This window comes from Phoca vitulina, unplaced genomic scaffold, assembly GCF_004348235.1.
Source record: "Phoca vitulina isolate PV1807 unplaced genomic scaffold, GSC_HSeal_1.0 scaffold84, whole genome shotgun sequence".
NCBI classification, from domain to species: Eukaryota; Metazoa; Chordata; class Mammalia; order Carnivora; family Phocidae; genus Phoca; species Phoca vitulina.
In genome coordinates, this window is record NW_022589787.1 from 756254 (window position 1) to 828342 (window position 72089).

Consider the following 72089-nt stretch of genomic DNA (forward strand, 5'->3'; position numbering starts at 1 on the left):
TCAGAGAGAGAGAGCACGAGCAGGGGGAGCAGCAGGGGCAGAGAGAGAAGCAGGCTCCCTGCTGAGCAGGGAGCCCAATGCGGTACTCGATCCCAGGACCCTGGGATCATGAACTGAGCCAAAGGCAGACATTTAATGACTGAGCCACCCAGGTGTCCTGAAAAATTGATGTTTCTAAAAATGTTTTGTTTTTTTCCAAATTTAAGAAATCTTTTTCTCTGACTCACAGCAATTTGACAGAATATACTTTTGTGAACAAATTGAAACATTATCTTTTCTCCTTACCTGAATCCTCCAGAATTCAGAAAATCTCAGTAAGTATTCTTATGGCAATATATTTTATTACTAAGTTCGATAAGAATATATCCTCCTTGTAACAAGATGCAATTAGAAACACTGGTTACCTTACCAAAACTAGAATATCATATATGAGAAAGACCTGTATATATTCAGATATGGCCAGACAGTTTTAAGTTTTAAGTAACTAAGGTTGGCTTTATGGGGCCAACAAAGCTTCCTTGGAAATATCAGCCTGACCTTGCTTACAGAGTTCCCAGCAGGTCCACCAGGTGAGTAAAGAAGGTCATTTTCTTTCCCAGCAGGTTCACCAGGTGAGTAAAGAAGGAACCTCAGGGTATGTTGGGGAACTTGAGAAGAAAAGAATTCACCCAAATCAATAGGTATCACAGGCGAAGTCAATTGCAAATATTTAGCTTGGCTCTGGCCTTGAAAAGCTATTAAAAGTTCAATTCAAAGATTCCATATGAAAAGATCCAACAAAGTTTTAAAGAGTCTATATGGTCAATCACTATTTTTTCTGTGCTTATCTGAATAATCAGGCCAAGTTGTTTGTTTGTTTGTTTGTTTGTTTGTTTGTTTGTTTTAAAGATTTTATTTATTTATTTGAGAGAGAGAATGAGATAGAGAGCATGAGAGGGAGGAGGGTCAGAGGGAGAAGCAGACTCCCTGCTGAGCAGGGAGCCCGATGCGGAACTCAATCCGGGGACTCCAGGATCATGACCTGAGCTGAAGGCAGTCGCCCAACCAACTGAGCCACCCAGGCACCCTTGTTTGTTTGTTTTTTAACCATACTTATTTTGCAAACAAATTAGTGTTAAGTTGGCTACCTTTGGTAAAAATTATGGTGATTATAAAGAGAAAATATCTTTCAATAACATCTTTGTAGATATTAGATTTTAATACTATTCATTATAAACTGGACTAAGTCCTGGTCTCTTCTAATGTCCTCCAGTACCTGACCACAACACTTCAAACTAACATTTTGATTTTTCTCCCATCTTTCTGACTTGAAATCATTTGAGAACTAAAACTGCCCTTTATCCCAAAGCCCTGAAAACTAAATATAAATGACTTGCTGTAAAGAAATTGCCATAATAGTTCATGTATAGACAATCTTTGACCATTCTCTATGGGCCACTCAAAAGACCACCAGAGACATTTGAGCTACAAACCAGTAAGATCTGTCAGATTGCCATTACCTGCCCTCATTTTATCTAAAGATGCTTCAGGTCTGACATCTAGAAGTCTTTGCAACTGGCAACATTTGATCCAATCATTAACCATCAGTTTTCTTTTGTTTCCATAGAAATGTCCCTTACTTAATACCTGATTACTTGAACCATAGGCCTAACTTTGAAAAGACACCTATATCACTGCCTCCTGGAGTGAGTTTGATTAAGTTGATTAAGTTGAGCTATTGTCAGGGCTAAGAGACTGGATCAATGAGATGAAACAAGCTACCAATTCAACTTTTAATATATGAAATTCCCAAGGAAGTTTCAGGCAGTGAAACTGAAGGGGTTCAGGATAGGACCACCCCCCAGAATATGCCACTTTGACATGTGGATTATTTTGAGCTAAAGGCACTTGAGATCCTGTGGGCTCAAGAGAAACTTTTGTCTCTCCCTTAATCACACAGAAGAATCTAAATTGAGTGTCTTTCCCAGAATAGGTTTATTAACAGAAATAAATTTTATCTAAGTAAACCATATTTATGGTAGAGCAAACATCTGATTACCAAACATCTACTCCTTTGAAGCGCATTCCTTTCATCTGAAATTCCAGACCCCTACCCGCTTCTCCTATTTCAGAATGTCATATTTACATCAGTTTGCCTGACTGTATTTGGAACTTCCATGTCTATGTGGCATCAAGTTTACTGATCATAGATGGATGAAAAACTTCAACTCTAGGAGAAACAGTATATAGCATTCTTTGTATTTTTATTCTTTATTATTTTAGTATTATTTTCTCAGTTGTTTTCTCATTTTTTCAGTTTTTTTTATTATTTATTTATTTATATATGTTATATAGGGTTTTTTTTTAATTTTTGTCTCCTTTCATTGTATTGTCTACATTTATAATTTTTATTTAATGTATATTCTACATTTTTAATTTTTATTTAAACTTAATTTAATTAACATATAATGTATTATTAGCTTCAAGTGTAGAATGTAATGATTTATCAGTTGCATTTAACACCCAATGCTCATTACATCAAGTGCCCTCCTTAATTCCCATCACCCAATTACCCCATTCCCCACGAGCAACCCTCCCTATAGTTAAGATATCTTATTCTATTTTTATACATATAAGTTTTTCTTTCTTATTTTGGGATCTAGTTTCCTTTAACAAGCAGACCAAAACACACCCAGGATCTAGATTTTTTTTTTCTGTTGTTGCTGTTGTTGTTATTGTTGTTTTTTCTCTTTCTTTCTTCTTTTCTTTTCTGGACAAAATGACAAGACAGAGAAATTCACACCAAAAGAAAATAGAGGTAGTACTCACTGCCAGGGATTTAATCAATACAGATATAGTAAGATATCTGAACTAGAATTTAAAACAATGATTATAAAGATACTAGCTGGGCTTGAAAAAAACATAGAAGACACTAGAGAATCCCTTACTATAGAGCTAAAAGAACTAAAATCTAGTCAGGCCAAAATTAAAAATGCTATTACTTAGATACAGTCCTAGGTGCAGGCCATAAAAATGTGAATGAATGAAGTGGAAGAGTGAATAAGTGATATGGAAGATAAAATGATGGAAAATAAGGAAGATGAAAAGAGGAGAGAAATAAAACTATTAGATCTTGAAGGGAGATTTAGAGAACTCAGCGATTCCATAAAGCAAAATAATATCTGTATTATAGGGATCCCAGAAGATGAGGAGCAGGAGATAGGAGAGCAGGTTTATTTGAACAAATTACAGCTGAAAATTTCCCTAATCTTCTGGGGAAGGAAATGCGCATTCAAGTCCAAGAGGCACAGAGAACCCCCTTAAAAATCAACAAAATTAGGTCAGCATCTTGACATATTATAGTAAAGCTTGCAAATTTCAAAGATAAAGTGAAAATCCTGAAAGCATCTTGGAACAAGAAGTCCTTAACCTACAAGGGTAAACACATAACGCTGGCATCAGACTGGCCCACAGAGACCTGGCAGGCCAGAAAAGATTGGCATGATATATTCAACATGCTAAATGGGAAAAATATGCAGGCAAGAATAATTTATCCAGCAAGGCAGACAATCAAAATAGAAGGAAAGATACAGAGTTTCCAGGACAAACAAAAACTAAAGGAATTTGTGACCATTAAACCCCACACTAAGCCCAGTAAGAAATATTAAAGGGGATTCCTGAGCAGAGAGGGAGCCCAAAAGTAACACAGACCAGAAAAGAACAGAGACAATTTACAGGAACAGTGAATTTACAAGTAATACAATGACCCTAAATTCATATCTTTCAACAATTACTCTGAATGTAAATGGACTAAATGCTCCAATCAAAAGACATAGGTTATTAGAATGGGGGGGGGGGCGTGGGGAAGCCCATCAGTATGCTGCTTACAAGAAACTCATTTTAGACCCAAAGACACCTCCAGATTGAAACTGGGGGGGGGTGTAGAACCATTTATCATGCTAATGGACATCCAAAGAAAGCTAGAGTAGCAATAATTATATCTTATATTAGACAGACAAGATTTTATTTATTTTTTAAAGATTTTATTTATTTATTTGACAGAGAGAGACAGGGAGAGAGGGAACACAAGCAGGGGGAGTGTGAGAGGGAGAAGCAGGCTTCCCACTGAGCAGGGAGCCCTACTTGGGGCTCAATCCCAGGACTCTGGGATCATGACCTGGGCCGAAGTTAGATGCTTAATGACTGAGCCACTCAGGCACCCCTGACAAACAAGATTTTAAATGAAAGACTATAATAAGAGATGAAGTAGGACACTATTTCATAATTGAAGGGTCAATCCAACAAGGAGATCTAATAATTGTAAATATTTATGCCCCTCCTTAACTTGGGAGCAGCCAAATATGGTAAACCAATTAAACCAACATAAAGAAACTCATCAATAATAATAGAATAATAGTAGGGGACTTTAACACCCCACTCACAGCAATGGACAGATCATCTAAGCAGAAGATCAATAAGGAAACAAGGGCTTTAATGACACACTGGACCAAATGGACTTAACATATTCAAAGCATTGCATCTTAAAGCAGCAGAATAAACATTCTTCTTGAGTTCACATGGAATATTCTCCAGAATAGATCACATACTAGGTCATAAAAGTGGTTTCAACCAGTACAAAAGATTGAGATCATACCATGCATATTTTCAGACCACATTGCTATGAAACTTGAAGTCAGCCACAAGAAAAAATTGGAAGGACCACAAATACATGAAGGTTAAAGAGCATCCTACTAAAGAAGGAATGGGTCATCCAGGAAATTAAAGAATTAAAAAAAAAAATGGAGGCAAATGAAAATGAAAGCACAACAGTTCAAAACTTTTGGGATGCAGCAAAGGCAGTCATAAGAGGGAAGTATATACAAGACAGGCTTTACTCAAGAAAGAAGAAAATTCTGAAATACACAACAAAACCTTACACCTAAAAGAGCTGGAAAAAGAACACCAAATAAAGCCTAAATCCAGCAGAAGAAGGAAAATAATAAATATTGGAACAGAAATCAATGAAATAGAAATCAAAATAACAGTAAAACAGATCAATGAAACTAGGAGCTGACTCTTTGAAAGAATTAATAAGATCAATAAACCCCTAGCCAGACTTAATCAAAAAGAAAAGAGAAAGGACCCAAATAAATAAAATCATGAATGAAAGATGAGAGATCACAACCAACACCATAGAAATACAAACAATTCTAAGAGAATATTACGAGCAATTATATGCCAACAAATTAGGCAATCTGGAAGAAATGGATGCAATCCTAGAAACATATAAACTACCAAAACTGAAACAGAAAGAAATAGAAAACCTGAACAGACCCACAACCAGCAAAGAAACTGAAGAAGTAAAAAAAAATCTCCCACCAGGGCAGTTCTACTAAACACTTAAAGAAGAATTAATACCTATTCTGAAACTGTTCCAAAAAAATAGAACTGGAGAGAAAACTTCCAAACTCATTCTATGAGGCCAGCATTACCTTGATCCCCAAACCAAAGACCCCACTAAAAAGGAGAATTACGGACTAGTATCCCTGATGAACATGGATGCAGAAATTCTCACCAAGATACTAGCTAATAGGATTCACCAGTACATTAAAAAGTTACTCACCATGACCAAGTGAGATTTATTCCTGTGCTCTAGGGGTGGTTCAACATCCACAATTCAGTCAACATGATACACAACATTAATAAAAAAAAAAAAAAAAAAAAAAAAAAAGGAAAAAAACCATATTGAGAAGATGCAGAAAAAGCATTTGACAAAATACAGCATCCTTTCTAGACAAAAACCCTCTGCAGTGTAGGGATAGAGGGAATATAACTCAATATCATAAAAGCCATATACAAAAAACCCACAGTGAATATCATCCTTAATGGAGAAAAACTGAGAGCTTTTCCCCTAAGGTCAGGAACACCACAGGGATGTCCATTCTCATCACTGTTGTACAACATAGTTCTAGATGTTGTAGCCTCAGCAATCAGACAACAAAAAGATAAAAAAGGCATCCAAATCGGCAAAGAAGAAGTCAAACTTTCACTCTTCACAGACAACATAACATTCTATGTAGAAAACTCAAAAGACTACACCAAAAAAATTGCTAGAATTGATACAGGAGTTCAGCAAAGTTGCAGGATATAAAATCAATGCACAGAAGTGAGTTGCATTCTATACACTAACAATGAAACAGAAGAAAGAGAAATCAAGGAATTGATCCCATTTACAATAGCACCAAAAACCATAAAATACTTAGGAATAAACCTAACCAACAAGGTAAAGGATCTGTATTTTGAAAACCACAGAACACATGAAAGAAATTGAGGAAAACACTAAGAAATGGAAAAACATCCCATGCTCATGGATTAGAATTAAAATATTGTCAAAATGTATATGCTAACCAAAGCAATCTACACATTCAATGCAATCCCTGTCAAAATATCATTGACATTTTTCACAGAGCTAGAATACACAATCCTAAAATTTTTATGGAACCAGAAAAGACTCCAAATAGCCAAATTAATGTTGAAAAATAAAACCAAAGCTTGAGGCATCACAATTCCACATTTCAAGCTGCATTACAAAGCTATAATCATCAAGACAGTATGGTACTGGCACAAAAACAGACACATAGATCAATGGAACAGAATAGAGAACCAACTCTATGGTCAACTAATCTTTAACAAAGCAGGAAAGAATATCCAATGTGAAAAGGAATTTTAAAAACATACTTGACAAAGCAAAAACGAATATCCAATTGAAGAATATCTTTAAGGGATGCCTGCGTGGCTCAGTCGGTTAAGCATCTGCTTTTAGCTCAGGCCATGATCCCAGAGTCCTGGGATCAAGTCCCGCATCAGGCTCCCCACTGAGCCAGGAACCACCCCCTTCTCCCTCTGCCTGCCACTCCCCCTGCTTGTGCCCTGTCCCCTGACAAATAAATAAATTTAATTTAATTTTAAAAAAAGAATATCTTTAACAAATGGTGTTGGGAAAATTGGAAAACCACATGTAGAAGAATGAAAGTGGACCATTTTCTTACACCATACACAAAAATAAACTCAAAATAGATGAAAGACCTAAATGTGGAATCCATCAAAATCCTAGAGGAGAAAAAAAGCAGCCTCTTTGACCTCAGCTTCAGCAACTTCTTGCTAGACATGTCTCCAAAGGCAAGGGAAACATAAGCAAAAATTAAGTATTGGGACTTCATCAGGATAAAAAGCTTTTTCACAGCAAAGGAAACAGTCAAAGTAAAAAAAAAAAAAGTAAAAGTCAATCTATGGAATGAGAGAAGATACTTGCAAATGACTAATCAGATAAAGAGCTATTACCCAAAACCTATGAAGAACTTATCAAACTCAAACCCAAGAAACAAAAAATCTAGTCAGGAAATGGGCAGAAGATATGAGCAGATATTTCTCCAAAGAAGACATATAAATAGTTGACAGACACATGAAAAAATGCTCAATATCACTTGGCATCAGGGAAATTCAATTCAAAACCACAATGAAATACCACCTCACACCAGTCAGAATGGCTAAAATTAACACCTTAGGAAATGACAGATGTTGGCGAGGATGCGGAGAAAGGGGAACCCTCTTACACTGTTGGTGGGAATGAAAACTGGTGCAACCATTCTGGAAAATGGTATGGAGGCTCCTCAAAAAGTTAAAAATAGAGCTACCCTACAACTCAGCAATTGCTCTACTAGGCATTTATCCAAAGGATACAAACACAGTGATTCAAAGGGACACATGCACCCCAATGTTTATAGCAGCAATGTCCACAATAGCCAACCTATGGAAAGAGCCCAGATGTCCATCAACAGTTGAATGGATAAAGAAGATGTCGTATATATACACAATGGAATATTACTCAGCCATCAAAAAGAATGAAATCTTGCCATTTGCAGTGATGAGGATGGAACTAGAGGGTATTATGCTAAGCAAAATTAGTCAGTTAGAGAAAGAGAAATACCATGTGATTTCACTCATAGGTGGAATTTAAGAAACAAAACAGATGAACACAGAGGAAGGGAAGGAAAAATAAAATAAGATGAAAACAGAGAGGGAGGCAAACCATAAGAGACTCTTAACTATAGGGAACAAACTGAGGGTTGCTGGAAGGGAGCTGAGTGGGGGGATGAGGTAATTGGGTGATGGGAATTAAGGAGGATATTTGATGTAGTGAGCACTGGGTGTTATATGCAACTGATGAATCACCAAATTCTATCCCTGAAACTAATAATACAGTATATGTTAACTAAATTGAATTTAAATACAAAATTAAAATAAATAAAATAAAATAACACACTTTGGTCAGGTGGATTAAAGTACTATCCCAGGCTTTCATACATTTAAATAACCAGTAGGGCTTGTTGACCCATATCCCAGTCTGGGGACCCCTGCCATGTCACCCAACAGTGAAAAGGTGAAGAAGTCATAGGAAACAGCATTGCCCCACTGTCACCGTGGATCAACATGCTATGCTGCTGAGAACTCCAAGCTCCATCACACCTCATAAAGGCATTATTTACTGGAATTTGCAATGGGACATCTCATCAAGGTTGGTAAGTTACTTTACCAAGTTCCTGTGTAAGGGGGGGACTACTCAGTCTCCACTGGGATCCCACTGTCCTGCTGCAAAGCTGGACTTGTAGAAATGCACTATGCCTGAGATGGAACATCCACCTTGAGAGAGTGGAGAAGTTGGGTGTCCTGCCGTGGCATAGCCCATCCCCAGTTCATCTTCTCATGACTGGTAATGCTTCCTCCCCTAGCCAATATGTATGGTATTTACAACCAAGTCAAATTTTTAAGCTGCCAAGCTCCCTCTCCTCATAGCCATGTAGACATTGTTTTTCACTGGTATGATCATTTGGTCACAGCCTTTGTTCCCTCCATAGGCCGAGAAGATGTCATAGCACACATAGAAGCCCTTACTAAATTCACTCATCAAGCCCTGCATGATAACCAACAAAGCCTGATCCTACTAAACACTGAATTGACTCTAATGTCCTCCTAAATAGGATCACCTTAGACATTATTACTGCCTCACAAGAAGGCACCTGTACCATTATCCAAACAGAATGATGTACCTGATCAGCTTGCTAATATATCATTTTTATTAAATCACATGAGGACACAAGTAAATGTCCTGAGTGACCCAACCCCCAGCCTAGGGGATTTAATAAATTAATGGTTTGGATCTTGGGATCTTGGTAGAAAAAGTTTTTACTAATTTTAAAAATTATGTCTTTATCTGTATTTTCTCTTGCATGTGCCTATTTGTTGTTGTGACGTCTATTTCCAATGCAGCCAGATAGCCACCAGAAGAGCCACCTCCATGTTAATGAAACCCCTTGCTGACCAGTCTGGCCCACCAAAGAAAAGAGAGGCACATGAGGGGCGCCTGGATGGCTCAGACCATTAAGCATCTACCTTCAGCTCAGGTCATGGTCCCAGGATCCTGGGATCAAGCCCTGCATTTGGCTCACTGCTCAGCAAGGAGCCTGCTTCTCCCTCTGCCTGCACTCCCCCTGCTTGTGCTTTCTCTCTGTCAAATAATTAAATAAAATCTTAAAAAAAAAATAAAAGAGGGGCACATGATATTTTAAGAGCCAGTCACAAGGGGTAGAATGTAGGGGAATGTGACCAAAAAAGATATGACCCCTGATTGAACCACGAGCTGGACCCAGGAACTTGGAGGCTCCCCTGCACCTCTCTCCCCCATCCTCAGAATGTGGGTTCCACTTGCCTTTTTTGCTCCAGGGGCTGCTCCAAGAACATGAGCCTTAAGTTAGTGATACAATGTTGAAAACACTTTCACCGGGTGCCTGGGTGGCTCAGTGGGTTAAGCGTCTGCCTTCGGCTCAGGTCATGATCCCAGGGTCCTGGGATCGAGTCCCACATTGGGCTCCATCGGTCTCCCCACTCTGTGGGGAGCCTGCTTCTCCCTCTCCTCCCCACTTGTGCCCTCTCTCTCACTATCTCTGTCTCTCTCTCTCAAATAAATAAAATCTAAAAAAAAAAAGAAAGAAAACGCCTTCACCTTAAAAGTGACTGAGCCTAAACCGACACATGAAAAAGATGCTCAACAACACTCATCATCAGGGGAATGCAAATCAAAACCACGATGAGATACCACCTCACACCTGTCAGAATGGCTAAAATCAACAACACAAGAAACAACAGGTGTTGGTGAGCATGCAGAGAAAGGATAACCCTCTTGCAGTGTTGATGGAAAAGCAAACTGGTGTAGTCACTCTAGAGAACAGTTTGGAGGTTCCTCAAAAAGTTGAAAATAGAATTACCCTATGATTCAGCAATTATAATACTAGGTATTTATCCAAAGAATACAAAAATACACATTCAAAGGGGTACATACACCCTGATGTTTATAGCACCGTTGCCAACAATAGCCAAACTATGGAGAGAGGCCAAATGTCCACTGACTGGTGAATAGATAAAGGAAATGTGGTACATATACACAGTGGAATATTACTCAGCCATCAAAAAAGTGAAATCTTCCCATTTGCAACAAGGTAGATGGAGCTAGAGTGTATTATGCTAAGTAAAATAAGTCAGTCAGAGAAAGACAAAATACTTCATCTCCTTCATATGTGGAATTTAAGAAAGAAAACAAATGAACATATGGGAAGGGAGAAAAGAAAAAAACGAGAGAGGGAAACAAACTATAAAAGATCCTAATGATAGAGAACAAACTGAGTGTTGATGGAGGGAGGGAGGTTGGTGATGGGCTAGATGGGGGGTGAGTATTAAAGAGGGCACTTGTGATGAGCACTAGGTTTTATATGTAGGTGAGGAATCACTGAATTCTACTCCAGAAACCAATATTGCACTCTATGTTAACTAACTAAAATTTAAAATAAAAAAAAAGGTGACTGAGTCCAGTTAGGGCCTTTTTGTAAACTTTTAAGATTTGGTGAGTGGGTGTGATTATAATAATAATATTATCATTATTATTATTGTTAAAATTCCCATGGAACAAAAAAATAAAATAATAAAAATAAAATAAAATAAAACTACCACCTACCAACCTGGAGTGGCCTGCCTCTTCAGTCTTTCCCTGACCTATGCTGAGCACAGATTATACCAGGAAAGCTCCTGAGAGGACTTCGAATCTATACTTCATCATTGACTTTTAATTAATTAAAATGGAGATTATCCTTTGTGAGCATCACCGGATCAGATGAACCCTTTAAAAGGGATACTAGGCCATCTCTGAAACTACTGCATTCTTGGAAGTAGAGCCTAAGGTGGTCACACCAAGGAGGGAAAAATACAACACGTGGTTGGTTTGAATTCATGATATCAGTGCAAGGATTCAAGATTTATCACGTTGTCTTATGCAGCTGGTGAAGGCTTGAAGCTTGCTCTTGTGAGAGCTGAACTCCCAGAGGCCTGGTGTATGATTTGCCATAAAGTGGGGCTATACCAGTAATCAGAATGTTCTAGCACACGGGGATCTATGATAGTAGCTAACTGATCAGAGGGTCTCTAGAATTAGATGGGAAACCTACTGGAGTATTGTTTGATCTATATAAGAGGAAAAACCAAAAATGCAACAGATCTCTACCTAGCTTCCAAACCTAAGTCAATCACAGACTCAGAGTGGCATTAAATACACCATGAAAAGAACACTTTTTTTTTTAACAGTATCAAAGCTGAAATAAAAAGTCAAATCACCTTCTTTGATCTTAGCTGGGGACATGCTCTCAAAGAATGACTCAAATTTTTTGTCACTCTTCCCTTGTCCGCAAATGACCCTGAAAGTGTCACAAATACTGATTTTGGCAAGTAAATTTTAGTAAGTAGATTTGCAAATACTGAATCCACAAATAATGAGGATCAACTTGTACCTTAAAATAACATGGGATGTGAACATTGGTTTCTGGAGTAAAATAATGAGTGAGTTCATTCTTAGAGGGTGAATACAGATTTCAAGTGCACTGAACATAGAAAGAAAAGGACACATAAGCAGAATGGAAAATTTGCAAGTGTAAGGAGGCAAGAAGAAGGATGGCACACTGACAAATTACAAAAAAAAAAAACAACAAAAACACAAAACAAAAACCAGAATGACCTGTTCCGAGAGTTGTAAATGGAGGTTTGGAGAAAGAGATGAGACAGAACAGGCAGGGAGGACTGATGTCATTTTTACCTCTGTGCACTTAGAAGAAACTGAGAAATTGTCATGTGGGGAAAGCTCTAATAATATCTTTGGGCTTTAGGGTGGTACTATTTAAGTGCTAAATTGTGCTTATTTTGGAGAAAGGTAGATGGATATAAGGAAACTGCTGCATGTATGCAAACAAATTTTGAGTGGCAACCACATGGCATCTACTTTGTTACCTGTAGTGGATGAACAGCTGAATGAAAAACATAGCTTTCCTTGGGTATTTAACATCAATGGAATAGGAATTCAGATAAATTAATAGGCAATTAAGTTGTGAATAATGACAGGGCTGGGGACACTACCCCAAAATATGGCACCTTGGCATATTATTTTAAGCTGAAGGAATTTGAGAAAGAGTTACTGAAAGGGCTTGCTAACCTTCTTCCCTGAAGCAAGTGCTAAGACACTTCAGTGTGAGGTGCCTTCCCCATACTCGGAGGAAAGGAGGAAAGGAACATCCTTAACTCCTAAGACAGAGAGACACCAAGAGGAATCTGAATGAATAGGCCTTGTTAAATTTCCTCCAGTTTACTATACTTAGCCCTTACCCTTTCGTCCTATCACATTTTCCTATGACTTTCTGCTCTTACCAAACCTTGTGTAAAAACGTTCAGGTTTAATGTTCCTGTGGGTCCTCTCATTTCATTATGAAGGCTCCCATATCATGTAAAACTTAAATTAATGTGTACACTTTTCTCTTGTTAATCTGGCTTTTGTTACAGTCCCAGTGAGGAATCTAGAACGGTAAAAAGAAAAACTTTTTTTTTTTCCTCTCCTATAGTAGAAAAGCTGTGATTTGGGTTGTGCCCAGTACTGGAGGATTTCAGAGGATATATGAGCCTGTAGTTTAGATTTAAGTGGTCAGGGAAGGCTCCCTGGAGGAAGCAAATGATGACTAGAGACATAAAATGTAGGTAGTAGAAACTCAAGGAAAATAGAACAGGGAAGTCAAAAATAGGATTTCCGTTCCGGGTGGGAAATAGGGTATGAACAGATGACAAAATATTTGAGGTACCACAAGCAGAAAATATTTCATCTACCTGAATCAAGAGGAACACACATGCAGGGTCTAAGTTTTGAAAATGTTTAATGACACTTCAATTGTCATTGTATGCTGTTCTTATATTCATTAGCTACATTTGACATCTTCTCAATAGGAATGTTGCTGATGTGCCTATAAATTGAAAATCTTGGTTTCTTATTATCTGAAAATTTACTAATTCACACCCTTGGTTTTAGAAAGAGAGTCTGTGCAGGCAAAAGGATAAAGGGTTTGGCAGAGAGAGAAAAAAAATCCTGAAGTCCAAGGAGAAGCTCATGAGGAATTATGGTTTATGACTCACACCATTCTCTTCATCCACTTAGACTTTCCTGTGTGAGATCCCAAATCAGTCCGTGAATATTGCATGCATAAGTTATTTGCATGCCTTTATTGCTCATGTTTCAGGAATAGAAACTTTGTTTCATATATAGGATTCAGGATTGCAGCGCCATCTGGCATCAAGACAATGAGAGAACAAAGTCCATCTCATTGAAAAGCTCACAGTCTGTTGTTATCAGCAGCTGCTGGGGATAATGCAGAGTTGTGATGGGAGGGATCAAGTCTCAAAAGGCTAAAAGGAGAAAAAGTCCTAAAAAGGAAAAGATGAGCCCAAACACCAAAGATAACTGCATTCATTTGAGTAGGAATCTGTTTTTTAAATCTTATTTCAAAACTGAAACATAATGGTATGTTTTGCCTCCAGGGAAACAACACAACTCAGAATTATTTGCAGTAAAAACACAGGGAAGCCTGGCTCCATATCTACTTTTTAACGCCACTTTCTCTAGTTGACTATTGTTCAGGCTGGCGTGAAGCCCTATTAGGTTGATGGATTTCATTTACAAACATGGACTTCAGGAGTGTGTTTCCATGGGCACATATATAGTTCGTATTTTATTGTAAAACCTGTTCACAGTTGTGTTTGTCCTGTGTCAAACTCATCCTTCCCTAAACGTGTGTGTGTGTTCTTTTCCTCTTCAATTGCAAGGTGGTTCATAAGATAAATGTAATCTCACAGCCTAAATCCTTGGTAGGTTTTTTTAAAAAAGTATTCCAATGTGACTGAGAAAAAATTATCACTTTATATCCACCTTGTTGGAGTTTCTCTAAGTGAATCATAGTCTCACTTTCCTTGATTTGCTACTTTTTCATTTGAAGGAGTCCAGTTACTAATTTTGAATTTTCCTATTCTTCTAACAACTAAAGATTTATTAGCATTTTTCCCCCTCAGGTACCTGATGTCTTTACTTCATCCATTTGTTTTCTATAGTTCTTTGAAATCATTGTTATATGATCAAAATTATATAACAATATAATTGTTAACTTACAGAGCATTTCACATTTTAAAACAGGATAAAACGGTCTTGAAATCTGTGGTTTCCTGATAACATGTTGGTACATATTGAGTTTTGGTTTATAATGCTTTTATGGAAGATTGAATTTTATGTTAAGTCAATTTTTAATTTTCTGCATTAATCTGAAAATCTTACTTCTGGACCATCTGCAGGGTAGCAGGAAACCAGAAACAATGCAGCCGTTGTCCTGAAGCCTAGGGGCTGGGAATTTGTCACTCCAGGTTCCATCATCATGCCAGGCCTGGCACTATGTCCAGCAGAAAACACACAGCTGTTCCGCCCTGCTGGGTCTCCCCAGTGCACCAGGGAAGGTCAAGTGAATGGCAGAAAGGACAGTGGCCCACATGGGATGATCCGGTGAGCTTCTGCACTGCATGGGGGTGCGGGGCCCCATGTGACTTCCTTCCGGCTCCTGGCCTCTGTCTTCCTGGCTTCTGTGGGATTCTTCCATTAGGGGAATTTCCATCAGTAGTTTGCTCCACGGAGAAAAAGACCACCTAGGAAGGTGGGGGAAAGGGGGGGTATTCTTGTGCTTTGATTTTAGAATTTATGCATATAGAGTAATTAGCATTTACTCAGAAAAATAATGTGGTGTTTTATGTCCATAGACTTTTTGTTTTATAATTGTAGTTTGTAAAACGTCACATAAGCATTTATAATGTTTTTATTTCTCGTTAATTTCATTGGTCTGAATTTTCAAATACTTTTAAAATTATATGCAAGCTATTATGCTTCATTCATTTATGTAAATGGGAATGCCATTTTAATAAAGTGAAATTTTAGGTTTTGTCTTGCATTCTTTGGCAATTTCCTTTAAAAAAATCAAATTACCTGAAGAACATTTGCTTGATTGGGACAAAATTTCAGCCGAGTTTCAAGATTTATGTTAAAAATAACGAAATTTTGACTTTTAAAACTGTTCGTATGTTGACAGTTTTTTGCGTGTTCTGCAAAGTTTTGAAATAAGTAAGTTAAAATTATTTTCTAAGTAGCTACTGAACTTTGATTATTTTCACCCGTACTGAATCCATCGTTGCTCCCTTTCTTTCCTCTCACCAGCTTGCACTGGGGCTCACTTTTCTGCCTCAACTTTATTGTCCATTGGATCCATTTCCCGCTGGTCTCCACTTTCTGGTTTCAATGTATATTACAAAAATATAGCATAAACGTATATCTGTTGCATTCCACAATTTAACAAGTCAATACTCCAAACTACTCCAAAAAATAGGATTCCTTACTTCCTTTATTCTTATTTGGAAGTTGACTTATATTTTATAATTCTATTAATTTTTTATTATGTATTTTTTAATGTAATGGTAGAAAATATTAGGACTGTAGAAAAGCTAAGGGGAGGGGCACCTGGGTGGCTCAGTCGTTAAGCATCTGCCTTCAGCTCAGGTCATGATCCCAGGGTCCTGGGGTCGAGCCCCACATCGGGCTCCCTGCTCCGCGGGAAGCCTGCTTCTCCCTCTCCCACTCCCCCTGCTTGTGTTCCCTCTCTCACTGTCTCTCTCTCTGTCAAATAAATAAAATCTTAAAAAAAAAAAAAAAAAAGCTAAGGGGAGGCAGAGAATAATTCCAACATAACTCCTCAACTATGTCCAGTCTTTTTTTAATAATCAATTTTTATTATTGATTTTTATTAATTTAATCAAATTTTTATTAAATGTTTAAAAATTAAATTGAAAAAATAAAGTCAAAATTTCACCATTTTGACTTTTTTTCTTAAGGAGGAATGTGTGCTAATGTAATTGAAAGAATAGTCGAAAAATAGGGAATAAAATCCACCTCATCCTTCTGAGTTGTGTGGTTACACAACGTTGCATTTTGGTTTCTTTCTATTCACATATCCACTTAAGATATACCACCATTGTATGCTTCTGTATGTGTTTCACTGTAAACAGGTATATGTATTATATAGATCATGTTAATACTAAATTTAGCCAGTAGCAGCATTTATTTGTTCAGTATGTAATATACACCAAGATTGAAATTTTAATTAAGAACGAATTTTTGAAGGTCCCAAATTTCTGAAAAATGGCAAATAACGAAATAAAGGAAAACTTCCTTTGAAATAATACGGTGTCCTATTTTTTTTTTCACTGATTCAATTCCTCTGAATCAAACACTTCTGAAACGGACATGTTTCATCGTGGGATTACGCTGTCCTAATTATTTAAAACTAGTAATTTTGGAGCATCCTGAAGGCATGAACTTAGGTAATTTCGAAGTATTTTTTTCAGACCAGTGTTGCCTATCTTGAAAACTAAAATCATTAAAAAGCTATATTATTATTTAAAATTATTATATTAAAAGATAATATAAGGTTTCTCTAGAGGTTCCGTGCCTACTAAGCCCGTGCCCTGCGCGCGCCCTGTTTTCTGCAAACCATCCCAGGACCACATCCCGGAGGAAGTGAGCCTGCCCCGCCAGCACGGCTCCGCCCCCCTCCTGCGGCACTGCGGGAAGGTGACTTGGTTGACGGAGGCCCGCAGGGGTCAATCCTGCCTGCTTCTGTGTTCTTCCTCTGCCTGTTTTCGTTTCTGCGGCCCCGCGAAACCTATCAGTTTCATATTTGAGTTTTTCGGTGCTTTCGTTATTATGTTCAGGATTTAGGTTTTTAAAACATGAATTTGCAGCTACAGTCTTAGAAATGTACCCTGTATAATACACACTTTAAATGATCTAATTTTCCCCATTTATCTTTTACCTTCTTCCTTTAGTTCTGGCTTTACAAATGTGTCCTGAAGAGAGCTTTGGATTTTATACAGAACAATATGAAAATATTTTTGCATTAATTCTGTGGCTACAGAAATCATCTGTGAGCAAATTTGCTTGTGTCCCTACCTTTCAAAACAATTATCTTGTGTTGTTTTTAACATATTTGTCAAAACGTTTGAGATATTTTTCAGTAAGTGATGGTAGAGTTAATTTTGTTATTTTAATGACACCCCTATTATAAAAAAATATTCAGAGTTTTAATTCCATCACTCTATCACTTTTCTCTGAAGTCTGTCTGCTCACATAGGGCAGAGTCAAGGGCTTAGAGCAAATTTGCCACAGTGCCACTTACTTTATCTTAAAAGATTGTGGGTTTTGTACAATATATCAGTATATTGTTGTTTATTTCAGTTTTTTGTGTGTGTGCATGCAGGAAATCAAGTGTGTTGTTGTTGTTGTTTAATAATCTCTATGCTCAACATGAGGCTTAATTTCACAGCCCCGAGATCAAGAGTTGCACAGTCTAGTCTGAGCCAGCCAGGCACCCTGGAAATCAAGTTTTTTATAAAATGTTCCATCTTTCCCATCTGTATCTCCCCTTTCCAAGGGACAAAAACGCATATTATTGCATTATTTTCTGACTGATATACTTGTATTTTGAACAGTGTGTTACAGCTTTTCTCTTTGTAATTCTCAACTTCAGTGTATGTGAAGCTGTCTTAGAATTTTCTGCCCCTTTAACCAGTCACTGAAGGTACTTTCTCTTATGTGAGTAGAAATCTTCTATGTCTCTAGCTTCTCACTCCTTACCCTCTACTTACATATATGCCCTGTCAAGTTCACCACCTCCTCTATCTGTTAGAGATGCTTAGAAAAATTTTCTTAACTTAATTTCAGAAACATTTTTGGGGCGCCTGGGTGGCACAGTCGGTTAAGCGGCCAACTCTTGATTTCGGCTCATGTTGTGATCTCAGGGTCATAAGTTCAAGCCCTATGTGGGGCTCCGCACTCAGTATGAAGTGTGTTTGAATTTCTCATTCTCCCTCTGCTCCTCCCACTCATGCTCTCTCTCTCTCAAGTAAATAAATGAATCTTTAAAAAAAAGAAACGTTTTTCATATCAATAAAGCAATTATCATTTCAATTATAATATTGTGCAATTATAAATATAATGTTTGGATATTTTATTTTTTCCAGTGGTTCTGCTTGACTCTGCTATATCCCTCTGGCAAAGGCAATTGTCCTCCCACTTGAGTGTGTATCAGCATAATCTGAAGGCTTATTAAGACATAGAGTGAAACCCCCACCCAGGTTTCTAATTCACTAGGTCTGGTTTGGGGCCTGAGAATTTGTTTTTAACAAGTGCCAGGGTTGATCTGAGGACCACACTCTGAGAGAAGTAATAGTGCGACCAGTGAGTGAGACTGGGGTTCACTGACAGGGATAGAGAAAATCATTGAAATGTACCAAGTCTGAGAGTACAGAACTGAAGCTTAGTTTAACATGTAAATGAGTGCTTTACATACTCAAACTCCATCAAGGCAGATGTGGGAGGGGGGTTAATCATAAACTCAACTCTGGAGGGAAAGGACTTATTCAAGATCCCACAGCAGTTTAGTTAAAATTAGGATTCTATCTAGATATGTCTCCCTGACAAGTACAACCTTAAGTAGGATGCTAAATCCTTGTTACTCTAAGTGAGGTTTGCGAACAAGCACCATTGGAATCAGCTGGAGTCTTGTTAGAAATGCAAATCTCAGCTCTCACCCCAGATCTACTGAATCAGAATCCATATGGTCTCCAGTGATTCCAAAGCTCCTTATACTTTGAAAAGCACTGGACTAGGCTCTCCTCCAAATCTCAAGTCCCTGAAACAGAGCTCAGCTCAGAGAGCATTTAGATAGCTAATGCTTTGTGGTTATGTTGTAAGTCAGTTGCTGTTTAAGATTTGTTTGGGAGAGTTACCCAGGTGTGGCACCCTTCCAACTAGGGATTTAATGAGCATGCCCTAGAGGTACATTATAAACCTTTCCATCTCAGAAGAGCTTCTAACTGACGGAGCAGAGATATCCACAAGTTGCCTGGTGTGGACACTCACAAATTCTGGGATTAGCATAGATCTAAAGACAGTTAAAATATTCCAACTGTAATGCTCTTCTGACAGGATTGCCTTAGTGCAAGACTGGATGGGATCCAAAGTCAATGGAACTGGAAATCCAAGTTCAGCTTTGTGAAGGTTTCTGAGGCAGCCATATTTAAGAAGATTGACATTAGCAGGTGAACAGTTTGCCCTGAGGCTTATTTGGGGGAATTAATAGGGAAGCAGGTGGATGCTTTTATATGCTTGAAAAACAGGGATCCTAGAGTAGTTGTAGCCACTCCCAGAATGTATTGCTGCAGAGTAAGCTGGGAATCGTGTCTATTTGCACTCAAGAATGAGTCTTTCTTCTGTTAGTCTAAGGAGATCCCAACTAATTTTCCAGGTAAGGGAGTGGAAGTAACAGTGATGTAGAATCTTAAGAAAGATCCCTGGGTTTCTCATAACCATTGGGTATCCCTTCTCAATCTTCTGGTTTTTTGCAGGGTGGGGAGGAGCAATTACAGCTTTTATTGAAGATCTTCATATACTATTAAACAGAAAAAAAGTGAAATAAATGCAAAGCAAGACTTTTCAGCAAAACTTCTCTGATACTTCTTATTTTGAGGACTGAAAAATTTTCAAGCCTACTTAGGACACATTTGTTAAAGGATTAACAACTGTGACCCAGGGAGGGTAAATTTTTCCCCCGTAAAATGATTTATCACCTTCTTTCTCCATCCCTTCCCAATCTTGATGTCTTCTTCCAACGGAGATGAATCTGCCATGTGGTCTTTACAGTTTTATCCCTTGAGATTACATATTTAAGTTATAGAGTTTATAGTTTACTCACTCTTAAATGCATATTTTTTTGTTTTTTTCCCACTTACTATAGGCATACCTCATTTTATTGTGCTTCACAGACATTGCATTTTTTAAGTTTATTTTATTTTTAGTAATCTCTACATCCAACATGGGGCTCGAACTCACAATCCCAAGCTCAAGAGTTTCATGCTCTTCCCACTGAGCCAGCCAGGAGCCCCAAACATTGCATTTTTTACAATATGAAGATTTGTGACAACCCTGCAACAAGCAGCTGTACCCATGCCATTTTTCCAACAGCACTTGCTTACTCCATGTCTCTGTGTCACATCCATAAAATTTAAAACTTTAAATTTTTTGTTACAATGATCTATGACAGTGATTATGACTCACCAAAAGCTAAGATGATGGTTAGCATTTTTTAGCAATATTTTTCTAAATTAAGGTATATACTTTTTTTTGGACATAATGCTATTGCACACTTAAACTACAGTATAGTGTAAACATAACTTTTATATGTACTGGAAAACCAAAAAATTCATTTGACTCACTTTATTGTGGTAGTTACTTTGTTGCAGTAGTCTGGAACTAAACCCACGTCTCCAAAGTAAGGCTGTTAAGTTTTCAATATTTATCTATGCTGTATGTAGCTCCAATTTTTCATTTTCATCTCTAGACAGTATTCTATCATTATCAATATCTATCACCACTATATATCTAATACCAACAATTATGCATATCTGTGTACATAGTGATATTAAATATATCTATATATGTATGAATGATGCCATTTTATATGATATATAAATAAATCCCAAAGTAGATGGGGCCCTTCTGTACCTGATGATTTTTTGGGTCCTGTGTAGTGTACGGTTATCACCAACATTGCTGCCATGAACTTCTAAGTGTGTGTATCCTCAGACCCTTACACTTAAAAGTAAGACTAGACAAGACCCTTACACTCAGCCATGTGAAAACTGATAAATGACTATTGTCAATAGATTTGTGCATATCTAGCAGGAGGTTTGGGTGCAGACTGAGGGACAGAGACTTGCGGTTTAGCTGTAGTTATTTTCTTACTATTTAAATTCAAATTTCATTAACTAGTTCTAATTCTTTATTGGACTGTGAACACAGTAAGGCAAAATCCCACATGATTATTTTCTTTGTTGACTTAAATAGAATTGTGTATGAAGGCTTGTACTGAAGTTATTCAGAGTTAAGGCAGGAAAAGCTAAAATTTCAGCTTTTTTTTTTTTTCCTATGCCACCTAGTGCATCGTACATGTGTTACTAAGTTTATAAAGGGCTCCTGGGAGAAAGGACATTTTCAGTGCTTGATATCAATCACAGGTAAAGCATCTATATATCTACTGATTGTGTAATTCTTTGATTCTCAAAATTAGGATTACAAGGCTTCCTTATGTACCCCCCACTCTCTACCGCCTCAACACTCCCCTTTCTCTGCTATCATTTTCTGCCAGTGTTCTATTCCATGAAGTTTTCAATATTGTCCTCTTGGAGTCTTCCTTTGTGTATTAATTTTCCCAAATTATTTAGAAGGAGGGCTGAGAGAGGGAGGGGGCTGGAAACTGCAATCCAGGTGAAAGTGATGGTGGCTCAAAACATGACAAACCAAATGTGGCAAAATATTTAGAATTAGTGAGTCTAGGTAAAGGGTAAATGTGAATTCTTTTTAATATTGTTGCAATTTCTCTATAGGTAAGTTTGCTTCAAAATAAACTTAAAAATAGCATGAATATACCCATTTCTTTAAAATTAAAAAAACAAACAAACAGGGGACACCTGGGTGGCTCAGTCGGTTAATCATCTGCCTTCAGCTCAGGTCATAATCGCAGGGTCCTGGGATCAAGTCCAGAATCGGGCTCCCTGCTCAGCAGATAGCCTGCTTCTCCCTCTCCCTCTGCTTGCCGCTCCCCCTGCTTGTGCTCTCTCTCTCTCTCTCTCTGACAAATTCTTGAAAAAAAGGGGAGGATGCCTGTGTGGCTCAATTGGTTAAAACAAAACAAAAAAACTATTTATGTATGTATTTACTTACATACACATAGAATTCCTCCAGAAGTATACACAGACACTGATAACACAAGTGACTCTTTTTTTTTTTTTAAGATTTTATTTATTTATTCATTAGAGACAGAGAGAGAGAGGCAGAGGGAGAAGCAGGCTCCCAAGGAGCAGGGAGCCCGATGCGGGACTCGATCCCAGGGACCCTGAGATCATGACCTGAGCCGAAGGCAGACGCTTAACCATCTGAGCCACCCAGGCGCCCAACACAAGTGACTCTTATGTCTTGACATAAGACACCATGACAGCATGGTGAAGGGAGAGGGCTCCAAGTAGAGTGTTGGTATAATTATCGTCCAAAATAGCACACTCCTGAGAGAAAGAAGGAACTATTCATTATTATGCCAGGACAGCAGTTGTAAAATGAGTCTTCACCAGGAAAATGGGGATATATGGTCATCGGGCATGGAAGGCAGACTTTACATGGTATGTCATTTTGTACATTTTGATCTTTCAACATGTGACTATATTAGCCATTCAAATTCATAAATAAAAAAGTAGGCATAGGGGAAAGGTGTTTAGAAAATAAGGTCTCAGTGCTACTAATATTGCTTTTATGTCCTTTCAAATAAAAATATATAGATATAGGGGCACCTGGGTGGCTCAGTCGTTAAGCGTCTGCCTTTGGCTCAGGTCATGATCCCAGGGTCCTGGGATCGAGCCCCGCATCGGGCTCCCTGCTCTGTGGGAAGCCTGCTTCTCCCTCGCCCACTCCCTCTGCTTGTGTTCCCTCTCTCGCTGTGTCTCTGTCAAATAAATAAATAAAATCTTTAAAAAAAAAAGATATATAGATATAGCTATGTATATAACTATATATATGATTATATGTAGTTGTACATAAATATGATAGTCCCCAGTTTACAATGGTTTGACATTATATTTCAGCTTTACAGTGGTGTGAATGCAATACTCATTTAGAAGAAATCATACTTCAAAATTTTTTATAGTATAATTTCCATTTTATTTTTTTTCCTGGAACACTTTTCCTTCAGTCTTTAAGGACTCAGCTCCTTAAATGGGTTTTGGTGGAGGTGGTGGGGCAGCACCCACGGATCTAAATTGGGGTGGTGGTGTTCAGTCCTTCCATGTTTCACCAGAGCAACTCCTAACCACCTTGCCGTGAATGGCACAGCTCACACAGTAATGGATTTTCACACACAGCTTGGGAAACACATAGGCATCAAAGACCCTCGCTTTGGAAATGTTCCCGATGGCGGTGGCCTCTACTATGTTCCCAATAACGAACTTCTCAATGGCCTTATCCTTGGGCATACAATGGTTGCAGATGGTGCAGAGAATGGGCTGCAAGTGGCCCTTTTTGGCACAATCATGGTTCCTTCTTTCCGTGGGCATCTTGGAAGCAAGAACCTGAGAGCAGTACTTCAAATTTTATTTTTGATCTTTTCCCAGTCTAGTGATACGAGGCATGATACTCTCTCATGATGCAGGACAGTGGCTGGGAGCCATAGCTACCAGTCAGCCATGCAGTCTGGACCCATGCAACCATTCTGTTTTTCATTTTCTGTACAGTACTCAATAAGTTACATGGGATATTCAACACTTTGTTGTAAAATAGGCTTTGCATTAGGTGATTTTTCCCAACTGGTGGCTAATATAAGTGTTCTGAACATGTTTAAGGTAAGCTAGGTTAAGCTATGATGTTTGGTAGGTTAGGTGTCTTAAACATTACAATATTTTCAGCTCAGCTTTATCAGGACATAACCCCAATATAAGTTGAGGAGGATCTGTGTATAGATATATAGATATATAAACCTGCATGTGTGCATGTATTTTTCCATGTGTTTATAATGATACTTTCAATCCCAGTCTAGTCACACAGGTTTGGTTTGCCTTCCTCCATTCCCTATTTGCATTGCCTTTTTCCACATGGATAGCCCTCTTTCCCAGAATCTTCTTCCCTGTTTTGGCTTCTCTCCTCTTTTTTCCCCTCCGTTTTCATCTCCTGTTGCCCTTCCTTCCCATTGGTTGAAAGACCAGAGGTGCACAATGCGGGCATCATAGGTTTAATATCAAACTTTAAAAAATGTCACAGAAAATGCAGTTTTCTGGAAAGTGAAAGGGGCTTGGTTTTGGGGGATGAAGAATACTTGCTAGCACCCAGGGTCTGAAGTGACCTTGGCTCAGGGAAGCTGCAGGAACCCTGTCAGGTGAGTGTCCCCTCATGAGGGTGGTAGCTTGTCTGCCTGAGCCTTGGGTGACAGAAGAAGCCCAGAGTCCTGTGCCAAGGCCCTGACAATCTTCCATGGGGCTGCCACACAGTTTCCCATAAAAGGCATATGTGCATTTTTTTCCAAGCTGGATCCAACATTTCCTGTGGGATAGTGAACATGAGATCAGAGTCCATGTGATACTTTTTGTGTCGACAACCAGTCTCTGCAATAGGAGAAAAATACATGTTTTTCAAGTTAAATGAATAAAGGAGGTAATATGGAGGTAATAACAATGTTATATTGTTTTATTTAAGAGGGCAAAGGATATTTTATAAATATTTTTCTTTCATTCTGCCCATGTCCTTTGTTTGTTTTTAAATAGATTATTTTTTTAAGATTTTATTTATTGGGGTGCCAAGGTGGCTCAGTTGTTAAGCGTCTGCCTTTGGCTCAGGTCATGATCTCATGGTTCTCATGGTCCTGGGATCGAGCCCAGCATCGGGCTCCCTGCTCAGCGGGAGACCTGCTTCTCCCTCTCCCACTCCCACTGCTTCTGTTCCCTCTCGCTGTGTCTCTCTGTCAAATAAAGTCTCAAAAAAAAAAAGATTTTATTTATTTATTTGACAGAGACAGCACAAGCAGGGGAGTAGCAGGCAGAGAGAGAAGCAGGCTGTCCCAGCTGAGCCACCCAGGTGCCCTATGTCCTTAGTTTAAATTCTCAGAAGATAGATCACCATCTCCAGAAATTTCTGAGTCGTCCTGTTCCATCTATACATTATCAGAAATGAAGGTTTCTTTTAGTTTTTTATTTTTTTAAGATTTTATTTATTAGCACAAGCACAGTGTGGGGGAGGGTAGAGGTAGAGGGAGAAGCCGACTCCCCGCTGAACAAGGAGCTAGAAGGACTTGGGGCTCGATCCCAGGACCCTAAGATCATGACCTGAGCAGGAGGCAGCCACTTAGCCGACTGAGCCACCCAGGTGTCCCAGAAATGAAATTTTTTTAAAAAGATTTATTTATTTTGAGAGAGAGAGATCACAAGCAGAGGGGCAGAAGGAGAAGGAGAGAGAATCCTAAGCGGACTCTGCTCTGAGTGTGGAGCCTGACTCCGGGCTCGATCTCATGAGCTTGAGATCGGGACCTGAGCTGAAACCAAGAGTTGGATGCCTAATGGACTGTGCTACCCAGGTGCTCCAGAAATGAATTTTTTTCTTAAAGTTTCTATTTAAATTCCAGTTAACGCAATGTAATATTAGTTTTAGGTGTACAATATAGTGATTCAATGCTTCCATACAACACCTGGTGTTCATTACAACAAGGGGGTACATGTATCCCTTTGAATTAGTATGTTTGTATCCTTTGGATAAATACCTAGTAGTGCAATTACTGGATTATAGGGTAGCTCTATTTTTAGCCTTTTGAGGAATCTCCGAACTGTTTTCCTGAGTGGATATAATCAGTTTGCATTCCCAGGAACAAATAGTACAGACAGTTCCCCTCTCTCTGAATCCTCGCTAACACCTGTTGTTTCTTGTTTTTTATTTTAGCCATTCCGACAGGTGTGAGGTGATAGCTCTTTGTAGTTTTCATGTGCATTTTCCTCATGATGAGTGATGTTGAGCATCTTTTGATCTGTTAGAGATATATATATATGTATGTATATACTAATATATGTAGTATTATAATTCCTAAATATAAGAGTTGAGCCATAAATGGAACTTAAATGCATAAAACCTGCTGAAATTTAAATGGAAAATATTACATTAGCAACATCATAAATTAAAGAATTTTCCAAAGAATATTACATGAAGTAAAGTTCATTATTTTATAATGATTAAGCCTAGAATATTTTTTTTAAAGATTTTATTTATTTATTTGACAGAGAGAGACACAGCGAGAGAGGGAACATAAGGAGAGGGCACGGGAGAGGGAGAAGCAGGCTTCCCGCGGAGCAGGGAGCCCGATGCGGGGCTCAATCCCAGGCCCCCGGAAGGGGCTCAATCCCAGGACCCCTGGATCAGGTCCTGAGCCGAAGGCAGGCGCTTAATGACTGAGACACCCAGGCGTCCCAAGCCTAGAATATTTTTACTTGCATTCTTGTCCATACAGTTTAAAACTCTAAAGCACTGACTGAATGAGAGAAGATCATTTTAAAATAATTTAAAATAAATAATAGATTGTGGCATATGCCTTTTATTTAAGATTTTATTTATTTATTTATTTATTTATTTATTTATTTGACAGAGAAAGAGAGCACACACAAGCTGGGGGAGCAGCAGAGGGAGAGGGAGAAGCAGGTTCTCCGCTGAGCAGGGACCCCAATGCGGGGCTCACTCCCAGGACTCTGGGATCATGATCTGAGAGGGAGGATGTTTAACCAGCTAAGCCACCCAGACACCCTTAAGATTTCATTTTTTAAGTGATGTCTACACCCAACATGGGCTTGAGTTTACAACCCAGAGATCAAGAGTCATATGCTCTACTGACTCAGCTAGCCAGGTGCCCCTGTGGCATGTTGCATTTTAATGATAAAAGGAAGATGGCGTATTGCTTTGATTTGCAAATATGTTCTTTGTCCAAGTAGTCCTCAGTGCTTCCATTATCCTTGAATGACAAGATTCTTTAAGTACTTTGTGAAAAAGAGACCATCCTTTCACTGATGGAATGTTTTCAATCTTATCTGGGTAGGATCTTCTGGATGTCTCCAGGCAATTCCATTAAGTAACAGCAGCTCAATAGAAGGTGGCTAAAAGGAATCACTAGTTTTGACACGGACCATGTGTAGCATCTAATCTATTTATATGAATCTGTAACATTTCACGCAGTGCTGTCAGTTATGCAGTTGATTTTTTTTAAGTTTGTTTACTTATTTTTTAATAATCTCTACACCCACCATGGGACTTGAACCCCTGACTCCAAGATCAAGAGTTTCATACTCTTCCATTTGATCCAGCCAGGTGCTCATATGCAGTTGATTCTTGAATTTTTTTTCTCTTTAACATTTCTGTCAGGTGGAGGAAAATGGTCTTCGGGATACCCAAGGTAATCAAGAGTTTCTCCTACTCTTTTAATCATTTTTTTAAAGTAGGCTGTATGCCCAACAAGGGGCTTGAACCTGTGACCCTGAAATTAATAGTCACATGCTCTACTGACTAAGCCAGTCAGATGCCCCTCTTTTAAATATTTTTTATTTTCAGCTTATTGAAAGTTCTCAATTCAGAAAATGTCACTACATGATGCTTCAATTCATTGTGTAGTACATTGAGATTGCACTATCTGTTGCTATTTATCCAACCCTTTGTTCTCTTTCCAAGTCTTCCTTTTTCATTCTTTGACTAAATGGTAGACAGTACCCTTCAAAATCATGTCTTAATTTTTGCAACTCTTCCTTATGTTACCAGAACATCTTTATTCAGTGGAATTATTTCAGGAGTTTCTGTCATTAACTGAGTTCAGTGGTCAAACATTTCACCTGTATAACTAATAATGATGATTGAGCCTTTGAATCAGTGACCGTCTCTATAAACAAGTGATAATTTATTCTAATATCCCTTCCTATCATTTCATGTTCTTTCATATTCCTTTTATTTTTTAAGTAATCTCTACACCGAACATGGGGCTCGAACCACAACCCTGAGATCAAGAGTCATGTGCTCCACCAACTGAGCTAGCCAGGCACCCCTCTTCACATTCTTTAGTAAATTCTTCTTAAGCATCTTAACATCTTCCACATCTGTAGTACTGTCTGGTCTAATTCTTGCTGATTCACTGGCATGTGCTTGTGATTTTCTTAGCCTTATGATAATAGGGGGGAAAAAAAGGTGTGGGAACATAGGCAAGTCACTTAAATTGCCTGTGTATCGGTTTCCTTACTCTTTTCAGAGAATGTGCTAGAAAATAAGCTCAGACAAAAAACCATGTTTGGAGTACTTGAAGGGAAGCCCACAAGTTAACCAGTTCTTTCAGTTCCCCACCCCTTTGACTTTCTCTCCTGACCAGTGGAGTTCTGAAGCTGGTGTTGGTGTGGGAGATGAAGGAGAGTGGTACTCACGGGGGCTGAATGTTGGGTATTATATTCTCCGGCACTCAATTACAATGTGTGGGGAGTTTTTTCCCACATCATCAAGCAACTCACGGGCACTAGCTGAGTGACGTATAATTCAACTCCATTTTGACACCATCTCCCCAGAGACAGCATCAGAGTCCACAGGTTAAGGATTCAGACCCAAAAGACTGCCCCCTAATTCATATGCCAGTTGCCAACTCCAGGTTGTCCCCTGTGCTTCTGACCAACTGGCTATATATCAGATTCCTATGACCTCCTCCTTGGGTTGGATTCATTTGCTAGATTGACTCACAGGACTCTAGTTTATTCACTAGATTGCCAGTTTATTACAAAGGATATAAAGTATAGGAATCAACAGCCAGATGAAAAGATACATATCGTGAGGTCCCTAACAAAGGAACTTGTTTATCCATGGAGTTTGGGCCCAGCACAATGGCACACGGAAGCATTGTTTTAACAGCCTGGAGGCTCTCCTAACCCTATCCTTGTGGGGTTTTATGGAGCTTTTATTACATAGGAGTGATTGATTAAATCATTGGCTATTGGAAATTGATTCCATCTTCAGCTTGTCTCCCCTCCCCCAACATTAGGGAGATGGGACTGAAAATTCCAACCTTTAAGAAAAAAAAAAAGATTTTCTTTATTTGGCAGAGAGCGATACAGCGAGAGAGGGAACACAAGTGGGGGAGTGGGAGAGGGAGAAGCAGGCTTCCCGCAGAGCAGGGAGCCCGATGCGGGGCTTGATCCCAGTACCCGGGGATCATGACCTGAGCCTAAGGCAGATGCTTAATGACTGAGCCACCCAGGCACCCCAGATTCCAACCTTCTAATCACATGATCCTCCTGGCATCCAAACCAGCCCCCATCCTTCCGGGCCTTCCAGTGTTATCTCATTAACATCACAGAAGGTATTTTTATCAATCTCATCGCAGGAAATTCCAAGAATTTTAGGAGCTCTGTGACAGAAAGGGGGATGAAGATCAACTATATATTTATTTTTTAAGATTTTATTTATTTATTTACTTATTTGACAGAGCACAAGCAGGGGCAGAGGGAGAAGCAGACTCCCCGCTGAGCAGGGAGCCCGATGCGGGGCTATACCCCAGGACCCTGGAATCATCACCTGAGCTAAAGGCAGACATTTAACCAACTGAGCCACCCAAGCGCCCCAACTATATATTTCTTATTCTAAATCACAGTATCACAGGTAGCTAGTTCCAGAGATAAGGCTCTCACCTTTGGGGCTGGAGCTCCATATTCTGTGAGCCAGGTTGCTAGCAAGTTTCAGTCATGATGGTACTCTCCCCAGCTCATCTGTTAGTACCATTGAGCCACTGCTGCTTGGATTCCTTAGTTTTGCCTGGCGACACCCCTCTCCTAAGTGTACTATACTAAACTTAGTCCCTGTCTCATTAGCAATGATGTCACATATACCAAATGATTTCCATTTTATTTCAGTTTTCTTCTTCTTTTTTTTTTAAGTATAATGTGTTTCCCAGCAGTGAGAGTCATTAGTTATATAATAGTGATTGAAAATTCACTTTTTGCCAGCCCATTTGTGGAATTGTTGGTACAATATCTATGGCTCTTGTGGGGAGCTGATTAGGAAAAGAGAGAAGGTAAGCAATCAGCCTGCTGTCCATGACAGGACAGTGAGCAAAGTACAGCCATGTTTGGGAATGTAGAGTTTGGGACCCTAGCAGAGGGTAGCCAGGTAGGGATTCTTAGGGAAGACAATGATTGGGTTAGGGTTCCAGGGTATATAAAGGGTTGGATTTGATGGAAGTTCACAGACCAGGAAACTAATCACTTGGAGATACTGCCAAAAAGGAAAATGATCTGCCTCACAAACATGGAGCGAGATTGGAGAGGCAGGATATGGGGTTTAATGGTTTTACAGGCCCCATAGAATGGAGGGGGGGGCACATGACACACACTGAAGGATTTCCACTGGGGTAGTTCCCTGGGAATGCATGGAGAAGTCTGTAGGATAACTAGAAAAACAAGGAATGGGATCATAGACACACATCTGGAACTGACTTAAACTCTATTAATTTATATCATTGGTCAGTAAAGTACAACTTATGGCCAAATCCAGATTGCTACCTGTATGTATGTGGCATGTAGCTAAAAGGTATTTTTGTGTTTTCAAGTAGTTGAGAAAAATTTTTAAAAAATATATGATTTCTTCAAATTTCAGTGTCCATAAGTAGAATTTTATTGGAGTACAGTTATGTCCATTTATTTACACATTGTCTATGGCTCTTTTGCACTAAAGAGCGCAAAGTAGTTGCAACAGAGAATTACGGCTCTTAAAGCCTAAAATATTTACTGTCTGGCTCTTTACAGAAAAGGGTTGCAGACCTCTGATTAATCCAATTAAATTGTTGTGGAATCCTCAGTGTGGGGGCAGGCATTCAGTTACTTGTGTGTATGTTGTGGGAGATCACAAGTTAGGAAGATAAGACCCCTTTTATCTTAGAGATGACATTCTGGTGGAAGAGAGATTTTGTTTAATTGGTGGGTTTATTTGAAATTCAGGTAGAAGTACTGGGATAAGGAATGTGCTTTGTGTTAAGGTGTCTCTACTTCCAAAAGCCTCCTGAGAGGCTTCCTGCAGTTTTTACTGTCCAAACTGATGCAAGGATGGAGACAAAGAGGTTCTGGGCTAGAGGCAAGAGTCTGACCTGAGATTTAGATGTGACAGGACCATGGAGGAATGGGGAGTGTTTCTTGAGTATGAAGTGGGAAGTGTTTTGAGGACAGTATTGGAAAGAGAGAGGAGTCATGAAAGGTTTCAAGGGGAGTGACACGTGCCAAGTCATTTGGACTGGAGATTACGTTGCTCTAAACATGTCATCTCTAGCATGTGTTGTCTGTTTGGAGCAAATGCAATCAAGGGAAATTTCAAACAAGAGATCTTCCGGACCATGGGAATCTGAAAAGTTGCCCACAAATAAGGTTAAGTATCAGAAGGTCATTCCTGCTTTTGGGAAAAGTGAACTGTAGGTGTTCATTCTTTGCATTATTTATATTATTTCTCCATTTTGCACCCTTCCTGCTCCTTCCCACTGAAAATTATCATGGGTATCCTGTGAATTGTGTAATAATGAATCTTCTGTTAAAACATACTTATTTATATTCCTTGATTTTGCTTAAAGCTTGTCTCTAAGAATCAGGGATAGTTTAACATGACCTTTATCATCAAGAGTTGGGAGGCCAAGTTTTATGTCATATTAACTTTCAGGGAGCCCAGATTCCTGGTATCTGGTAAGAATGGTGTGGGGGTTGGGAACCAGAATCTCAGTGGTAGGGGAGTCAGATTTGAGCATAGCATAGGTATGGATCAATGGACTAATGATGGTTGAGGCCAGGGGATGGGGACCAAAAAAAATTTTTACTTATTTTTAATAATCAACAGAATTAATTGATTATTAAAAATAATAGTTGATAAAAATAAATATGTTTTACTAGTAACTTAAAAAGTAATTAGTAAAACCAAAACAGTTTCCCTGGACATGTATAATATACTGACATTTTTTAGTACTTTTTTTTTTTTTTTGACAGAGAGAGACCCAGCAAGAGAGGGAGCACAAGCAGGGGGAGTGGGAGAGGGAGAAGCAGGTTTCCCGCGAAGCAGGGAGCCCGATGTGGGGCTCGATCCCAGGACCCTGGGACCATGACCCGAGCCAAAGGCAGATGCTTAACGACTGAGCCACCCAGGCGCCCCACATTTTTTAGTACTTTAAAATTTGCATCTGGACTTGATTTTCAGGAATCTAGTATTTGCTTATTTGTCATAATACTTTGCATTACAAATCTGTGTGTGTGTGTGTGTGTTCAAATGCATATTACATAAAATTTACCATCTTAACCATTTTTAAGTGTACAACTCAGTGGCATTCAGTGTGTCACATTACTTTGCAATCATCAACCATACATCTTCAGAACTCTTTTCATCTTGGAAAACTGAAACTTCGTACCCATTAAATAACAATTCCCCATTCCTCCTTATCCCCAGCCCCTGGGGATGACTATTCTATTTTCTGTCTTTTTGAATTTGACTAGTCTAGATACTTCATATAAGTGGAATCATATAATATTTGTCCTTTGCTGTCTGGCATATTTCACTGACATAAGGTCTTCAAGATTCATCCATGTTGTAGCATGAGTCAGAATTTTCTTCCTTTCTAAAACTGAATAATATTCTGTTGCATGTGTATACTACATATACGTGCGACATACGGTAATTCTGTTTTTTGTTTTTAGGAAACACTGTTTCCCATAGCAGATGTACCATTTTACATTTCTAACAGCAAAGCACAGGGTTCTAATTTCTCTATATCCTTGCCAATACTTGTTATTCTGTTTTTGTTATTTTGTTTAATGTAATAGCCACTCTAATGGGTATAAAGTGGTATCTCATTGTATACTGATTTTTTACTGATTGGTTTATATTCTTTGGAGAAATGTTTATTCCAGTCCTTTGCCCATTTCTTAACCAGGGTATTTTGGTGGTGGTGGTGGTTGTTGAGTTGTAGGAATTCTTATATATTGTGGATATTATCCACTTATCAGATATATGATTTGCAAATATTTTCGCCCATTCTGCAGCTTGTTTTTTTTCCACACTACTGATACACAGAGGTTTTAAATTTTGGTGTACTTCCATTTAATCTATTTTTTGTTTGTTTCCTTTGCTTTTGGTGTCATCAAAGAAATCATTGACAAATCTATTGTCATGAAGCATTTCTCTATGAGATTTATAATTTTAGCTCTTAAGTTTAGGTCTTTGATCCAAATTCATTGTTTTACATGTGGATATTCAACTTTCCGAGCACTGTGTGTTGAACAGACTGTCTTTTCCCCCATTGAATGGTCTTTGTATTCTTGTTAAAATCATTTGACCTACAGGCAAAAGTTTATTTCTGGGCTCTATTCCATTGGTCTATGTGTTTTGCATTTTTTTTTTACATATTTTTTAGGCTTTACATTTCAAAGTTAGCATTCCTAGTAGAGCTTTTAAGAATAAATACAATGAGGAAGATTTTATTTTATTTATTTTATTTTTTTTAATTATCTCTAGAGCACTTTTTTTGTTTTGTTTTCTTTTCTTTTGTTTGTTTTTAAAGAATTTATTTACTTGACAGAGAGAGACACAGCGAGAGAGGGAACACAAGCAGGGGGAGTGGGAGAGGGAGAAGCAGGCTTCCTGCTGAGCAGGGAGCCTGATGCGGGGCTTGATCCCAGGACCCTGGGATCATGACCTGAGCGGAAGGCAGACGCTTAACGCCTGAGCCACCCAGGCGCCCCTGAGGAAAATTTTAAATCACACTATTCTGACTAGGAATCCCTGACGACTTTCGTGATATAGGCCATGTGACTAGGATACAGATCAGCAAAACTTTTTTCTAAAGGGCCAGTTTATTAAGGACAGAGAGATTTACTTTTAGAAATTGACTCATGTAATTATGGAGGCTGACAAGTCCAAAATCTGCAAGGGTAGCCTGGTAGACTGGAGACACAGAAGAATTGCAACTTAAATCCAAAACCAGGCTGGAGACAAAATTTCCTCTTTCTTAGGAAACCTTAGTCTGTTCTCTCTCAAGACCTTCAATTAATTGGATAAGACCCACCCACATTAAGGGGGTTAATCCACTTTACTAAAGGTGTATTTAGATGTTGATCTCCTCCAAAAAACACCTTCTCAATTGCATACAGGCTGATGTTTGACCAAATATATGGGTGCTGTGGCCCAGGCAAGTTGACATATAAAATTACCATCATAAATTCATCTCTTGTCAACTTGGCACTCATATATTTCCTTAAACCATACTAATCTCCAGGGGCGCCTAGGTGGCTCAGTCAGTTAAGTGTCTGCTTTTGGCTCAGGTCATGATCTCCGGGTCCTGGGATTGAGTCCCCCATCAGAGGGCTCCCTGCTCAGCAGGGATTCTGCTTTTCCCTCTCCCTCTACCCATCCCCCTGACTTATGTTCTCACTCTCTCAAATAAATGCTCTTGGGGTGCCTTTGGCTCAGGTCATGATCTCAGGGTCCTGGGATCAAGCCCCGCATCAGGCTCCCTGCTCAGTGGGGAGTCTGCTTCTCTCTCTCCCTCTGCCCCTCCATCCTGTTTGTGTTCTCTCTCTCTATCTCAAATAAGTAAATAAAATCTTTAAAAAAAAAATCAAATAAATAATAATCTTAAGAAAAAAAGATTCTCTCTCTCCCTCTACCCCTCCCTCCCAAAAAAAACAAACATACTTAATCTCCACATAAAGATATTAACAATGTCCTACTTTTGCCTAACATGATACAACTATTTTGAGTAAAACTAAAAACTCACTAACTCTTTCCCCAGAAAAGGATACAAAGTCTTTGGGGGATCTTAACTTTTTTCCTTGCTATCCTGTAACTGAGATACTATGATGTAAAGTTAATGGTACCTAAATAAAACATAAGCCCACACAACTACCCAAACATATAACAAAATGAAGAGAAATACATATCACTCTTACAGTCCTCCTTCCTTTGGTTTCAGCTGGTGTTTATAACTACCGTCTTCTACTACCCATTCTGTATCCCCTTTGCCTTCAGCAAGCATCTCAGCTGGTTGTGGTTCTTCACCTGGTGGTATAACCAAACCTTCGTTTCTAAAGAGTCTGGACCATGAGTAGTCTTTCTTTGTTGTTGTAGGTTTTTATTGGCTTTAATTATAGGATATAGTAATACTAAGTGATGTCCTAAGGGATATCCTACAGTCCAAACATCCTCTTCCTTATTCTCTTGTGGTTAGTAGTCCAATTTTCCATTGGTAATTAGGAGCAGGCACCCAGGCCAACACAGTGGCTCCTTTATTTGTTGTTTTGGAGACATAAGGATCCCAAAATGGCTGGGGAGCAGTCTTAACTTCCAGTTCAGTGGAATCACTCTTTGTCTTCTTTTTGAAGTATCTGTCTTCCTTCTTCTTCTTTTTTTTTTTTTTTAAGATTTTATTTATTTATTTGAGAGTGAGCAAGGGAGAACACAAGTGGGGGGAGAAGCAGAGGGAGATGGAACAGCAGGCTCTCACTGATGCAGGACTCAATCCCAGGACCCTGGGATCATGACCTGAGCTGAAGGCAGACACTTAACCAACTGAGCCACCGAGACATCCCAGTATCCTTCCCTTTGGAACAAAAATCTCTAGACCAGAAAAGCATAGGTCATAGGGACAGGAAGTAAAAACTTTGCTAGTAGGTCACTAGGATTAATAAGGAACGGTGCCGCTCCCAATTCTACCCTTTAATTACTGGACCCATGAATCTTGACTGTCTGAGAAACTGTACCATATTGAATGCAGGTTCATGGTATATACATCCTCCTGGAAAATCCATGCCGAGCCCTGCAAGATATTGCCACTAGCTGGCACCACTTCTGAGTATTTCAAAGGCCGTTATACCATTCTATCAAGCCAGCAGCTTTAGGATGGTGGGAAACAGGGTAAGATGAGTGAATTCCAACCATTGCTGTACTTCATTTTCTGTTGTTGGAGAGGAAAAAGTTTTCCTTACCCTTCTAGGGTCTCTGGCTGGATCTGAATATTTTTTAAAGATTTTATTTATTTGGGGCGCCTGGGTGGCTCAGTTGTTAAGCGTCTGCCTTCGGCTCAGGTCATGATCCCAGGGTCCTGGGATCGAGCCCCGTGTCATGCTCCCTGCTCCGCGGGAAGACTGCTTCTCCCTCTCCCACTCCCCCTGCTTGTGTTCCCTCTCTCGCTGTGTCTCTCTCTGTCAAATAAATAAAATCTTAAAAAACAAAAAAGATTTTATTTATTTATTTATTTATTTATTTATTTATTTATTTATTTATATTTATTTGAGAGAGAGAAAGAGAGTGAGCAAGCACAAGCAAGGGTGGGTGGAGCAGCAGGGAGCCCAATGTGAGACTCAATCTCAGGACCCTGGGATCATGACTCAAGCTGAAAGCAGACTGACTGAGCCACCCAGATGTCCCTGGATCTGAATATTCTAAAGGTAGATTAATGGGAAAATCATGCAAATTAATTGAATATAAATTGTATGTAACATGGGAGCCTTAATAAAGAAATGAAGACCCAAAGAAACAGACCTGGGTATATTGAAGATAGGTTTGTTGAAAAGTGGGCAGTCATGGAGGAATACATTAAGGAGTATGAGGTAATTGTAGTAAACATGGGGAAACATAAAAGGTCTTGTTTGTTCAGATTTTCCTCAGTATCCCTTTGTGTTCAGAGATAAGGATGTTTATTTTTTATGGATACTGGATACTTTCACATGTGGGTTTTATGGACTGTTTTAGGGAAGAAGGGGGAGGTGGGGGGTAGAGTATGAGTGAACTTCCTGATTCTGTTTTTTCTCAAGCTCCTTCATTTTCAAATATTCAATATGCTAAGGTGACATACTTGGGGGTAGCAGGTCCTGAACCACATCACTATGAAGTGGGTTCCTTGATCGGAAGCAACGCATGTCAGTGGATATGATATTCTACAAGTCCATAGATGGTAGCTTGACAGTTTGGGCAGAAACACTGCACACAGGGAAGGCAGATCCATATCCAGAGTAAGTGTTTATTTCAGTAAGAATGAAATGTTGCCTTTTCTATGATGGAAGGGGTCCAATGTAATCAGCCTGCCAACAAGCACCTAGCTGATCACCCCAGGGAATGGTGCCATATCAGAGACTCAGTGTTGATATCTGCTGCTGCCAGATTGGGTTCTCAGCAGTGGCTGCATCCAGGTTAGCTGTGGTGAGTGGAAATCCATGTTGCTGAGCCCATGCATAACCTCTGTCCTTGCCACCATCGTCTCTCTGTTCATGGGTCTGTTGAGCGATGATGGGTAGCTGGGGAAATGGGCTGACTGTTGTCCACACAATAGGTCATACTGTTCACTTGATTATTAAAATCCTTCTCTGCTGAGTTCACCCTTTGGTAAACATTCACACAGGACTCAAATATCTTCACACTGTTTGCCCATTCAGAATAGTCTATCTGTATACCTCTTGCCCAGACCTCCTTATTGCCAATTGCCCAATCATGTTCTTTCCAAATCCTGGCCATTCAGCCAAGCCATTGGCTATAGCACTGCAATCAGCATATAATCACATTTCTGGCCATTTCTCTTAAGCAAAGTAAACAACTAGGTGCACTGCTGGAAGTTCTGCCCACCGGAAGGACTTCCCTTTACCACTTTCTTGTGTTGCTTCAGGAATATCCCAGAAAAGGGACATAGTGCTGCAGCTGTGTACTTTTGGGTGGTGTCTGCATATCCTGCAGGCCTGAGTTTTCTCTTCCTCTATCATATGATCATAGGGAACCTATAATCAGCCAATTTTATTTATTAGTTTGAGAGAGAGCTCAATGCAGGGCTATATCTCACAACTCTGAGATCATGACCTGAGCTGAAATCAAGAGGGGCTCTTAACCAATTGAGCCACCCAGGTGCCGCCAAAATGAAATTTTATTCTTCTGCAATTTTCTCAAACTCCATTAGCTTAAATTATTCAATATGCCAAGGTGCCATATTCTGGGGTAGTGTGGCCTGAACCCCATCAATTGTAACTATTCAACTGTGAAGTTGTAGCCATACATAAATATATAAACAAATGGGCTTGACTGTGTGAGATAATAGAAAAAAGTAAATATCAGCTATACTTTAATAAAAGAAAAAAATACACACACACACACACTCACAGTTCCTGACACAGAGTTCCTAAAATCCTTGTGATTTTTTGATTGATAAGAACACTAAGGGCAACTCTTGTTTTAATATTTGGTCTTCGACCCCATCCCTGACACAGAGCTCCTGAAACCCTTGTAAATTCCTTAGTGGTAAGAACCCTAGGAGCATATTTTGTTCTGAGGAGGCAACTCTGGGTGGGTTCCTGGATGGCTCCTGGATGGGAGCTGACCACCAGAAAGATGAAGTCATGATTAGAACCTTAGAATTTTTCAGCCCCACCCCTCACTTCTGTAGAGAGGGGAGATGGGCTAGAAACGGAGCTAATGATTGATCATGCCTCCCTAATGAAGTCTCTACAAAAATCCCCAATGCACGGTACCCCAACTCCATGGGACAAATGCTCCTGCTCTTAGGAACCTCTCAGACTTTGGTCTGTGTATCTCCTCATATGATTGTTCATCTGTATCCTTTTATCATATCCTTAATTAAACTGGTCAATGTAAGTACAGTTGACCTTTGAACAATGTGGGGATTAGGGGTGTCGATTCCCACACAGTTGAAAATCTATGTATAATTTTTGACTCCTCCCCCCCGCAAATTAACTACTAATAGCCTACTATTGACCAGAAGCCTTACTGATAACGAATAGTGGATTAACATCTATTTTGTATGTTACACGTATTATATACTATATTCTTACAACAATATTTTTTCTTTTCTTTTTTTTGATTAGAAAGCATTGATATGTATTTATTATTTATTATTCATTTATTTATTTATTTATTTATTTTGTTTTTTGTTTTTATTTTTTATTGTTATGTTAATCCCCATACATTACATCATTAGTTTTAGATGTAGTGTTCAGTGATTCATTAGTTGTGTATAACACCCAGTGTTCAACACACACGTGCCCTCCTTGATACTCATCGCCTGGTTACCCCAGCCCCCCACCCCTCTCCCTTCTGTAACCCTCAGTCTGTTTCTTAATTTTTTCAGTATTTCTAGGCTACATGGTTCACCTGCAAGTTTTTTTCAAATTGTCACAAATCTCCGAAAATCTTTCCAATTTATTTATTGAAAAAAATCGACCTATAAAGTGGACCCATGCAGTTCAAATTTGTGTTGTTCAAGGGTCAACTGTAAATGTTCCACTGAGTTTTGTGAGCCACTCTAGCACGTTAATTAAACCAAAAGGCACAGGAGATCACAGAAACCTCTGATTTGTAGCCACGCCAGACAGACGTTGTGGGGAACCTCTGGACCTGCTACTTGCAATTGGCCTCTCAAGTGGATGGGAGCGATCTTCTGGGACTGAGGCTTAACTGTAGGATCTGACACTACTTCCAGGTAGGACAGTATCAGAGTTGAGTTAAATCAACTGAAATGTGAACTTTGTGTAATTTTCATGTGTCCCCAAATTGCCTTTCTGTTGATTCCCTCCCAACTACTTAAAAAATGGACAGGCAGTAGGTGAGATTTGGTGTCGTTTGCTGACCATCTGGGGTGTTCTTGCCTGAAGCCTGGATAGAGTGAGAATGTGTGCAAAAGCCATGGGTGGAAGAGTGTATTTTTTGTTACTTGTGACCTGCGGGAGTATTCTCAAGAGGAGGGGTACTTCCTTCCTCAGCTCAGCCTCTTCTGGAGCTGGTCTTGGGATTTTCAAGAATGCTGTTCCCCAGACTGGGGGAAGGGAGCCTATAGCAAAAATCTCTCCTAGTTTTCCTCTGAATGGGTTGTGCCTGTAGGGAAATGCTGCCGCCCAGTGCCTTGAGCAAAGTGCCTATAGGCGCTCTCCTGGGCTTCTGTGCTCGAAGTGTGTGTTCTGTTTTGTCTTTTTTTTTTTTTTTTTTAAGATTTTATTTATTTATTTGACAGAGAGAGAGAGAGAGCACAAGTAGGCAGAGAGGCAGGCAGAGGGAGAGGGAGAAGCAGACTCTCCACTGAGCAGGGAGCCCGACGCGGGGCTCGATCCCAGGACCCCGGGATCATGACCTGAGCCGAAGGCAGCCACTTAACTGACTGAGCCACCCAGGCGCCCCCTGTTTTGTCTTTTGACCCAGCTTTCCGCTTGGGCTGTAGGTTTGTGGAAGAGGAATTATAATGAGAGTCATTGCCGCTAAGAGTCACTTCAGCGTAGGGTAGTGGTTAAGAGCAGGGTCAAAGTAACCAGAGTGCTGGGCTTGAATCTGGGTTAAACCGCTTGTCAACTGTGTGACTTCGCGTGTGGTTCTGGACCTCTCTGGGCCTCAGTTTCCTAATATGTAAGACGGATGGAAATAGAAAGCAACTCATACGGTGGTTATTTGGATTAATGATAAAGTATCTGGAAAGTCACCTGATACACAGTAAGCAGAATATGTGTCTGTAAAATAAATAAACGAATAAGGAAAAATAGTTGTTTACATAGAGTGCAGACTTCAAACCATGTAGTCTTTATTCCCTTGAATTTCTGCTTCTGAATTTTAAATTTTGTCATAAAAAGGACTTTAGCCTGTCTGCAGTATCATTTCAAATACTGTCCACATTCCACAAATGTTTAAGATACGAAATCATTTTACCTGTATCTCAAATTATATCTTATTTTATTATTTTAACTTTTGTATTTGTTTTAGTTCTGATATGTTGGAATAAAAATTTCAAAAAAAAGTTGTTTTAGTGGGTATGATTTTCATTTTCATACTAGCCACAATGTTTTTAAATAAAAAAGACTAATGTCATATTTTAAAGGCTCTTCCACAAAAGTCCTCCTAATGGTAGAAAAGATAGACTGGAGATTGTCTAGTGGTCCCACAAACAAAATTTCATAATATCTTATTTTATATTTAAAAATTTTATACCTTGTTCTGTTATATATATAATTGTATTTATTTTATTTTAAAGGATTTTTTTACCAAAAAAAAAGAAAATATATTGTATTAAAATAAGAAACTCAAGCCTATTATTCATTTGCCTTTTCCCTTCCTCAAACATAACCATATATCATTTAATCAAAAATATTAACTACAGTGCTTAAAACTACATTGAAAATTATGGACTTATACTGAAAAATTAAAAATTATGTATTAAGAACCACTTAAATCTCTAAAAAATTATGCTTTTTGGAAGGAGTTATGTTATTTTTGCTTGAAATATCTGCAAGCTCCTTCAAAGGCAGGGACTATTCATTTGTTTCTGGATGTCCAGGGCATTCACACAGCAGATACTCAATAAATGTGTGTACATGAATGATCAATGTGTGTATGTCCCAGTCAACATATCTTTAATAATAAAGATCAGAAGACATAAGTATAGATATTTTATTAGAAAATGTTTCACTCTCAGAGCAATATATAAACTATTCTGCAAGATTAAAACAGGGGCTTTTGCCAATTAGCAGGACATCTTACTTTCAAACCAGGGCAGGATTTTTATACTTCCCTCACATTCAGGAAATACAAAACAATTTATATGAGTCAAGATAATCACAATCTATCACTTACTTTTCAATGAAAATTTATTAATGTTGTATTAATTATATACATTTTCAGCATATAATAATTTCACAATATAACAAACTCAAAATGGAAATCCACTTTCAAAACAAACTTTTTCTTTGCTTCTTCTCGTCCTCGAGCTTTTCCCCTAACATTGACTGAGTTACTTTAGAAAATGTTAAGTCTGTATATTTGAACTTATCACTGTCTATTTGGATTATTTCAAAAAGCAAGAAATTCAAAATAATGCTGTTGGGATTTATGCAGACCTTGGCCAAGCAGCAGATTTTCTAAGGACCAGAATGTGTGTAAATTGGAAGACCTCATGGTTAGAATCTAATCATTTTCTTTTGGCTGGCTGCCTCTTCTTGATCTCTTCTATTTACCTGCTTGCCTCCTACTCCTCCTGATGGTATGCTTGGGTTTTGTAGTGGCTGGGGGGTGGGCTCCACTGCTAGGGAGGGAGCCTGGTATTCTTTGTTCTTCACCTGCCAGAGGAATTAGAAGGGCCAGAGTGGGGAGTCTGTGCGCTGTGTAGGTTTGACTCTGGCAAAAGCAGAAGGTGAGAAGGACCACCTAGGTAGAGAGATCTGCAGCAGGTGCAGAGTAGAGAGATCACAGAGAGCAAGTACTTCATAATGACTGAACATCCTTGCACTTTTTCCTTTGAAATTCTCTTTTCCTTATTGATTTCTATGAGTTCTTGATGTAGTATATATTAAGTATATTGCAAATGGATTCTCCTGTCTCTTTTAACCTTCTTTATTATATACTTTTGCCAGACAAGTGTCCTTAAACAACTTTTTCTGTATCATTTGATTGTTTACTTTTTATTTGGTACAGTTCATAAATTCAAATGACAATTAAAAAAATAGGCTTACAGAGATGCTTCAGTGGTACATCTTTCTATCCTGTCCACCAACCTTCTCCTTTGTAGGTGACTATGTTAGGACACTTTTGTATATAATTTCTGATCAGTTTATTCTCTTAATTAACTTTTTATTTCAGAGCAGCTTTATATTTACATAATTCTTTCAAAGATAGTGCAGTTATTCTATATCTCACACATATATTCCTCTGTTATCAACATCTTACGTTAGTATGGTGCATTGTTTGCAGTTAATGAACCAACACTGAAGTTCATACTTTATTCAGATGTCCTCAGTCTCTTCATAATGTCCTTTCTCTGTTCCCAGATCTCATCCAGGATATTACATTTAATACTCCTCTCTCAAGGCTCTTCTTGGTTGTAACATAACCCAAAAAGCTTCTCAGACTTTCTTTGTTTTTGACAGTTTTTGGATTACTATTCAGGTATTTTGTAAAATTTCCCTCAATTGAAATTAAAAAAATATATATAATGTACACACCATAATATCTTCCTTTTTAAAATTGTACAATTCAGTGATTTTTACTATATTGACAATGTTTTATAAACATCCCTACTATTTAATTCCAGAACATTTTATCATCCTATAAAGAAACCCAATAACCACTAGGAATCACTCCCTACTCATCCTTCCCCCATTCTCTAACCATCACTGCTCGGCTTTCTGTCTCTATGAATTTGACTATTTTGAACATTTCATATAAGTCACTCATACAAAATGTGGCCTTTTGTGTTTGGATTTTTTCACTTAGCATAACATTTTTCAGGGTTCATCCATTTTACAGCATGAATCAATACTTCATTCCTTTTTATGGCTAAATGATATAGATATGCCATACCACATATTTTGTTTATCCATTTATCAGTTGATAGACATCTGAGTTATTTCCTCTCTCTATTATAATGACTGCTATGAAAATTCATGTACAAATTTTTTGCATAGATGTGTGTTTTCATTTCTTTTTGGTTATAGATTAAAAGTAGAGTTGTGGGTCATAGGATAACTTTATGGTTAAATTTTTAGGTATTACCAAACTTTTTTCTAAAGTGGCTGCACTAATTTACATTCCTATCAGGAACGTATGAAGGTTCCAATTTGTCCACATCCTCCATAACACTTGTTATTGTCTTTTTGATGATAGCCCTCCTACTGAGTGTGAAGTGGCACCTCATTGAGCTAATCTTTTGCATTTCCCTAATGACTATTGATGTTGAACATCTTTTCATGTGCTGATTAGCCATTTGTTTATCGTTTTTTTGGGTGAATTATTTATTCAAATCTTTTGCATTTTAATTTATTTTCTCTTTTTATTGTTGAGTTGTGAGACTTCCTTTATATGATATTTGCAAATATTTTCCACCATTCTGCTGGTTGTCATTTTATTTTCTTAATAGTGTCCTTTGAAGCAAAAACTTTTATGTAATTGTGATAAAGTCCACTTTATTTTTTTGGCTGCTTGTGCATTAGGTATCCTATCTAAGAAAACGTTGCTTACTTAAGTCAACATCACACAGATTTACACCCCTGTTTTCATCTAAGAGTTTTATATTTTAAACTCTTACATTAAGTCTTTAATCCATTTTGATTTCATTTTTATATATGATATAGGAGTTCTGATCAGTTTTACAGATTCTTTAGCTTCAGTTGTATAGAGAAAAGTTCTTTTTGTTTTGTTTTGTTTTAATTTTGAGAATAGTTTTACTCCAGATTTGTTGTCCCTTAAGCTTATACCTTTGAGTGTATGACTTGGGGATAGGTCTAGACTTTGGAAAAAATGGAATTGTTGGGAGACATATCTGTCTAGCAACACAGTCCTTATAACAAAGCATATTGGTAAAGTTCCCCCCCCCTTTTTTTTTTGTATATTTCTTCCCATTTGCAGGGCATGCTCAATCAGACTTGTAAACTGATATAAATTATACTTTTTAAGTACATGAGTGATCCAATATGGCAGCTCTCTTTGGCTTGTGTGTAAGGCTCAGGGAGCTTATCGTGTCTTCTTTGGCATCTAAAACCAGCTTCTTACGGTGGTAGAGCAGACAGAAAACTATCAGGAATGTGGTCAGAGTTGTCAAAAAGAGCAGGCTGGAAAAGGATTTGGAAGATGGGTCAATAAACTAGACAAGTATGTTAGAGTTGAGAATTAAATATAATTTTGTTTTATCTTAATATTTATTTTTTAATTCTAAAGGTAATTAACACTGTATAAAGTATAAACATGGTAAAAACATTTAAAAAAAACACACAAATACCAAAATTGTTACAGCCAACATGAGCCTAAAGGGACATGACTACTGAACATGTGTATGGTATCTTGCAACAAGAAAATGACATTAAGAAAAATCTGAGGAAATATGAGTAAGGTACAAATTTTAATTAACAACAATAACATATATACCCAATTTTTATTTCCCAGTGGAAGTTACCACTGTAATAATTGGGGCTATTCAAAGAGCTAACACATTTATAGAGTTTTTGGTCTGAATCAAACCCTATTCTATATATGCATAATCACTCATTTAACTGTCAAATCATTGTGTAAGATAAGTACAAATCCTCCATATTTTACAGATTAAAAAAAAATAAGGCACAGAAAGTTAGATAATTGCCTAAAGTAACATTGCTGTCAAGTTTCACAACTAGAATTTGAATCAAATGAGTCTGAGTCCAAGGATGGTTTTCAACACTATAGTGGTATGTATCCATTCATACATTTTTTTAATGTGCATGTAAACATATATTTACATAAAATATTCACATAGCATTAATTTTACATAATATTTTGCTATTCACTCCCATGATCAGAGTTGACTTTCTATTTCTAGGGGAGTAACTAAAAATAGTCAATATGCCAGAGTGGCATATTTTGGGGTAGTATGTTATGAACTCCTTCATTTTTACTTCACAAGAATGTGTAAAAATGAACTATTAGTGCAATTTTGTAGATCAAAATCTGTTTAATATTGATAATTTCAAATGATTCATTCTTTATATGAGCTGTATTATATTTCTATATATCAGCCTATTATTGTTTATATACATAGGTAAAAATTTACTTAGCCTGTATATCTTTCATGAGGCACATTACGTAGTTTTCAAGATTTTATTATGATAGATGTCTGCATTGACATGTCTCTTCACACTTGTTTGTATAGTACAAGATGATTGGAAACAGAGCACTAGCTTAGGGGGGCGGGGGGGGGGAATTTTAGCCGTTTAGTCACCATTAGCCCACCCTCACCCTCAGTTCTTTGACATGGAGAATGGAGAAAATAGCAAAGCTATGTAAAATTCTATGCAAATACAGCTTCGGGATTATTTCTTTAGCTTTCTCTCCTCAGCATTGTCTTTTTCCATGTTATACATATGTAACAATTTTGGAGTTACCAAAGTGTCTCTTAAATCTGTAGAGGGTGTTATTTGGAAAGAAAAAAAAAATCATTGTATCTACTTGCTCATTCCTATTGTATGAGAGTGTTATTTTCCCCACTCCAGCTATCACTGATTACTGGTAAAAATTTCAATATACCTATGTAAAGGTTTTATGTAGGAATACAAATTAATTTTTCATTTTATACGAATTGAGTAGACAACTTTTCCAATTTAATTACTTATCCATTCTGTATTGGAGAGTTTAATTACATTATGATTGTTTTGGCATAATTTTGACAATTTGCAAAAAAAAAAAAAAATAAACTGTAGAAAGCAGAAAAAGAAGGAAAGAAATCCCACCAAATTGAAATAATATAGTATCTTTTAAAAGGGATTTTCTTCTAGCTTCGATTATCTAGCAATATTGCATTGACTGTGGTTTTGCATCAATTTAACTTTTCCAAATCAGCATTTCTGACATGGTGTAGGAAAACATGAAGATGATTGTAAATCAGGATTGCTTGGCCCATGGTGCCTGCAAAGATTTGAATTATTTCCTCAACATTTTACACATATTTAAAAAAAGACCTTGCCATTGAACCCCAGGGTGGTGGTGTCGTCCCTGGAGTCCCTCTCTTAAGGCGCTAATGCCTTGGCTATTTGGAATCCAGCAGACATCAGGCCCGGGTAATTCCACTTAGCAGAGGCGCTGGCACCCCTGCACTGCGGCAGGACCTCAGCACTGCGGCAGGACCTCAGCACTGCGGCAAACTGTTGCGGTTGCGCAGCCAAAGCCGGAGGGGAGGTTTGCTGCGCATGCGCATGTGGAACTGGTGCGATTAGTTGGTGTTGCTGCAGTGACTCAAGCGCAGAGTGGAGTGGTCGCCGGAGATGCCTGACGGTCTGTACTGAGGAGCGGCTAGCAGCGCGATGGAGCGGGCCAGGTTAGCTGTGTGGCTCTCTTCCCTTAGAGACAGCCTGGGGAATAGTCGTTTTTGTTTGTTCAGTGTTCCAAGTTTGTAGAATTTAAAGTATTGTTGTATATAGTGGGAATCTGGCTCTAAAGTTCTTTGTTCTGGAGAATTGAATGGTACACTTTTGAAGGTTTGGGGATTGGTTGGACCTCCCTGGACGATACTCTGACCGTGCCGTGTCATATTGCAGCCAGTGTACGCCACTGTATCGTGTCCCATCAGATCCATTCTAGAGTGGCCCTTTGTCCTTGAGATATGAGGCCATGACTGTGGTTGAGGAGGGTATATTGTGATGGCTGTGGTGCGAAAGGCAGGGGAAGGTACGACGGGGTGGGATCAGTGGGGAATCCACAGTACCAAGGAGGGGGTGACAGGGTAGGGCATCGGGTATTGGTGACAGTGGTATCTGGGGGTAGCAGGGTGGCTGACGTGGTGATAAGGAGGGGTCTTCAGGGTGAGGTGTCCACTATGATGTGATCGTGTTGTAGCAATGGTGTCCGCCATGGTGGTGGTGGGAGGGAGTAGAGGGTAGGCTGTTCTTGGTTGTGATGGTAGTGAGGGGGTAGCCACGGTGGCCGTGCTGGTGGTTGGGGGTCAACAAGGTGGCCACTGTGGCAGTGATAGGGAAGAGATGGCAGGGTGACTAGCAAGGTGATCATGGTGGCCATGGTTTGGGGGGAGGCAGCAAAGTGACCGTCATGGTGGTGGTAGGGAGGGGCGGAGGTGGTAAGGGGCAGTGGGGGTGGCTGCCATGGCGGTGTTTGGGAGGGGGGTGGCAGGGAGGCCACCGTGAGGGTGATAAAAAGAGGGTGGCACGGTGAAAGGGGTGACCCACCTTGGATATGGTATGTGTGGGGGCGGCGAGGCAGCCATGATGGTGGTGACGGGAGGGGCGATCAGGTGGTGGTGGGGGCAGTCATGGTGGTGTGTGGGAACCTTGGAAGAGTGGCCGCCATGGTGGTGGTTGAATGAACGCAGTAAAAGGCGGCGAAGGCAGTGGATCTGTAGTCTGGTAGTGGGCTGATGGAAGGGGCAGCGAGTGGTCCACAACCCTTAGTTTGAGGGAAAGGGGAGACCGTTCATTTGTTCTCTAATCTGAGGCAGTCTAAAGAGTTTATATTCGGGCGAACCTATCCATTACTCATCTGAAGGGATAGCTGCACAAATGTTTGTCTTTAGATATTTTACTCCTTCATAATTCCTCGCTTTTGTGGTTTTGGTGTAAGATTAGAGATATGGTGTGCAGAGTTTGCTTTATGAACTTGTGAGAGTCGTACCAGGTTCTGGGATGTAACACTGCAGAGGCGTGTCTTGTTTGCACTGATTTTTCCTGTATTCGGAATAAGGTTTTCAGCGGTCCGCTGCCGCGTCACGACCATTGTGCAGCTCGCCAAAGATGGCTGCCGCTGCAGATGTGCGGATCTGCGCAGGCGTGACAGGGTTGGGGGCAGCCTACCCCTCCCCCCGTGCCGCAGTGGGGGAAGGGTAGTCTATGCAGCTTCTCCCAGGCGGCAATTTCGGCGGCACCTTCAAAGCGCAGTGCTGAGGGGAGGAGGCCGGCAACGTGGGCAAGCTGCCCCCTCCCCAAAGTGCCGCAGTGGGGAAGGGTGCGGGATTTTGGGTGCGCAGGCGCAACTGGGAAGACACTGTCTACGCCCGGCAATGGGGCGGGCATCAGGGGAGGGGGTTTGCGCAGCATCCGCTTGGTGGGGCTGGCAGCTACCCCCCCTTCACCTGTCTGCTGTAACGGCTACTCCTGCCCTCTTGTGCTGCAGTGCATGGAGGGAAGGAAGACGTGGATTTGCTGAGCTTGTACCTTGGGCCGCCCCTTGCCCATAAGGCCACATTGGAGTGGAGGGGGCAACGGGGCAAAGGATTTGTACGTTCTGTGCCTGCCTAGACTGGCAGCCATGCTGTGCCCCTACTTTTCTGTTGCGCCGCAGAAGGGAGAGATGGGGGCCTGCAGGCAGGGCAAGAAAGGCGAAGTCATCCCATGATCCACATTGCTGTTACTTAAGGCAGCCTCTATCAATGGTGCTGATTTTAAATGTTTTCTGACTTACAGAGGTCCACCTTTTCATTTTTATAGATTCCCTAGGTTGTATTATGAGCGGTCTCTTAATATTCAGAGGGGATTCAGTAACCCTTTAGAAAACCCCTTATTACATTTGATTTCCACTTTACAGATTCGATAATTGCACAACTGCATCACCTTTAAGAGTGTCGTATTTCTTAATCTGTGGATGTTCTTTTTGTGATGCGGCCTTTATATACCGTTTCCTTAAATCGGGGATCAGGGCTCCTCCAGGGTGTTTAGGAGCTGAGACCTGTAAGTTTTCTTTGCTGAAGGGGAGCAGAGCAGAGAATCAGAAAAGTAGAATGCTAGACGGCTGTAAGTATATGTTGGATTAGGGAATTCTTGCTCTAGTCAGGTTTTTAAAGTGATGCTTTTGACCCATCATTTTGAAGTTGGACCTACTATGAAAATTTGGTGAGAAAATATAATTAAGAAAGTAACTATTCCAGTGTTCTGTATTCCACCTTTGAAGGGGACCATTTTCAAGGACTTTGTTTTTCTTTGCAGAATGTTGATGGGCTTGCCTTTTTTTTTTTTCTATCACAAACAATATGGTTGTGCTAAATTGGAATGTAATTAAGGAAAATATAAACCCAGAAGACTTGGAAAGCTTTGTTGTGGAATTTTCTTTTTGAGTAGTTTTAGAAATAGGAGGCTGGAATTCTGTGATACTTAACGGTTTGCTCATTTTTTCCTACTTGTATACACATACTGCTTCAAAGAATTATATTTTGCTTTAATTTCTGATCATTTTGGCTATTTGCAAAATGAGTGTGTATTATCCTGATCAGCCATTTTGTAGTTTTTCACGCAGACTCAGGATCTCAATATGGCAGATCCCTTTGGAAAGACCTCTGAGGTTTCAAGGTCTCTGCCCTGCCCACTGAATATTTGGCTTAGTAGTAGGGCTTTTTGAAAATGACTAGGCAGTGTGAACTCTTTCTGTGGTTTAGTGCAAGGAAACAGTCCAGGGATTGTTGTATTGCTATCTAAGGCAAGGTACTGTCTGGTTTGGGTTTATTCAGATTATTTTGTATTATATTGGTTTGCCCAGTGCATCTGTCACATGTCTCATTACTGAAATACTTTCCCCATATGTGGTGATGCTACATCTTCATTCCTGCCCTTTCCTCTGAATGTGCTCAGATTTGTTTTTTAAAAATTCCACATTTAAGATGTCAAGGCCTCAAAGTTACTCTTTTAATTGGAGTTTTGTTGACACACAATACTTCATTAGTTCCAAGTGCACAGCGTAGTGATTCAACAACTCTCTATGTTGTGCAGTGTTCATAAGTGTAGTTACCCTCTGTCACCATACAGTGCTGTTGAAATACATATCATTGACTATATTCCCTATTGCATTCCCCTGACTTACTCATTCCATATCTGGAAGCTTGTACCTCCCACTCCCCTTCACCTATTTTGCCCCTCCTCCCCATTCTCCCCTCTGGTAACCACCAGTTTCATCTCTGTTCTTTCGGGTGTCTGTTTCTGTTTGTTTTTTTGTTTCTTCTTCTTTTTTTTTTTTGATTCCACATATAAGTGAAATAATAAGGTACTTGAATTTCTCTGACTTATTTCACTTAGCATAATACCCTTTAGGTCCATCCATCTTGTCAAAAATGGCAAAATTTTTTTTTATAGCTGAGTAATATTGTATTTATATACTGCATCTTTATCCATTCATCTATTGACAGACACATGGATAGTTGCTTTACTATCTTGGCTATTATACATAATGCTACAGTCAACCCAGGAGTACATGTATGTTTTTGAATTAGTGCTTTTGTTTTCTTTGGGTAAATGATCAGAAGTGGAATTACTGGATCATGTGCTATTTCTATTTTTAATTTTTTGAGGAACCTATGTACTGTTTTCCACAGTGATTGAACCAGTTTACATTTCTACCAAGAGTGCATGAGTTTCTTTTTTCCACATCCTTACAAAGAGTTATTTCTTGTCTTTTTGATACTAGCCATTCTGACTGGTATGAGGTGATATCTCACTGTGGTATTGATTTGCATTTTCCTGATGATTAGTGATGTTGAGCGTCTTCTCATGTATCTGTTGGCCCTCTATATATCTTTGAAAAAAAATGTCTATTCACTTCCTCTGCCCATTTTTAATGGGATTTTTTTTTGTGTGTGTGTGTGTGTGTGGGCATGTGTGTGTGTTATTTATATACTAATCCCTTATCAGATACATTACATTATCAGATACATTACATTACGTTAACCCCTTATCAGATATATCATTTGCAAATATTTTCTCCCATTCAGTAGGTTGCCTGTTTTTTGTTGATGTTGTCCATTGCTGTGCAAAAGCTTTTTATTTTCATGTAGACCCTATAGTTTAATTGTTTTTGTTTCTCTTGCCAGAGGAGACCTCTATAGGAAAATTTTGCTAAGGCCAACATCTAATAAATTACTGCTTATATTTTCTTTAAGGAGTTTTATGGTTTCAGGTCTCACATTTAGGTCTTTAATCCATTTTGAGTTTAATCTCTTACTTTGACATTGTACTCTGCTACTTAGCTATATTTAGAAAGAATCCTTGAATTAAGCAGGGTATGAATATTGACTCAACATGACAGGGACAATGAGATTTTTTGTCTTTCTTCAGTGTACATTAGGATTTTATTGCTGGTCTCCTTTGCCCCTTCCAGTTGTGTGGCCCAGAGCCAGAAAGCTTAAGAGTTGTTGATGGTTAAGGTTGTCTCTCTCACTAACAAAGGTTGTATAAGGGAGTCATTTCTTTTGCCTTCTAGTTCCTGAATGCTGGCTGGCTTAGAAATTTCTTTTTGATGGTTCCACAGGTTTTGGTTTAGAGGCACTGGTTTTCTCATGATTATGGGAAGATCTGTAGACTGAGATTACCTCACATTTTCTTTTTTTATTTTTCATTCTTGAGATCTTAGTAGTTGAATTTTTATTAGTTTTTTCGGGCAGGATGTAAGGGATATTATATATTTGACAGAATGTTAGGCTATTTGGAAAAACATTGTGTGATCTCATCCTTGTTGCTTCTCATTGTATTTCCAAATTAGTATTATTTTTTTAATGAAAGCAATTTTGGAGCAAAAAAATTAACATTGTGCACATACAACTTTTTCCATGTTTTTTTCATTAACTTTTTAAAGTATGTTCTATGCCCAATGTGGGGCTTGAACTCACAACCCTGAAATCGAGTCACATGCTCCACCGACTGAGCCAACAAACCCCATCTATTTTCCTTTATTATTTACTTATTTGTTTAAGATTTTATTTTTAAGTAATCTCTACACCCAATGTGGGGCTTGAACCCACAACCCTGAGATCAAGAGTTGCATGCTTCACTGAATGAGTCAGCCAGGCACCTCTCTATTTTTCCTTTAAATGCTTATTTTCTGAAAGCTGGTTTCTAGGTTGTGAATGCAGTAGGAAGATTATAAACCCACATGTATGTATATTTAGAACAAACTTCCTATATTGTGAAAACAGTGCTGCTCCTTGATTTTACATGGAGCTTTAAGTTTTTCTTAAAGATTTTGTTTATTTGACAGAGAGAGACACAGTGAGAGAGGGAGCACAAGCAGGGGAAGTGGGAGAGGGAGAAGCAGGCTTCCCACAGAGCGGGGAGCCCGATGCGGGGCTCGATCCCAGGATCCTGGGATCATGACCTGAGCCGAAGGCAGACGCGTAACGACTGAGCCACCTAGGCACCCCATACATGTAGCTTTAAAAATGGATTTAGAAAATTGAATAATTTTGTGTGCTGTTTCATTTCTCCCATGAACTCAGACTTTTTCATACTGAGCAACTGCTATGAAGGGATAAAGGAACTGAAGATTTTTATTTATTTTTTATTTTTTGGTAATGTGGTATTTTCAATTATACTATTCAATTAATCATAATTGATGGTCTATGACATAGAGGTCTATGATAGTTCTTTTTATTATATAATTTTAATATAATATTAACAAATATATTTGTGAAGCCATGTTTCATCGATAAATACTTCATTCCATTTTGGCACTGAATGACATTCCATTGTATTGAATATACCATACTGCACCATATTTGGTTTATCCATTTTTTAGTGGTTGTACTTTGGGTTGTTTCTGCTTTTTGGCTCTTAAGATTAAAGCTGCTAGGAACATTCACACTCAAGTTTATATGATTTTGTTTTTTTTAACTCCCTCTTGTGTTCACTTCGGCAGCACATATATTTTACTTCCTCTAGGAGTTGAATTAGTGTCAAATGCTAAACTATGTGGTTCACATTTTTAGGAAGTGTCAGAGGCTATACCATTTCACATTCCCACTACCAGTTTCTCCACCTCCTCCTCCACTCCGGAGGTGTGAAGTAGTATGTTTGTAGTTTTTATTTGCATTTCCCTAATGACTATACTGATATTAAATATCTTTTTTTGTGCTGATGTAAATTTGTATGTCTGTGGAAAGCAGTCTGTTCCAATCTTTCACCCATTTTTAAGTGGAGTTTTTTCATTTTATTATTGAGTTGTAAGCGTTCTTGAGCTGTGTGAATTGCAAATATTTTCTCCCATTTGGCCAGTTACATTTTCACTTTCTTAATAGTGTCCTTTGAAGCAAATATGTATTTTACTTTTGATGAAATCCAATTTATGGATTCCTTTCTCTGGTACTTCAGGTATCTAGGAAACCATTGCCTAATCAAAGGTCAAGGAGATTAGCATATTATATACTTTTATGATTTAAAAATCTGTTATGTACATTTGTGATTTTTAAATGATTTCTTTTTTTTTTTTAAGATTTTATTTAGTTATTTGACAGAGAGAGCGAGAGAGCACAAGCAGGGGGAGCAGTAGAAGGAGAGGGAGAAGCAGGCTTCCTGCTGAGCAAGGAGCCCAGTGCGAGGCTCGATCCCAGGACCCTGGGATCATGACCTGAGCCGAAGGCAGACGCTTAACCATCTGAGCCACCCAGGCGCCCCTTAAATGATTTCTAATGCTTGATTGAAACACTAAAGTTTTTGAAGCAGTGAAGCAACTTGGGTTTATTGGAAAGCTATTTGATTGGGTTATTTTGCATAATCTAACGAATTTGAAAATAGCAAGGGTTCAAAGAATTAGTTTTGGGGATGCTTCCTTGAATTCTGCCCTGGAGGGAGGGGAGCCTAGGTGGCTCAGTTGGTGAAGTGGCTGCCTTCAGCTCAGGTTGTGATCTCAGGGTCCTGGGATCCAGCCCCATGTTGGGCTCTCTGCTCAGCGGGGAGCCTGCTTCTCCCTCTCCCTCTGTCTACTGCTCTGCCTACTTGTGCTTGCGCTCTGTCAAATAAATAAATAAAATATTTTAAAAAATGAATTCTGCCCTGGAAATATTACATTGCATGATTTTTGTAAACTGCTTTTCTTCTATCCTCTCTGATTAGCATTGTTAAATTGCAGTTATAAGAGTGGTTCCTGTAGTTTCTAACGTGGATGACCCAGGTGGGAGATTACATGCTCAGATCCCTTGAGCAGCCATTTTGTGAGCTGTTCTGCAGATCATAAGATGGTGGTAGCTATGTTGGTTTTATGTATTTATTTTTTGTTTAAGCATCCCTTTTATTTCTTGTTTTACAAATCCTAGGAAAACAACATTTGCACAGGAGGTTGCTTAAGTAGAAATTTTATAATTTAAACTTTATGCTTTATTCCATTATACTAGAAGATCTGTCCTAATAAAATATTTTCAAACCAGGGACACATGGGTGGCTCAGTTAAGCCTCTGCCTTCAACTCAGGTCATGATCTCAGGGTCCTGGGATCAAGCCCCTCGTCCGACTCCCTTCTCAGAGGGAATCTGCTTCTCCCTCTCCCTCTGCCTACCTCCCTCCCCTGCCTCCCCCACCCCGCCGCTCCTGCTCACTCTCTCAAATAAATTAAAAATATCTTTAAAAATATTTCAAACCAGTTTTGGAATCTAACCAAACCATCTATTTTTTGAGGGTATGTAGGTATGGGTAGTAGGTTAGTGCATATAAGTATATCTCTGTAAATGTATAGCTTTATGTCTGCATAATATAAAAATAAGTGGAAATATTTTCTTTTTGCTTAATTCTCTGATATATCCCACCCCCCCAGTTTTCTGATGTTAGGGGGCTTTTTCTTTTTTTTAAGATTTTATTTATTTATTTGGCAGAGAGAGAGAGAGAACAAGCACGGGGAGCAGCAGAGGGAGAAGCAGGTTCCCCACTGAACATGGAGCCTGATGTGGGGCCCAATCCCATGACCTGAGCCGAAGGCAGACACCCAACCAACTGAGCCATCCAGGCACCCCCAGGGGGCTTCTTTTTTCTTTCTTTCTTTTTTTTTTTACAAATTTATTTGTTTGAGAGGGAGGGAGAGAAAAAGAGAGGGTGTTTATGAGTGGGGGGAGGGGTGGAGGGAGAGAAACTCAAGCCGACTGCCTGCTGAGCACAGAGCCCAACATGGGGCTCCATCTCACCAACCTGAGATCATGACCTGAGCCGAAACGAAGAGTCACATGCTCAGCTGACTGAGACACCCAAGTGACCCTGATGTTAGGAGTTTCAAAAGGGAGAAAGTTGTTTTAGGATAGATCCTGACTATTGGAGGATATTTTTATTAAAATTTTGCCACGTTTCTTTTCTACCATTTTTATTGAGATACAATTGACTTACATTACTATTGTACCTTGTTTTAATTATATTATAAGCACTTTAAAAACTCCATTATATTAATATAGTTCTAAATACAGCCTTCAGGGGCGCCTTGGTGGCTCAGTCAGTTAAGCCAAGGCTTCAGCTCGGGTCATGGTCCTGGAGTCCAGGGATCAAATCCCACATCAGGCTCCGTGCCCAGTGAGGAGTCTGCTTCTCCCTCTGCCCTTCACCCTGCTTATGCTCTCTCACTTTCTCTCTCTCTCGCAAATAAATAAATAAAATATTTAAAAATAAATACAGCCTTTAAATAAGTGGTTATTTTAAAGTTGATGAAGTCTTACAAAATAAATTTCTCTTTCTGCTTCAGGGACCGCTTACACCTGAGACGGACTACGGAACAGCACGTACCAGAGGTGGAAGTCCAAGTCAAACGTAGAAGGACAGCCTCACTGAGCAACCAAGAGTGAGTATAGTCTGGGTTGAGAATCAATTTAGTTTAGAATTCTTGTTCAAAGTTGAATAGAGTATCATGCAATGAGGGGTACTGAAATGAATTTAATTAATGAAAGAAACCTATGCTTATAATATAGAAGATAATGCAAAACACTTGAATCAACCTTAATCAGGTAGTACTAACTTATGTTAAATTTTAGTAAAATGCATTTTTTCCCAAATGTGTAGGTGAGTTTTATCAATAAAATTCTATATCCCTCAAATTTGATATTTATATAATCTGTTTTATGTTACTAAATCACTTCTATGTTTGCAAAATTTTTTATTCATTGACCGAATGCTAATTTATATATTCACACATATGCTGCATTATTCAGATTTTTATTTTTGGTTAATACATTTATCCAATTAAAAACTTGAAATGTGGGGCACCTGGGTGGCTCAGTCGGTTAAGCGACTGCCTTCTGCTCTGGTCATGATCCCAGAGTCCTGGGATCTAGCTCCGCATCGGGCTCCCTGCTCAGCGGGGAGCCTGCTTCTCCCTCTCCCTCTGCTGCTTCTGCTCTCTCAATCATGCTCTCTCTCTCAAATAAATACATAAATAAAATCTTAAAAAAAACCTTGAAATGTATACATTTGTTCCTCTCTTTACATAGGATATCTACACAGAGGTACACTTTTATTTTTTTTAATTTTTAAAAAGATTTAATTATTCCTTTTAGGGAGAGAGAGAGTGTGAGATCAAGCTGGGGGAGGGGCAGAGGGGGAGAGAGAGAGAGAATCTGCAGCAGATTCCCCACCAAGCATGGAGCCTGCCTGATGCAGGGCTCTATCCCAGGACCCCAGATCCTGATTGAAGCCAAAATCAAGAGTCAGACACCTAACCAACTGAGCCACCCAGGCACCCCCATGCACTTTTAAATTTAGGTTTCCAGAAGGGTGATTTTAATACAAAATATACCAACATTTTTAATTACATGATACATACATAGTATTTATTAGATCTTGCATTTTGTTATTATCACAAATCATGACAGAATCAGTGGGTAGCATTTTTTTCCCTTTCCCAAATCTGTTCTATTTGGTTATTTTCCAAAATTACAAATATTAAAAATACATGATTATCGTCTCTTTATAAAACACTTAACTTTGAGATAGAAAGTATCTACTTCGACTTACCATTGCCCTTCCCTCCCTAGAGATAATCCACAGGTATGTAGATGTCTATATTTTCAGACCTTTTCCTGTTCATTCATGTGTATGCACATGTGGAAGCGGGGAGAGGGAGAGGCATACTTGCGATCTCCTTTTTTAAATTTTTATTTTTTTAAAAGATTTTTATTTATTTGACAGAAAGAGACACAGCGAGAGAGGGAACACAAGTAGGGGGAGTGGCAGAGGGAGAAGCAGGCTTCCCGCGGGGCTCGCAGAGCAAGGAGCCCAATGCAGGGCTTGATCCCAGGACCCTCCCAGGACCTGGGGATCAAGGCTTAAAACTGAGCTACCCAGGCGCCCCTACTTGTGATCTCTTTACATATGCGAGATTTATTGTTGTGCAACAATATGTCTTGGGGATCTTTCTATTTCAATGCATATAAATACCTCATTTATTTTATTTATTTATGTTTTAAATATTTTTATTTATTTATTTGACAGAGAGAAAGACAGCGAGAGAGGGAGCACAAGCAGGGGGAGTGGGAGAGGGAGAAGCAGGCTTCCCATTGAGCAGGGAGCCCGATCCCGGGCTCGAACCCAGGACCCTGGGATCATGACCTGAGCCGAAGGCAGATGCTTAACGACTGAGCCACCCAGGCACCCCACCTCATTTATTTTACAGATTGTAGAATATGGGTGGTTTAGTAACAATTTCATTTATCAGTAGCTTACTGATTTGCATTTCTTTGCTATTATTAACAAAGATAAGGGCAGTCAATTTGAAAGTTAATATTCTTTATTAGTATTAATTATTTACATTTTATTTCAGTTCCTCAAATATAAAGCTTTTTTAAAAAAACTGTTATAGTGGAGCCTGGGTGGCTCTGTCGGTTAAGCGTCTGCCTTTGGCTCAGGTCATGATCTCAGGGTCCTGGGATCCAGCCCTGCATCTGGCTCTCTACTCAGCAGGGAGCCTGCTTCCCCTCTCTCTCTGCCTGCCTCTTTGCCTACTTGTGATCTCTCTTTGTCAAATAAATAAAGTCTTAAAAAAAAAAAAAAGACGTTATAAAGTGGGGGTAGAATTTTGTCTTTTGTTTTTTGTTATTTGCTCATTTTACGTGGTAAAGTTGCAATATATTCAGTTGCACATTTTAAATTACTGGTGAAGCCAACAATTTCCCCATTTCCCTGTTTATTTATTCTTCTGAGCTCACTATTTTATTACATTTTTATTTTGGGAATTTAAAAGAAGTATTTTGTGAATGGATATTCTGTGTAATTTGTTCTTTTTTAAAAAAGATTTATGTATTTGAGAGAGGGAGAGAGCACCAGCCATGTGCAAGTGAGGGGGGGAGAGGGGAGGAGCAAGAGAGAATCTCAAGCAGACTCCGTGCTGAGCATGGCACCCTAGCAGAGCTCAACCCCACAACCCTGAGATCATGACCTAAGCCAAAATCAAGAGTTTGGCCACTTAACTGAGCCACCCAGTTGCCCCTATAATTTGTCCTTATAAAGGAGATATATAATAATGCAGCATATGTGTGAATACATAAATTAGCATTCGGTCAATGAATAAAAAATTTTGCAAACGTAGAAGTGATTTAGTAACATAAAACAGAAATTATATAAATATCAAATTTGAGGGATGTAGAATTCTATTGATAAAACTCACCTACACATTTGGGAAAACTGCATTTTACTAAAATTTAACATAAGTTAGTACTACCTGATTAAGGTTGATTCAAGTGTTTTGCATTATCTTCTATATTATAAGCATAGGTTTCTTTCATTAATTAAATTCATTTCAGTACCCCTCATTGCATGATAAACTTTTTGCCATATTAATTTTCTCTTGTATGGTAATGTCTTTTGTAACTTAAAAGCGTTTAAAAGTGGCATTTTTACCCAGAATCTCTGGAAGTATCTTGAGTTTGTTTAGAGATTGTGATTGAGGTATGGGGGATTCTCTTGAGGGGAGGATCTTTTGTTAGTGGGTAATGGTTCTGTCATAGTTAAATTTTGTTAGAGCTTTTATCTTATGCAGGACCAGTGTGAACCAGCATAACAGGTAATCTCATTTTCTTTAAGACCTCTTTAGGTGTCATTTTCTTGTCCAAAGCCATGGAAACATTTTGTTGCTTTCAAAGAAAAAATAAGTTCATTTCCTGACCTCTGCTGTTTATATTACGTATAAATACTACAGGGTGCTAAATGGGCAGGGGAGTTTTGAGTTAGGGAAATAGTGTAATTTCCCCAGTCAGTTATCTCCATTTTGAGAGTAAGTGGATTATAAAATGGGTAAGCAGTATTGATACTCGCTAAGCCTTGCATACTGATACATATGCTCAGAATTCTCTCAGGATTGGGATAGTTAAGAGTTAGTCTGTTTATTTTGATGATAATCCATCAATATCCCACATTTTCCCAAACCATAAGTGCTAAAAGTCAGTATTCCTGAGAAATTGTGTGGTACTGGTTCTAATGCTAATAAAGATTTGCTATTCATGTTCCATCCAAGATACAAAACAAAATTGAATAAAAACCAAAACAATGCAGACGAAACCTCTCACAGACCAACAGTAATTGTTAATAGAAGCTCACTGGTTTTTATTCTTGGAATTGATGGTTATACCATCTTCCGATAGATCTATCAAGTAAATCAGTTTTTGATCTTTGGGGCTGGTGAATGTCTTTCCTGTTTCTTGATGCATTGTAAATTTGAGAGAATTTGGAGATTGGGGCTGGAGAGTCTTCTGGAGAATCTATTTTATGCACCCTTTTATATGTCTTTCTAAATTATATTCTGCATTTTATGAACTGAATATTACATGTACTGCATTTTATTTTCTCCAGTTTTAGTTTAGTATGCAGCTGGGTTTCAGGTTAAACCCAAGAGGAACACTCCAGTAGGAGTTTAAGAGGGTCAAGGAATATATTTTTGTTTTCTCTGAAACACTTTTAGAACCATATTAGGTTAGACTCTTAGTTGCCATTTGGTAATAAAGGATTGGAACTAAGAATACCTAAATAAAAATGGGACAATTTAAAAAGCATGAGCAATGTAATGAAGACTCTTAATGGAGTTAGTGCAGTTTTGACATGTTAAGGGTACAGTCCCTCCTAAGATTACCCTCAAAACAGATAGCAACTGCAAGCCCCAGAGTTTCTAGGCCACCTGCACTTCTCAGCATCTGGATAGAGATTCAAGGTTTCCACTATTTCCTCAGGTTCCATAATTTTCACAGCACTCAAGAAAAGCACTACACTTACTATTAAGTTTACTATAGGGGATACAGGTCAGGATAAGCCAAATGTAGAGACTCATAGGACAAGATCCATAACTTCATGTCCTTAGGTTGTAATACTCTCAGCTCATCAATGTATGTATATCGCCAAACAGGAAACTCACCAGAACTTTGGGTGCTTTCTAGAGTTTTTTTTTTTTTTTAATATTTCATTTATTTATTTGAGAGAGAGAGAGAGCATGAGCAGGGGGGAGGGAGAGGCAGAGGGAGAAGCAGACTCCCTGCTGAGCCGGGAGCCCAGCATGGGGTTAGATCCCAGGACCCCAGGATCATGACTTGAGCTGAAGGCAGACGCTCAACCAACTGAGCCACCCAAGCACCCTGCCTTCTAGAGTTTTTATTAGAGTTTCATTATTTAAACATGATTGAGTCATTGACCATGTGGTTGACCACGGGCCCCACACTCTAATCACATAGTTGGTCTTTGTGGCTTGGCCAGCCCCTGTCCTGAATAATCTTATTAGTGTTAACTCAGGTATGATCCAAGAGGCCACCAAGAATAACGAAGATACTTCTATCACTTGGTAAATTTGAGAATTTAGAGGTTACCTTCCATGAGCCATGAAGAAATTCCAACCTAATTCTTTTTATTTAACAGAATCTTAAAAATGCCATTTAAAAACTGTAGAAAAATAGTGGAATATCTTTTTTTCAGGCCCATTTCCAAATCTGCTATTGAGTAGTTTCATAAATAGACACACACACATATATATGCACATGTATGTGTGTATATATATGCACATGTATGTGCGTATATATATGCACACGTAACACACTTAACAAGGGCTGAATTGCTGGTGATTTTTTTTTTCTTAATGCTTGTCTTGTTAGCCAGTAAGATTTCCTACATCATAATTTACAGAATCAGATTCACAGCCAGATTACTGATCCATACGGATGTACTGAGGACTTTTGTCTGGAATTCCCTTCCAACTAATAGGTAGTCAGTTTATATAGTTTGAGAGCCTAAAATTCTGGGCTCTGGTAGTTCCTTGTTTCAGGTGGTTACTCCTTGGAGTATTTAGTATGGATAACAGCCTTAATATCTTGCTGGAAATGGCCTTAGCAAATGCCTCCCTCTTCTTGCTAAGGGTTAAAGAATTGTTTCCAGATAGGATTGGAAAGTGAGTAATGCGTATGGTTCTGATGGTTTTTCCACAGGGCTTTTTAAAACAAAAGAATTTTTTTTTTATTTTAAAGTTTCTTGGGTAGTATCCCTAAAGTAGTAAGTATCCTTTTGTTCCTTGCACATTCTGTGTACAGAGACTCCTATTTCTTCTTCCAGTCTCTTCACAAAAGTAATGGGAAGCTCTGACCCTAATTGAGTCTCTCCTTAAATGTAAGGGTCTACACATTTTCTTTCATATTGTTACCCATATAGGAAAATCTCTTCTCATTTATATTCATTTTTACATATTGTGCTCTTGTCATAGGTGTCAGCTGTACCCAAGGCGATCTCAGCAGCAGCAAATACCTGTGGTGGATTTCCAGGCGGAACTGAGACAGGCATTCTTAGCTGAGACACCAAGAGGTGGTTAAAGCGGTATTGGAACATCCAGGTAGCTGATTTCCAAGTGAAAAAACAGGTTAGAACTGATTGAGTCATGGTTAGGAATAAATAAATAGTGTGTTTGGAGGTCACTTAATTACTTGGGATATGTTAAAATACATTTTTTTTCTTAAAAATTTCATAATTGAATTTAAATAAAAAAATTCATATAATCACATTGCAGAAAGATTAAAGAAGTAAAAGCAAGCAATAGGACCTTGGTCTTCTTAACCCGACACTTAGTTTCCCAGTCATTTTAGTGCATGCTTTTTAGGTAGTTTATTTGTATCTAATTTCTATTGGTTTTCCAATTAATATTATATAAACATACTGCATTATAAATGGATGCTGAATATCCTGCTAGTGAATGTTTTGTAATTACCTTTTGTGAGAAACTTCATCTTTTTCCTGGTAGTTTCAATAAAGCTTCAGTGAACTGCCAAGCATAACATATTAGATAGGATCATTTACTCAGATATGAAGATGTGAAAATAAACTGAATCAGAAATATTAGCTTAGGTACATTTTCTAAATTATATTTCAAAGTATTAGTCTCCATTACCCTGAATAAATAATGGGAAAAAAATGGAATGCCAGTTACGATACACTTTTACCTGCATTGGTTGTTTTAATTACATATCATTTGTGCCTACTGAATTATAAAGACACATCACATTCATAACCAAATAAGCTAAATAATTTTCCATGCCTTTTTACTAATTATTGCTTTTTTTGTTTTGTCTTTTTTCACTTTTTTGTTTTCAACAACGTATTTGAATCAGCTGACAATGTATCAATGTATTTGATTCAGCTGACAATGTAATAAAAATATTATCCATGATTTTTTCAATGTGATGTAGATTTATTTACAGTCTGTCTTTTAATGTTTTATGTGACCTTTTTTAAATTTTAATATGTGAATGCCTGTAATGCAAATTTAGAAAGTAGGAGACAGGAGCCTATTGATGAGTTTTGTTCTAGATTTTCTTTATTTCTGTTTTGGTGTATTACCTCTCAACGCACATTAATTAGGCCTGTTTATAGCCACTATTTTGAGTTTTAAATTAAAAGATACAAAACAGATTTTCTGAGAATTCTCCCCTTCTGCATCCTTTATTCAGCATTCTCCAGTAATTACCTGGAGCTGATTGCAGGGCAGTGGCATTGATTTCAGACAGTGGAATCTGATCATTGTCCCCAGCTGTTCCCCAGAGTAAGGCCATTTTTAAATGATTAAGTGAGAAAAGCAGATTTTTTTTTTAACCAGGAGTTTTTTGGCTCTTCAGTGTAGCTCATATACTCTTGTAAGTTCCTAAGTATAATTATTTATTTATTTACCTGGGGCTTATGATCAAGACTCACATGCTCTACCAGCTGAGCCAGCCAAGCACCCATATAATATTTAAGTCATACATTATGATCTTCATATAGGATCATCTGGTTTTCTGATACTATTTTTTATTTTAGTTTCAAGTGCTAGTTAAACAGCACTTTTTACTAGGATTGTTTTAGAGCAGGGGTTAGTAAAGTATCTGACCCACTCACTTTTCCTAAAGAAAATTTTATTGGCACACAGCCATGTCCTTTCGTTTGTGTATGGTCTGTTGCTGTATTTGTCACTACAGCAGCAGATTGGTGTAGTTGTGACAGATTGAATGGCAGGTAAAGCTTGAAATATATCTTCTTCTTTAAAAGAAAGTTCTCTGGCATCTTTCTTAGAGAATCACATTTGAAGATGAAAACACCAAGTTGGGACAGTGGGGGACTGGTGATACTATAGAAGGTGGTGAAGAGAAAGGGGTTATAAAGGAAGTTACATGAAAGTGAACATTATAGGGTAGGGAACCAGATAAATTTCTGGGATAAGGTCAAGTCTAAGAATCATGTTAAAGAATAAATGTAGATGGGTAGTTTTTAAAGACATTTTAACAATTGGTATGTTTCCTTTTTTACAATAAAAATCTAAAGCTTCCAAGTGATAGACAAGAAAAATGGGGAGTTAAACCAAAGATTTTAAAACCCATGTTTCAGCCACAGCGTAAGGTTGAATTTTCTTTCATTTTCCCCATTTGCTTTTTTTAAGTTGGAATCATGCTTTTAAATGAATTTATTTTGTATTTATTTCACTTAAATGTATATCACTAATGTTTCCTCATTTTATTATAGTCATCATAATGATAATTATTCTAATGAATAAATGATAGTTTATTCATGATTTACTTTCCCTTGTACTTGTTTTTTTCTAGTTTGCTATGCTTTTATAAATATTCTATATTTAAAAGATATATTTGGTATCTTAAATTTATTAGGATAAGGATCCAATTGTGGACTGTAGGGTATACACATTAGTATGACTCTTAAATGTTTTGTTACATTGCTTTCTGACAGCATCATAAGCATTGTTTGCCATCAAGAATAATTACTACTAGTGCTAGTTTCTCAGTACCATCTTTGTGTCTTTTTCTTTGATAAATAAACAGTTCCAAAAATGGAAAATTGTTTTTTTGTGTGTGTGTGTGTATGGTTTTAATTGGCATTGCTTTGTGGATGAATACTTTTTTCCATTTATTGTGTTTTCTCCTTTTACTTGTTAAACTTTTTTGCACATTTTCTGTGAAGGGTGTGATATTTTACCAGATTTGAGTGAGCACTAATGCATTACCATTATTATATGATTTCTCATTTGTTGTATGTATCTTGGACAAGTTTGACCATCTTATCTTTTCACTTAAATTTTTATAAAGTTTAATCATTTGAAAGTCCAGACTTTCCAAAAGTTTAAGAACTTCTTTTGTGAGGCATCTCAGGATGTTTGAGTCAGGGGGCCATTTATTTGCTTATGCTTTTTGATGTAAGGAGATTTATCATAACTGCTAATTCATCAGTGCAATGTGATGTTGTGCTCTTACGCTCTTCTTCATGAAGCATGTTGATGTCATTTGCTATGGAGATAAATTTGATCAATCTCCAAAGTGAAACATCCTTTCGCTTATAAGGGTTCATGATTATGGTGTACTAAATTTAGGAATAAGAGATAACTTTCTAAATCTTAGGTCCTATTCGTTAAGGAGAGTCTTTCCTTAATCACTTCAGTCAACCCCTATTCTGAGTTGTGAGTAAAATGTATATCTCTTATTTATATAGAATATTTTATATTATATTACACGTCTGTGTTCCCAGTTCTTTAGGTCTCCAGTTCTTTAGGTTATGACTCACATCTGCAGGTACATTTTTATACTTGATAACTGGTTAACAACATCTAGTAGATGTGGAAGGGGTTTATAAACTCAGCAGGTTAGGTGATGGACAGAAACAGGACTGCAACTGGCCTTTCCTTTTTACTCTTCCACTATACAAAGGAAATGTTTGGATTTGTTGGTTTCTTTAAGTTAAACTATGAATTAAGCCTGATAGTTATGTGTTCACTGAAATGCCAGTTGGGACAGAACATTTAAACTGAAGCTGATAGGGAAATCTGTACTCGAATCTTTTTGGCATCTGAAGGTAAAATTTTGTTTCTGAATTTTAAATTTTTATTGGAAAGGTGACTGACTACAAATTCACTGTAAATGCACGTTTGATGCTGGGTTCCATTACATCCTTACATAAGAAACTTTTCAGTGATTACATTTTTTTTCCCTTAAATGAACTCTTGAAATCTAGCCCTACTGTTTTTTTCTTTTGTTCTAATAATCATGGTCTTGCGGTGCAGTGTCTGGTAGTACGTCTCCATTGTTGATGGTAGAGGGTGTGTACTCCAGTAATAGTGTCTTGTTGAATGGTTAGCATTCTTTGTTTTTGTTTTTATTTTTTTTCACTAATGGCGATATAAAAAGTAATGTTATAAACTTTGTACATTATGTGAAGGTCTTGACATTTTACATTTTAAAAACCGCTTTTTTGATTTATAGTTTATATACCATAAAATGCACCTAATTTTTTCATAAATATACTGACTTTTGCAACCATTGTCTGGTGCTTTTAGGATGCTGCATTACCAAAGTAAGATCCTTCATGCTCATTTACATACATTCCCTGTTTCCACTCCCAACTTCAGGTTACCATTTAATTTACTTTCTGTTTCTATGTGTATTTTTTCTATTTCTGTAGATAATTTACTTTCTGTTAACAATGGATTGCTGAAGACTTTATATCTTAATAGATACAATATTATAAAAATTGCTAAAGAATGAAAATTGCTACTTTAAAAATAAGTGTAGGATTTAGTCAGCTTCATAGGTAATCCTGTCAGGATTAAGAACATCTATATTATAGGCCTTAAACTACTCATATGTTGGCTAATTGAATTCAAATAAAAAAAAAACTACATTTATTTGGGGAGGGTTGGGTACATTAGTCTGCTGATTTGAATAGATCTTTTGAGATCTTTACATGTCAGTTTTATGCAAAACATTAATTCATGTACAAATATTGGATGCTACAAAAGGGGGGTTATCCCTGATGTCATTGTGTCTTTAAAGACGTAAATTAGGTAGATGGGAGAAGAAACAAGTGTATAGATATTGTAGTCAGTTAAGATAAATGCTGGATGGGCTCCTGGGTGGCTCAGTCTGTTGAGCATCTGACTTTGGTTCAGCCCCACATCAGGCTCCCTGCTCAGTGGGGAGTCTGATTCTCCCTTTGCCCCACTCCCATCCCCCTGCTTGTGCGATCTCTCTCTCTCAAATAAATAATTTTTTTTTTTTTAAAAATGTTAGAGAAATATGGACAGGGTTGAGGATATAGGTAGATTGTCTTTCAGAAAAAAGGCACAAATGGTGCATGGCAATTTGCATTTGGAGAAAAAAGGTTAAGAGATATTCTGAGTAATGATGAATTTATTTTTTTAGACAATCTGATACTCCAAATTCTCATAAAATGCATTTAACAGCCATCAGATTTTTATAATTATGGGGCAACATCTACATCTTACACCCTTAACTGAATTATTTCTTTCATACTATTCTGTTTCCTTCTTATCTAGTGTCCTGTAGTTCCACACGGAAAACTGTATCCTCAAAACATTCTTTTACAGTATTGTTTTGATGTTACAGTTCACACCCACAATTTAAATGATTTTATTTTCACATCCTGAAATAAATAATTCATAATTTACTTAACCAGTGTACATTGCTGTTTGAAAAGCGTCTCTGTTGAAAACAGCAATTTTAATGTCTGTATTGTTAAAAGTAAAATTATATCAGATTTTGTTTATGATACGGGGCTACATTTATGCATAAAGCCAAATTCCCATTCAAGTCTAATTTGTGTGTTTACTTTTCAAATAAGTATAATTAGTAGCTTGAGACCCTTTTCCAGTTTTGACTATATTTGGTTTCCAGACTCAAGAACATTTTCATTAGTATATTGGGAAAAATAACACTGTTGTAATAATGCATGTTTTTTTTGATTGCTAAGAAAGTTGCCCATATATCCATATAAACAAGTATCAGTTGTATCCTATTTTAATGTAGGAAGTCATAAGCAGGTACATGATAATGCATTTGGTTCTTGGTAAAGAAAGATAATCTAGCATTATTTTGAAATGCTTTTGGCAGGGTTGAGGAGTCGGGGGAGATTGAGGTTGAAAACATTTAGGTGGTTTAACTAGGAAGCAAAAGTTTTAACCTACCTCAGGACAGTAATTCAGATGACTAAACATAAGGATATCAAAATGTTGAAATTGCGATGAAACGGTGTTGACTTGGGACCAGAGAATGAAGCACTACCTAAAATAAGAATGGAAAGAAAAAAGATCAGTTTTTGGAATGGGAAATAAAAGCAATTTTTGAAACATTTAAAAATTTCTGCATAAAGCAAAAATTTAATAAACTTTGTCAATTTTAAGTGCATAAAATGGGGGAATTAAGGTGAGGGAATAGTGAAATTTGGTGTTCACTTGGTGGGTATAAGAACATGGGAAGTCTTTTGAACATGTCTCTTAAAATGATTTTCATAAAAAATTGTCTGCCTGTTTTTAAACATGGTAGATTGCAGTGCAGCTAGATCATGCTTTCCTCTGCAGGCTCCATCTACTGTTTGAAGCTTCTGCCCCAAGCTTGCATTGTTTATAGGAGAACCTGCGTCATACCTTTATCTGTAGCCTTCCCTTAGGTCTTAAGGATCCTGAAACCTTACTGTGGACATTGGATTTGGTGGAACAGCAACCATGGTAAGATGTATATTAAGACAGAAGGGTGAAAAGCTACTGGAAGGGCCTAATATAATGGTTTACCAGAGTGTGGGGTGTCTTTGGGTTCTTAATGTTAGAAATAAGGAATCAGTCTTTAGAGATGGTATCTCATTGTATGATGTATCAACTGAAGGAGAGCTATGTCTGTTGTTCTATTGTAGTGATTAAATGGTTGAAAATATCTTAAGAGGGATCTTATATGTGAGAAAATACAGAAGGGAATTTTCATTTTGATTTATAATAGTAAGGGACAATCTAGTAGATGGAAGACTCAGGTTATAATACACATAAAGTCTACATTAAAAATGGAGGGGTTTAGCAATTCACGGCATGAGAAGTATACAATAATAAACAGTCTGTAGAGATAAAATACACTAATCGGTTTTGTGGTTCTGTTAAAGTTTAAATAACTTACAGCATGTATTCCCAACAGGAAAGATACCTCAAAGCAGCAAAAATTGATTTGGAGAAGTGGAAGGAATATTAGATTTTACAATAGCTTGTGGTCTTCCTGAGGACTACAGTATATAAATAGAGATACAGATTTATCAACATATTAAACTTCCAGTGGAGTGGGTGATTTAGGATAAAAATATTTTTAAAAGGTGACTTAGTAGGATAAATGAAACTGAAGAAAGTTTGAGAAACACCGATCCAAGTTCTGAATGGGAGGGGATGTGGGGTGTGATATAACTAGGATAAAGGTCTTTGGGGAACTAAATAGTAGTTTGTATTTGCATTGGGTTGATGGGAATTGGAAAGTTTCTGATGGAGGTAGGAATTTCCCACTGTTTGGGTACATGTCTAGGGGAAAAGAAATAGTCCATGGGGTCGAGTGTTCTAAAAGATGGTGGGATTTGGGATTAAAATTGGGGAAGGAGAGGAATTAGAATGATAGAATACTAACATGAAACTAGGTTTGTGAATCTGTTGGGGAAGAAATACAGTTAGGGAAATATAGTTAGGATGATGGGAAACTGCATAGGGACACATTCTGAGAAGTAGAGGGTTCCACAGAGGAGTATAGTTGTCCTGGGCCTAAATTTGATCCAGCATCTTGAGACTGAAGGGATTTTTGGAGAAAACATGTGAGGGAAGATGTGTTAAGGAAACCAAGTTTGGATTGATATAGGAATAGGGAAGACATGGTGGAGAGACAAGCTGATGAGTGACAACTTTTCTTACTCCTTTCAGACTGTGGGAAAGAGCAGCAAGATGCTGCAGCACATTGACTATAGAATGAGATGTATCTTGCAAGATGGCCGAATCTTCATTGGCACCTTTAAGGCTTTTGACAAGCATATGAACTTGATCCTCTGTGATTGTGATGAATTCAGAAAGATCAAGTAAGACCACTTTGGGTTTGGACAGTGAGAGACAGAGGGAGAGGGTAATAGGAGTAAGGGATGATAGAGGATAACTGTTAAGGAGGGAGGGAAAATGTGGCAGGGCTAATCGATTGTCTAACCTAAACCATCACTGAATTGGATCAGTCTCCCCGTCTTAAAGTCAGTGTATTTACACTACTGTTTTAAGTTTGCAAACATACTCATGAACTTAATTTGGAAAGAACTTACAGTATGAGCAGAGTATCAAGTTATATTTATTTAAAAAGTTATGAAATGTTATTGATAGGTTAGGTTCTGTAGCATTTCTTCAGACTGAAGGAATTGTAAGAATAACAATTTGTTCTTAATGGTTGAGGAGTTAGGATATTAGAATACGCCAGGCTAGTTTTAACATTTGTTCTGCTAGCCTGTTTGCATGGTCCTTGTTTTGTCTAAATCATCATGTGCAGTGTTGATTTGGTGTCCATTCTTAACCCTCTTTGCTTATTGTATTTGTGATTTGCCCATTTCATTTCTTCAGGAATAACCTTTGTGTTTGTGCCTTACCACATTAGGCTACCCGGTTTATACCTGTGAACAGGGAGCTTCCTTTCTCAGGGAACTGTTGACCATCTGCAATAAGATCACAGAAATTGGTGGATTTTAGTGGCATCCTACTTCCACCCAGTTGACTTATCATTCAGAGCAGTTGAGTTGGTGCTTGTAAAATATCATCTCTGGACATTCAAGATGGCTTTGTTTCAGGCTTTTATCATGGGGCAGAACTTGAGAGGCATCACCCTGGATTCTTGGCTTGATTTACTTTATTTCCACAGTCAGTGATAAACTGTACAGACGTTTAATTTGCCTACTTCACATAGGTTTTATTAAATACGAAGAAAAAGGCGATGCTCAGCACCAGTTGTCTGCTGTACTCTTAAGTCTATTCCTCTCAGGCAAAAAACATTCCTCATCTTTCCCTTTTCATGTATTCTCAGTCTCCTCCCCGCACACGAAGTAGGATTATTTCAGATATTCTAGGATGGTGGATGTTTCAGTGTTATTTTTTTTGTGAGTGTAAATAATCCAGAATTTTTCCCTAAAATACAAGAATCCCTATGATAGTGAAAATTCTAAAGGTATTTGAGAGTTTTAGGCATATTAATTTCTGTTCCACTTTTCTCACTAAGTTATAGGGATAATTTCACATGCATAATGCTTTAAGTTGCACATTATTCTCTGATAATACTTAGGATTGTTGAATGGCACTGTCAGTTGCTTTTACCTGTATTATGTAGTATATGCCTCATGGATGTATGATTTTTGCTGCTGACAGTTGTGACTCTACACAAGGTTTCTCTTTTTTTTTTTAATTTGTTTTTAATTCCCCATGGTTATATAATAAGTGGTAAGGCCAGAAATGCATAGGCATCTCTTACTCAAAGCCTTATTTTTTCTTTATCATTTGGTATGACATCATTGCCTGTTACTATTAACTATTTTAGCTGTCTGTCATCCAGATTTACTTAAAAAAATAATTTTAAAAAACTTACTTCCCATGTAAACATGAAAACACATTTCAGTTTACTTGTCTTAAAAGTTTTAGCCACATAATTTGCATCTCTGTTTAACAAAGAAGAAATTAGTCTTGCTGAAATATAACACTGAGGAACATTCTGGAAAATTTTGATAGGAAAAGGGCTTTACCATTTACCCTTATATGTCAGTGAGTCTAGTGTTTTTGTATCTTGTCTTTGTTTCGTCATAACTTAGCATGAATATCTTCCATCAATTATTGTCTTCCATCAGTTACTGTCTTAGTTGATACTTAACTGTAAATTTTAGTGACTGATCGCTAACTTATCTTAACAAAGTTTACTTTTGATTTATAGGCCAAAGAATGCGAAGCAGCCAGAGCGTGAAGAAAAGCGGGTTTTGGGTCTGGTGTTACTACGTGGGGAGAACTTGGTTTCCATGACTGTGGAAGGACCACCCCCCAAAGATGTAAGGAAGCTGTAGGGTAGGACAGAATATTAATGTGGAAGACATCACATTATTTGAGATGTTTGCTAAATGAGGGTACAAAGAGGCACAATAATAGTACACATTTGTCAAGTAAAATGTGCCTAGCACTTAATGTCAGTGCTGACTTGTCCATATTTGGTGATTAAAGACTTTATGATGAATTATTCTATGTGCTGGGGACTACTTAGAGAAGGGTGGGAGTGGCTTATTTATATGTACTCAAAATTTGACATATGTACATTTAATCTGTTGAATGCCTCCATGGCGTACTTATCTATTCCTTTGAATATAGAATTAATACAAGCTAGGTGGTGTGGGAAGATAGTGGGAAGAGTGATCTTTTAGGAATAAGACTATTCATAACGTTGGTAAATCATTTGATTTCAAATAATTTTTCTTGTTTCAGACTGGCATTGCTCGGGTACCACTTGCTGGAGCTGCAGG

The 72089-nt window shown here is 38.2% G+C and overlaps 3 protein-coding genes across 10 annotated transcripts in view; 2 read left to right on the forward strand and 1 right to left on the reverse strand.

Annotated features, from left to right (window-relative positions):
* Positions 1-23361: 23361 nt before the first annotated feature.
* On the reverse strand, positions 23362-23640 carry LOC116626213 (40S ribosomal protein S26-like). Its single transcript, XM_032395420.1, has one exon. It carries the CDS (start codon positions 23638-23640, stop codon positions 23362-23364), a length of 279 nt encoding a protein of 92 aa, XP_032251311.1.
* A 23143-nt stretch (positions 23641-46783) lies between these two features.
* Positions 46784-68211, forward strand: SNURF (SNRPN upstream reading frame). 3 transcript variants are annotated; one of them, XM_032395401.1, is made up of 4 exons: positions 46784-46904; positions 56005-56100; positions 61984-62136; positions 62882-64208. In XM_032395401.1, the coding sequence occupies exons 1-3, from the start codon at positions 46891-46893 to the stop codon at positions 62087-62089; spliced, it is 216 nt and encodes a 71-aa protein (XP_032251292.1). In that variant the 5' UTR covers positions 46784-46890; the 3' UTR covers positions 62090-62136; positions 62882-64208. The 3 variants fall into 3 exon arrangements, with proteins under 3 accessions (XP_032251292.1, XP_032251291.1, XP_032251293.1); XM_032395400.1 differs by lacking the exon at positions 62882-64208 and adding an exon at positions 68125-68211 and having other exon boundaries at positions 46816-46904; positions 61984-62109; XM_032395402.1 differs by having other exon boundaries at positions 46816-46904; positions 61984-62109.
* Positions 62113-72089, forward strand: part of SNRPN (small nuclear ribonucleoprotein polypeptide N) — a 29610-nt gene continuing 19633 nt past the window's right edge. For 5 of the 6 annotated variants that reach the window (XR_004298201.1, XR_004298203.1, XR_004298202.1 and 2 more), the window contains exons 1-4: positions 68174-68271; positions 69487-69638; positions 71513-71624; positions 72052-72089. The exon at positions 72052-72089 is cut by the window's right edge and continues 115 nt beyond it. Coding sequence is in view for 1 of the 6 variants with exons in the window: in XM_032395398.1 (XP_032251289.1) it covers positions 68269-68271; positions 69487-69638; positions 71513-71624; positions 72052-72089 (305 nt within the window). In the remaining 5 variants the exon portion in view is untranslated. Of the gene's footprint in view, positions 62137-68173; positions 68272-69486; positions 69639-71512; positions 71625-72051 lie in introns of those variants that run through there. The other variant, XR_004298205.1, reaches the window with a different exon arrangement.

Bases quoted from the DNA above. Each gene is read 5' to 3' on its own strand.
- LOC116626213 (XM_032395420.1), bottom strand. From the start codon at position 23,640: ATGCCCACGGAAAGAAGGAACCATGATTGTGCCAAAAAGGGCCACTTG.
- SNURF (XM_032395401.1), top strand. The intron at 56,101-61,983 runs GTGAGTATAGTC...CTCTTGTCATAG, and splicing joins GCCTCACTGAGCAACCAAGA to GTGTCAGCTGTACCCAAGGC.